This window comes from Hemitrygon akajei, unplaced genomic scaffold, assembly GCF_048418815.1.
Source record: "Hemitrygon akajei unplaced genomic scaffold, sHemAka1.3 Scf000085, whole genome shotgun sequence".
NCBI classification, from domain to species: Eukaryota; Metazoa; Chordata; class Chondrichthyes; order Myliobatiformes; family Dasyatidae; genus Hemitrygon; species Hemitrygon akajei.
Genome location: NW_027331971.1, coordinates 3,011,255 through 3,075,006, shown reverse-complemented (window position 1 = coordinate 3,075,006; position 63,752 = coordinate 3,011,255). Strand labels below are relative to the sequence as shown.

At 44.7% G+C, this 63,752-nt stretch overlaps 1 protein-coding gene across 1 annotated transcript; it reads left to right on the top strand.

Moving 5' to 3' along the window:
• The first annotated feature begins 4,547 nt into the window (after positions 1-4,547).
• Positions 4,548-30,838, top strand: LOC140722699 (uncharacterized). Its single transcript, XM_073037396.1, has 9 exons — positions 4,548-4,606; positions 7,216-7,304; positions 11,662-11,817; positions 12,768-13,127; positions 13,678-13,844; positions 24,302-24,473; positions 24,572-24,637; positions 28,360-28,429; positions 30,707-30,838. The coding sequence occupies exons 3-9, from the start codon at positions 11,742-11,744 to the stop codon at positions 30,732-30,734; spliced, it is 939 nt and encodes a 312-aa protein (XP_072893497.1). The 5' UTR covers positions 4,548-4,606; positions 7,216-7,304; positions 11,662-11,741; the 3' UTR covers positions 30,735-30,838.
• Positions 30,839-63,752: the final 32,914 nt, after the last annotated feature.

The window sequence follows — 63,752 nt, the reverse complement described above, 5'->3', positions numbered from 1 at the left end:
TATCCCAGACCAGAAATACTCGCTCAGCACCTCATAAATCTGGGCAGCTTGATCCCCGGGTTCATTTTACTTGGATCTAAACAGGGGTTCAGTGCTGCCGGAGCTCACCGGAGCGCCACTCCAGCACCTCTGTCAAAAAAAAGTCAAAATTAACAAGGGAGGGATTTTACAGCGGCCACATATTAAATATAGGGAATTTTACAGAATTGGGGGTTAGGGAGAGAGGTTGGTGGCTGGTGGGGAAAATACCACTAATGACATTAGGATAGGATATTCGATTGTTTTTGGTGAAATCCTGAAGCTGTGACTGTGGTGGTCCATGGATTATTCACTAATACAAAAGTAAATTTTTCTCACTAACAACCCTATGGCTTCTAAGCAAACAACATTACTTCACTTGCTTGATAATTATATTTTATGATAATTAGTGAATGCATCCGTGCAATACTTTGTCATATTATTAAATTAAGTATTATATGTTTTATTGTACCAGATACATACTCAAATGCAGTGATTGGCTATAATCTTGTTAAAGTCTTAACTATCACTGTATTTCTGTGGAGCTGTGGAATTCATATATTTCTTTCATCTTGGTTTAGTGCTTGACATTATAAAACGCCCTATTCATATATATTTACACTCAATTTGTGTACCTGCTCATCACATGAACGGGGCAAGGAAGTTGCCCAGTACTTGAAAGGAGCAGGTACACAAATTGGGTGCGACATACGAGGGCTGATTGATAAGTTCGTGGCCTATGGTGGAAGGAGTCGATTTTTAAAAAACCTGGCAATTTTCAATTATCTGAAACAGAAATACCGCAAAAGTTATTAATTTCAAACTTTCTGCATAATCACTCAAAGAGTTGAACTGGGCGTACATGTACCGAGAGCTGTATAACTTTAGGCCTTCTAACTTGGGCCAAGAACTTATCAATCATCCCTCGTACAGCTCCGGCAGCTAAAAGATTGGCATTGCACCCCTGGAGCAGCCGTCCGACAGAGCTCTGGCCCGGCCCTTTCCCAATCCAACCGGCCCAGAGTTACACAAACCCGTTGAGAGAAACCGTCACTCACCCCCGCTGGTGACGGGGGAAACGCCAACAGCTGCAGTCGGCACGGCGCATGCGTTTAACAGGAAGGTCTCCGCAGCACCACCGGTTACCGGAGGTCTGCACATTATCGCCAGTGGCCGGATCTCCATACAGCGACACCAACGGCCGGAGGTCGGCACATGGCCAACAGTGGCCGGAGGTCCATACAGCGCCCCCAGTGATCGGAGGCGGGAGGGACAACGGAGAGGCAAATCACAAACGAGACAAAGTCTGCAGATGCAGGAAATCCAGAGCAACACAAACAAAATGCTGGCGGAACTCAGCAGACCCGGCAGCATCTATCGAAAAGAGTCGACAGTCGACGTTTCCAGTTGAACCCTCCTTCAGGACTGAGATAGAATGCGGGAAATATCTGAATACGTTCGGCGCGGGCGAGGAAATGGCTGACTGGAAGGTGATAGGTAAAGCCAGGTAGGTGGAAAGCTCAAGAGCAGAAGAAAATAGAATCTAATAGGAGAAGAGAGTGGAGAATAGGAGCAATGGACCCAGAGAGACGTGATAAGCACGTGAGAGGACGAGTAAAGTCAGAGAGGAAGACAGGGAGTGGGAGGGAGGGAGATTTGTTCACCGGGAGGAGAAATCGATATTCATGCCATCAGGTTGAGGGGGTGGGGGTACTCATACGGAATATAAGGTGCTGAACCTGTATCCTGAGGGTGGCCTCACCTTGGCAGAAGAGTAGGCGATGGGTTGACACGTCGGAACGGGAATGGGAATGAAAATGTTTGGACACCGTGAAGTCCCGCTGGAAACGGATAGTTCAAAGGTCAGTTTATTATCAAAGCAGGTATCCATACACAACTCTTTCCTTTTTTTTTCTTCTCCAGACAGCCATAAAACAAAGAAAGAGCATGAAAGTCGTTCAGAGAGAAAAATCAAACTCCCACCCCACCCCACGCATCAAAAAGAACGGCACCCGATCATCAAACCCCAAAACCCACCCCTCCCGCACAAAAGGGAACAATAACATCGATCCGCCCCCCAAAAAACAACCCTACCCCGCACAACTGCGGAGGAGCCGGTGTCACCAGTGTAGAGGCGGCCGCATCGGGAGCAGCGGACACAAGAGGCGACCCCGGAAGATTCACAGGTGAAGTGTCACCTCACCTGGAAGGATGTTTGGACAACGGAGAGAGTTCGGCCGTCCGGCCCTTTCACTGTGACACCCCGAACTCCACATCAAATCCGTCCAAAAGAGTCTGGGCGAACTTTAATGACCAATAAATATAATTCCTCTCAGCGATCAGCTGTCTGAATGAATGACTGACTTTAAAGAGGAAGGGGTGTCTATGGTCCACATTGTCAGGGTGTTGAGTTTACCAGGAGACAAAGACTACAGGGACGAGAGATTTTCTGTTGACTAATACACTGTGTGTGGACCCCACTGGCAATTCTGATGGTGTGACCCGAATCGAAACAAACACCACGCTGCCCACTCCACCAACAACACGGCACAGCCGGACACATAACAGGGACTTTACATCTCACAACACTGGATTCAGTGATGAAACCCGTGATTAATGTTGTTGTCCCACTGAAATCATCAGAAACGTCCATTCAGGTGTTTTAATTACAAGCGCTCCCCCACAGGTGACGTCACACAGGGGCACCCACGCGCCTTACGTCACACATGGGCTCCCCACACCAGGACCTGCCCTCGCATGCGCGGTGTCTTACGTCATCCACGCGCTGGAGAGCTCGAGCTTTATCGGTTTAACGGCTGAACAACCAATCACGTGACCACCCCTCCCCCACCGCTGAAAACCAAAACTGCAGGGGCTGCGCTACTCCCATTAGTGCGAAGCGATGTCAATCACTGGTTACACCCAATAGCGGAAGCGGACCAGCTGAGAGGGCGTTACCCCGCTGAAACCGTTTCCCGCTCAAGTGTCGATTTCCCGTCAGAGTGAAACAAATCCCAAAGTAAATGTCCGCTTTTTGATTTATTTCTATTTCCCTCCGAGGGAAGTTGAGGCATTTGTGCAGCGTCTCCTGCGGCCGGAGTCTGATGTATCGCTGAGAGGTAGGAGGAGACCGCTCGGCCCATCGTTTTGATGCCGTTTCCCCGTGGTGAGGGAGGGAGAGGGGGATTTTATTGAAAGGATGAAGATGGTGGGAGACGGGTCGGACAGGATGTTTGTCCCGGTGGGGACAGGAGGGGCTCATCTGTGGAAATGTCTGAGCCCACGGTGGTGGCGAGCAGAGGGATTCACCACATTGGGGGGCAAACACCGGCAGACTGTTGCCCTGCAAGCGAGGCCAATGGTCCGGCAAAGTGACAATTATTTGGGATTTGTTGAGACTGTCCCTGGAATATGGTGTAAAATCCCGCTCCCCAAACTAACACGGGTTATACAGACCAAAGAACAAACTGCCGGAGGAACTCAGTGGGTCAGGCAGCATCTGTGGAGGGAAATGGACCGTCAACATTTCGGGCCGAGACCCTCCCTCTGGACTGAGAGTGGACGGGAAATAGTCAGAGAAAAGAGGTGAGGGGTGGGGATGGGGCAAGAGCTGGGGAGTGAGAGGTGGGTCCAGGTGAGGGGGGAGATACTGACAGGGGTGGGAGGTGAGTGGTTGGGGCAACACGGGGCTGCAGAAGATGGAAATTAATTCCATAGAGGATTAACAAAGAGGTTAGAGAGTATTTGTTATAGAGAGTGCAATGAAGATTCACCAGACTGATCCCTGGAGTGGTGGGTCATCAGATGGAGAAAGATCAAATGTGATAACCCTTTCATATAGAGAATCGAGGTCTGAGAGGTGAACACATTGAAATGCACAACATCATTAGCAGTTGAACCAGGGATCCCAGTCTTTGAAAAAGGGGATGGACTGTCCGGGACTGAGCTGAGGGGAAATGTCTCCATTCAGATGGTGGGGAATGTCTGTAAATCCCCACCACAGAGAGCGGTGAAGACTCGGTGATCGTCCTCACATAAAACAGAGACCGGTAGATGTGTGGAGACCGAAGGGATCGAGGAAATGAGGATCGGGCAGAAACATGTGGCTGAGATGGGAGAGCAGCCGCCATCTTGTTGATGGTTAGAGGGGCTGAATGGCCTCCTCCTGCTGTTTCATGCTTGATGTCTCAGTGTTCCTGTCCAGTGAGGCTGGAGGAATGTGAATAGAAACTACTGTTTATAAACATACAAGTGATGTCAATGAAACCTGCACATTTCCCGTTTGAGTGTGAATTGTATGTTAACCTAGGAGGGTGGAGGGAAATATTGAAAAAGTAGCTGTTGTAAATCCGAAATAATAATTGGGTCGGGCCTCGCCTGAGGGTCTTGGGGCAGAAACACCGGTTCGGGTGGGCGACACACCGACGGTCACGTGATCCGGTCTGCGGCACCGCGGATCTGTTTCAATCGCTTGGCGCATGCTCAGTCTGGTCCGTGTAGACATGAGCCGGGAGAGGGCCCGCGTCCCACCGGGGCGGGGAGTCGGGGGAGGTGCAGGAGAGAGATCGCTGACATCGGGTTCCCATCGGTGAGTACTGACGCCGTAGGTCTGAGGTTGGCCAGTGATCCCGTTAACTTCCCCGAACTGTCGTATTTCCATGTATACGGGCTCCGCATGAATGTACACCGCACTCTCCCTGCAGATCCCAGGAAGCAGCGACCCAGGCCGTCTGTTTCCGCGCAATAAAATGGAAACAAAATAAAATTGACCTCCGTACAAAACAGGTCACGTGAGGCTGCTTACCCCGGCCCCGCTCCCGCACGGTGACGCAACCATTCACTACGCATGCGCATTGCCCCGACCGGCGCTCGGTTTCTTTCCGTTCTTTGTCGAAGCGGGTCGGGATCGGGAGTCGCCCCGTTAGAAAGTTGGGAAATAGTTGGAGTGAGAGGGAATGTGTCCGGAACTACCTGTTATGCCTCTGTCAGACCGAGTTGCAATCAGTCAAGGCCTGGTAATGTGTTTCCAGCAGCCCAGCTCTTCTGAAGTAGTTTTAGGTCAGTTCTGATGTCTCCTTGCTTGGCTGTGTCACGTCATAATCATCGCAAAATGGGTTGATAATTTCCTCCCTTTAGAAGATGTCTAAGTGTTTCGTGCTCCAGTGATTGCAGAAATGTGGAGTTACCATGAACTACAGCAGCATGTCATTGATGCCTCTGGCTATGCAAGCTGCAGTGATATACTTACCCTCGAGTTTACCGTCCTGCAGGCCTCTGCTGCGAACAAACTCTTTTGCAGCAAAATGTCCCAACACCGCATTTCTTTCAGCCGTAACTAGCAATTGCCAACCAATAATTTACATTTTCATATGCCAGACATCATGAAGTACATTTCTATGAATTAAATTGTCAGAGCTCATGGATATGTGATGAAGCAGAAGTTGGAATTGGCAGGAAGTTATGTTCCATTTTGATCCTGTACCAAAAGGATGAGTTACACCTGAACTTGAGATGAGCAAATCTCTTTTCAGGCAGGTCTGCTAGAGCTGCCTGGGTCGGTTTAAACTCTGTTGGTAGTGGGATGGGAATCAGTGTTAAGTCAGGTGATGGAGCAGTCGATGTAAAGGTTGATTCAATGTTCAGAGAGACTGTGGAAGGATCGGTTGTAGACAGGGCATCATGTAGTCAGTTGGATGGGTTGAAATGTGTTCACTTTAATACAATAAGTATTCCGAATAAGGGGAATTTAGAACCTGGTTCAGTACATGGATGATACATGTTATCACCATTACACAAACTTGACTGTTATACAGACAGGATTGTCTGTTTGATGTTCCAGGGTTTAGATGTTTCAAAATGCATATGGAGGGAGGCAAAAGGGTGACGTGTCATTGCTAATCAGAGATGGTATCACAGCTGTATCATGCAGGGACCATCTACAAATTCGATGTGGGAGAAAGAAAGTCAGGAACGGAAGGGAGCAACCATTCTGGGAGTGTACTGCAGACACTCCCCCACCCCCCCACCCCCCAAATGTCTATCAGGACAATGAGGAGCAGAAATGTTCGCAGCTTTTGGAACGGTGCAAATATCACAGGTTGTTATAATTGGTGACTTCAACCTGTATCACTTTCCAACTCCATATTGCAGAATGTTTAATTGGGGCAGAATGTGTTATGTGTGTTCAGAAAGGATTCCTGATCAAGTATGTGGGTGCCCTACTGGAGGCCATTACTGTATCAAGAACTCGGCAGTGAAGCTGGTCAGATGACAGCTGTCTTGGTGGGTAACCTTTTTGGAGATATGCCTTTTATCATGGTCATGGACAAGGACGGGCAGATGATATGGGAGAGTATTTAATTAGTGGATGGATAATTATGATGCTATCGGTCAGGAACTTGGGAGTGTAAATTGGGAAAATAATTTCTCAAGGAAATGAAAATTAGAAATGTGGAGGTTGCTTCAGGATCAATTGCAGGGGGTTCTGGATAGTCCCTCAAGACACGGAAAGAATATTGTGATAAGTAAACTGTAGTTCACAAGAGATGGGAATGTGTCATCGAGGAGATAAAACATTCTTTAGGTTTAGAAAGCAACATTCAGGCAAGTTGCCTTGAGAATTATTAAGTAGCTAGGACTAAGGTTAAGAATGTAAGAATGGACTTAGAGGTAGAACAGAGCTTGAAGCCCAAGGCATGTATGATCAAGGAAAGCACCAAGGCTTTGGACAGGATGCAGGGAAGAATTCCAAGGGTGCTGCCTGGATTAGAGATCTCATCTTATTAGGTAAGTTTCAGTGGCTGAGGATGAGGTGAATTGACAGAGGTGCATAGATAGAGTTGACAGACAACACCTTTTTCTCAGAGCACCAGTGGCTAATACCAGAAGATATCTATATAAGGAGTCGGACTCTATATGACGCAACAGAATAGTACTGTGCTGTAGTGTTCTCTGTTCTCTAGTTAAAACTTCTCTGTATATTAAAGCTACCATATATACTTCAAATATTAACTATTGCTGATATCATTGATGCACCAGGTATCACTGGACAGGCATACAGACAGGGTGTAGAAGTTGATGTTAATGGGGAATGCTTGGTCCCTAAGCCAACTGCTGCTCAGATAGAGGGGATGGAGATACTGTCATATTAGCAAAGTATTCATCCTCTCTCTGACTCACTGCTTGTGTGTAATTTAGAGCATCACCAGTAGGGGGAGCTAACCTTCACCGGGACCATAGTGTAAACAAGAGAATGACAATCGTCAATCAGAACAGAATGGACTCAGGTATGTTCACTGGGATCTTTATAAATAAACTTCTGTCCTATTGGTTCACATGTAGCCAAAATATCAGAGGAAGAAACATACACAGGCACGAAGGGGGCACTGTAAAGTTTCATCAAACAGGGTTATTGATCTCACTGGGAAGTGGCTTTGAGTAATGGATCAATCAAACAGTTAAAGTGCAGGGACCTGACACTGGTAGTGGTCGAAGCACAACAGTCACCATGCAAAGTTTCAGCTGAGTGAAAGAAGCAGGAGATCCTGAGTCAGTGAAGCACAGAGAGGTAAATGACAGTGGTTCTTGTGAGTGCTGTAACAGTCCAGGGAAGTCTCAGGGTCTGTTTCACCTCTGGACAGGCCCGAATGTAGAAGACATCTCCATCTTTCGTTTATAAAAGTCAGTGCCAGTTGATTGGAGCACTTCTGTGATTTCAGAGTTTGTGTGAGAGCAAAGCATTCCAGGTTTTTGAAGAGCAACTTTAAGTTTCCTGGTTTTTTTTTTGTCTGCTGCACAGTGTGCATGAGGGAAGTTTCTGAAATCTGTTTACTGTCATTGAGGTGAGAACATTGCCAGCAGTGGGAACGGCCTCAAAGCAGAGACAGCTCGTTGCAGATAAACTTGTGGTCTGTTTAGATGTTTTAATGCCCCAGTGAGTGTCTGGGCTGAGGACCACTGGTGAGCGTGGGCTTTTCAGAAAATCCTTAAGCTCCTTTGATGCTGACTGAAATGGCCCAGGGTGTTTGAGAAATATAAACCAGCAGAAGACAAACATGGAAACTATCGGGACAATGTAATGTCATTGATGTGTAGGATTCAATTGAATCCCATGGCATTTCAACAGGGTAACTAGAGTAGGTAACACACAAAATCCTGGAGAAACTCAGCAGGTCAGGCAGCATCTATGGAAGGAAATGAGTAATCAATGTCTGGGCTGAGACTCTGAAACAAAAGATGTGCTCATTCAATCCAATCTCCTGTAATGGAAATATTCAATCCCAAGCAATATCCTACTAAATCTTTCCTGCACCTGCTCCAGTACAAATACATCCTTCCTGAGGTATTGTTACCAGAACTGCGCATGCTATTCCAACTGGCCCAACCAACAGTTTATAAAGTTGCCAGAAGTGCTCCTGCATGAGTTCTCTGCCGCAGCTGTTGACATCAGACATGTTAGCAATAGCTTCCTCACATTGTCTACCTGTGCTGCTGCATTCAGTGATCTTTGTTTCATTAGAAGTTCAAAGTTCACTGTAAATGTGTTATCAAGATACACCTATGTCACCATGTACAATGGGTATTACACTGCCAACGAGGCACAGCGGACAGTATCCTGACTGGTTGCCGCACTGTCTGATTTGACAGCAGCAGTGCCCATGAATGGGAAAGCCTGCAAGAAGTTTTGGACACAGCTCAGTCCTTCCCCATCATTGTGCTATTGCAGAAAAACAGCATCTATCAACAAATCAAGTCAAGTCACTTTTATTGTCATTTCGACTGTAACTGCTGTACATAGTAAGAATGAGACTTTTTTTCAGGACCATGGTATTACATGACACAGTACAAAAACTAGACTGAACTATGTAAAAAAAAAACAACACAGAAATAAACTAAACGAGACTACAGAGCTACCCAGGATACCAAATATGCCCATCATCCAGACCATGCACTCTCCTCACTGTTGCCATACAGGACCCTTTGGTCTCACACTGGCAGGATCAGGAACAGCTTATCTATCAGGCTCCTGAAATAACGTTGTTCACGATAGCACCAAACTGATCACTGAACACAACCTACGAAGGACCCAATGACTCTTGTTCTCACATCCTTTATTTATTTATCTGACTATTTATTTATTAGTTTGCTGTATTTGTAAAGTTTGTTGTTTGCAAATTGCAACACACACAAAATGTTGGTGGAACACAGCAGGCCAGGCAGCATCTATAGGGAGAAATGCTGTCAACATTTCGGGCCGAGACGCTTCATCAGGACTCTTTGCAAATTAGTTGCTTGTCAATCTTTGTATGTAATCTATCATTGATTTTATTTGTCCTATTCTTTGTTTTACTGTGAATATGCAGACAGTACATTGTCCATACATTGAAAATAAATTTACTTTGACCTTTGACGATTGCAATGGGGAAAAAAAATCACAGGTTACTGGCCTCACTGATAATGCATGGTGGCCTTTTAGGAAGAGAAACAGTGAGAGGCCATCTCTGTATATTTTACAAATCCAGATTATGCAGCAGAGTGAATGAAGGCACCACAAGATGTAAAGATCTGTATGATTTATAGTTATTTGATTAGATGTGGGTGTCTCTGTGAGGAGTATGAAGTAGATTTCTGAGGGTAATTTGGCATCATTCAGGCCACTGCAGGAACCAGCTTTTCCCCAAGATTTCCCTGTTGAGTGGATCTGCAACCTGACTTTAAATTCCCAGGAGTTCTAATGGGAACCCGGCATAATCAGTGACCAACTGTCTCTGTCTCTTGTCAGCATTGTGATTGTGTTCCAGGTGGAGTAAGATAGATTACAGCATGAATATGGCCCAACTTATTCATGCCAATGTAAATGACTTTCTGAACTTGTCCCTTTGTTCCTGCAGTTTTCCCCAAATGTTCCTCCTGCACTGAACTGCTTCTATCCAGTTTCCAGCCAAAATATTCTCAAGTTAATAAATAAATATTTGTGTTTACAGCCTCATACCCATCATCCTCCACGTGACAATTTGCCCTTTTTAAATGTCTGCACTCATGTTTTACTCTCCTCTACCCTGGGAAGGTCACCCAATGCGGATATGACCCAAGTGTGTAGTGAGAGTCACTGAAATGGGTCGATATTTCACAGACTTTAATGCCAACACTGTCAAAGGGAAAATAAAACAAACTTTAGGCCAAACAGGGCTGTTAGCTGAAACTCTCAAGTGGTGAACAATGCCTACACTGTGGCTGAAAAGAACAACTAAAAATAAACCGAATATTGCTAGCTTTAGAGTCAGTTGACCCAAAGGTCCAGTTTCTCAGGCAAAGCAGAATGTAAGCAGGCAGCAAAGCCTCGCTGTGTTCAAGTCTCAAGAAATAATACAACAATGAATGGAGTTAAATACTATCACAATGAAATAATAATTAGCTGACAGTGCATGTTCACGAGCGCAATTGCTGTATCTGCTGCGGTGCTGAATCCATGGATGTGACAGGGCCCCCTCTCCAGGCACAGCCCCTGAAGCACCACAGACTTGTGTCCGATGGAAGTCCCGGATGAGGATCTTGTCCAAGATGTCCTTCAGTGATGCTAGTAGATAAATACCATGGTGTGCATTACCAATATTGGAGCCAAGGACTTCCGTGCAGAGACAGAAACAAGAACTTATACACAGGTCGCTCGACCAAGTCACACCGTGAGACGAATCACTCAAAATGAGGACCCTCCAATTGGAGCTAATCAGTCACCTGCTTCAACAATAAAGCTAACAGAATCTCTGAGCCTATCAAAGTAAACTTAAACAGAAAACACCAGGAGACCGTGTTACAAAGAGCAAGTCGCTTGACAAAAACACAAGGAACTCCAAAACCATTAATAACAGTTATTAAGCAACAATTAACCAATTCAGGTGGTCTAAAAACCTGAGAGCCCAATGCTCTGATGCCCTGCACAGGCCTGAAGTCACTACAGAACCCCCCCCCCCCTCAACCCTGGAAGACCTGAAAACCTGAGATCTGGGGAAGACTTGAGAGACCTAAGGAACTTCAGAGGGAGGCTTAGGGAACTCAGGAAGCAGGGAGACTTGGGATCCAGAGAGACTAAGAGACCTGGGAACCCCAACATACTGAGTCCGAGGAATCTTCAGAGATCTAGGAACCCCAGCAGACTGAGATCAAGAAACCGAGGAGGAGGCTTGGGATTCCTCAAGATGGGGAGGACATTGAAAAACCCGAAACACATTGAATAAGCCTTGGAAATGATCGGAAAAAGAAAACCTTCAGGAGCATAAAGAAAAGATCTTGGGAAACCTTGAAAGCATGTAATTTGAAACAAAGAAGGAACCTTTCCAAATCTTGCAGTATTTTGTCTTTCACATTTTTTTTCCAGAGGCAATTAAGATATGCTCTCAATTTGACAGAGCTAGCTAAGCTAGCTGGTTCTCTGTAGATGAAAGTTCATTTCTCCCAGTCTGTACCATGACTTTCATCAAAAGTTTGAAAATATTCTTAATAGGGTTACTTTACTTGTGCATTTGGACACTCAAGCCAGGGATCAGCTTTTGGAGCAGGGTTCTCCCAGAACTTAGACTATAGATTTGAATGATGATTTGTTCAATCGATTGATAAGCTTGCTTGAAGCGCTCATTTGTTATGCAGATCTGAGTCACAGGACCACAAAGCTGGGAACCTGGGTACCTGTGACTTGAAAAGCTTGGAATGGATCCCGAAGGAACTCAATGCAGACTAGAGTATCTCGGAACGTAGACTTGGGACTCTGGGATTGTCGAGTCACAACATGCACTCGGAATAAAGGTACCCCTCTCCTCAAGCCACTAATGCCAAAATGCCACTGTTCAAACTTTGCTGGGTCCATTACAGAATCCGAATCAGAATCATGGTATTACTTGGCAAGATGTTTCTGTCTCCAATGTGACAGAAGGGAGAGTTTATACATAGGAATTCCAATGGAACATTGTTGCCTCGACAAATTACTCTGACCAATGAATCTCATGGCCAAGGTCAGCTGCTCTCTCTCTGCTGGGACCATCTTTGTGTGGTCGAGACCACACTGTCCCGGCCGATCCATCATCTCCTTTATAACCCAGTACCTCTACCTGTAACAGACTTGTCATTCTCCTCTACACTCTTTCCTAGAACTGTACACAAAACTCTCTCAGTGAGGCTTTGCCATGACCTGTATAGTAATGATGTTGATCATCATTCAGGGGATGGGATAGGTCCCAGGGGACCAAACAGCATGGGTCTCAAGGTAATAGGACTCATGAGGTCTTCAGTCTGTTAGCCAGCGGACCAGACAGTGTGTGACACTACAGATGCAGAGAATGTGATCTGGTGGTTCGGACAGGCTGTAATCCGGTAGCTAATCTGTGTGTGACCCAGGAGAACTGGACAGTGTGTTGCCCGGGGTGCTTTTTATTTGTGGAAGATGATCCCAGTGATATTTCCTGGTATCACCTGGTGTTGTGCCACTAATATCCCCTAGTCATCAGTGTGTTCACCTACTGAGAATCCGGTGATTAGTACTGCTGACTATCCTGTTCTCTTTCTGGGAGTGGATGTGTCTAGTCACCGGCTTATCCGGATGGTCACTGGCTGGAAGTGTGGTTCACACTCACAGCACAGTCCCACTGCAGATCTGGTCAGCCAGAGTCTCGGCTCCACTGCAGACACCAATTGTGAATCCTTATTCTTCTCAGCATTAATTCACTCCAGTATAACCTGCAGATCTCCATTTATTTCAGGTGGGAAATTAAATCGGGTACAGCGAGTACTGAAGAGATTTTTGCTGGGTAGCTCTTCGAGGGAAGATGATCGGGAAATGGGCAGTAAGTTACCAAAGCAGCGTCGGAATGAGAGCAATGTCCCAATGGAAAGCGGTCCAGCCGCGGAAGAGGTGGAGCAAAGCCAGCCCAGAGATAGTGATGTCAGAGACACTGATCAGGACCCTGGGACCAGCACAAGTGAGGCGACTGTCTGTCAGCCCAGAGACAGTGGCGTCAGAGACACCGATCAGGACCCTGGAACCGGCACAAGTGAGGCGACTGCCTGTCAGCTCGGACGCTCATTAAACACAGAATTGTCAAGTCCCAAACAAGGAGCAGGTGAGTGAAATATGAGGGTAATGGGTTCACAGAATGAGGTGGGGAGGAGGGAACATGTGTGGCCTTGTTGGAAGGTCAGACAGAGAGGAGAGAACCTCCTCTCCCACCCATTACTCCCCAACAGGAAATGTACTTCCTGCTCTGAAGATTTCCAGGACGTGTATTGGAGGAATTACAGCTGCCCAGATGGAGAGAGTATTTCCAGGATGTGAATGAAGGGAATGTAGCCGTCGGATGGAGGGGTATCTCTGGGAAGCGAGTATCAGTGGCAGACCCAGAACTACATTGCCCATCCAACATTGAACTGGGTGCATGGATGGGGTGGGGGGAATGGTTTTTGGTGAAGTGGTCCTTCTGCTAAAGTAATGGCCAAAGCATTGTGGAGTTGGTTTTATGTCCCGTGCTGGAGACTGGGACAAAATCTGTGTTTGTGGCTGAATACAGCTGAACACTGAGATTGGAGAGGTGATGAGCTCGCTGAGTGTTGTGAGGGCAGTGGAGATGAGGGATATTTGAGATGGTGGTGACTTTCTCCTTTTTATATTCGCAGACTCAGCGTCTACGATTTCTGATCTCCTGGCACAGTGGGATGATTATCGATTGTACCAACTGACAAAGTTCTACAGGGACAGACTGAAACAAGCGATTGAAGAAAGGGTTGAAAGACTTGGTTGGATGTTGACAAAGGTGGGACATTTCAGTAGAGAAGAAAATGAGGTGAGTGTATTTAGTGTACTGTCACAGAACTGCTGGTATACGAGGGGATAAATTAAAATTAATCTCTTACACGTTCTAGCAGATCTACATGGCAATGGAGATTTTGATCTCTGACTTGTCTTCAGCAGGTCCGGCCTCCGCTGTAAAAGCTGTTGAGATGGGGACACCTATAAACTGTAGATTCACAACTGGTGTGGGAGCAGTGGCTGCATATCTGCTCTGTTGAATAGGCATTCAGTCTAATATTTACTTCACACCTGGTGAGGGCCATTGTTCAAATTCAGTTGTGGTGTTTAATCCAGGATGAATATTAAAACAATGAGATAAAGGAGCAGAATTTACCCATAAGGTCCATTGAGTCTGCACCAGCATTTCAACATGCATGATCCATTTCCAAGTCAGCTCTAATCTCCTGCCTCTCCCCGTATCCATTCGTGCCTTGACTAATCAAGAATATTTCACCCTCTGCCTTAAATATACCCGATCACTTGGCCTCCACACCACCTGGTTCACCAACCTAAAGAAATTCCTCCTCATTTTGTGTGTAAATGGATGTACTTCTGTCCCGAGGCTGTGTTCACTGACCTTAGACATCCCATCATACGAAACATCCTCTCCACATCCACCTTATCTAGGCATTTCAACATTTAGAACATAGAACAATAGAGCACAGTACAGGCCCTTCAGCCCACAATGTTGTGCCGACCCTTAAACCTTGCCTCCCATATAACCCTCTACCTTGAATTCCCCCATATACCTGTCTAGTAGTCTCTTAAACTTCACTAGTCTATCTGCCTCCACCACTGACTCAGGCAGTGCATTGCATGCACCAACCACTCTCTGAGTAAAAAAACTTCCTTTAATATCCCCCTTGAACTTTCCTCCCCTTACCTTAAAGCCATGTCCTCTTATATTGAGCTGTGGTGCCCTGGGGTAGAGGCGCTGGCTGTCCACTCTATCTATTCCTCTTAATATCTTGTATACCTCTATCATGTCTCCTCTCATCCTCCTTCTCTCCAGAGAGTAAAGCCCTAACTCCCTTAATCTCTGATTATAATCCATGCTCTCTAACCTAGGCAGCATCCTGGTAAATCTCCTCTGTACCCTTTCCAATGCTTCCACATCCTTCCTATAGTGAGGCGTCCAGAACTGGACACATTACTCCAAGTGTGGCCTAACCAGAGTTTTATAGAGCTGCATCATTACCCCTCGACTCTTAAACTATATCCCCCAACTTATGAAGGCTAACAATACATAAGCTTTCTTAACTACCCCATCTACCTGGGAGGCAACTTTCAGGGATCTGTTGACAGGTACCCCAAGATCCCTCTGCTCCTCAACACTCCCAAGTATACTGCCATTTTCTTTCTACTCTGCCTTGGAGTTTGTCCTTCCAAAGTGTACCACCTCACACTTATCCGGGTTGAACTCCATCTGCCACTTCTCAGCCCAATTCTGCATCCTATCAATGTCTCTCTGCAATCTTTGACAATCCTTAACACTATCTACAACACCACCAACCTTTGTGTTGTCTGCAAACTTGCCAACCCACCCTTCTACCCCCACATCCAGGTCATTAATAAAAATCACCAAAAGTAGAGGTCCCAGAACAGATCCTTGTGGGACACCACTAGTCAAAACCCTCCAATCTGAATGTACTTCCTCCATACGACCCTCTGCTTTCTATAGGCAAGCCAATTCTGAATCCACCTGGACAAACTTCCCTAGATCCCATGCCTTCTGACTTTTGGAATAAGCCTGCCATGTGTTACCTTGTCAAATGCTTTACTAAAATCCATGTAGATCACATCCTCTGCACTACCCTCATCTATATGCCTGGTCACCTCCTCAAAGAACTCTATTAGGCTTGTTAGACATGAGCTGCCCTTCACAAAGCCATGCTGAGAGTCCCTGATCAGACCATGATTCTCTAAATGCCGATAGATTCTATCTCTAAGAATCTTTTCCAACAGCTTTCCCACCACAGGCGTAAGGCTCACTGGTCTATAATTACCCGGACTATCCCTACTGCCCTTTTTGAACAAGGGTACAACATTCGCCTTCCTCCAATCCTCTGGCACCATTCCCGTGGACAACGAGGACATAAAGATCCTAGCCAGAGGCTCAGAAGTCTCCTCCCTTGCCTCGCTGTACAGCCTGGGGAATATTCTGTCAGGCCCCGGGGACTTATCTGTCCTAATGTATTTTAACAAATCCAACACCTCTTCTCCCTTAATATCAACATGCTCCAGAAAATCAACCTCATTCATATTTGTTCTCACCGTCATCGTTCCCTCTCTTTGATGAATACCAAAGAGAAGTATTCATTGAGGACCTCGCTCACTACCACAGCCTCCAGGCACATCTTCCCACCTTTATCTCTAATTGGTCTTATCTTCACTCCTGTCAACCTTTTGTTCTTCACATAATTGAAGAATGCCTTGGGGTTTTCCTGTACCCTACTAGCCAAGGCCTTCTCATGCCCCCTTCTTGATCTCCTCAATCCCTTCTTAAGCTTTTTTCTTGCTACCCTATATTCCTCAATAGACTCAGCTGATCCTTGCTTCCTAAACCTCGTGTATGCTGCCTTCTTCCACCTGACTAGATTTTCCACTTCACTTGTCACCCATGGTTCCTTCACCCAACCATTCTTTAGCTGTAATAGTATCTGACCAGTAATGTCATCCCTCTTTCCCTTTTTCCCTCATATCTATCCCATTTAAAGCACTGAAATCCAGGAATATTGAGAATCCCTTCCTGCCCTGGTGCCAGCCAAGTCTCTGTAATGGCCACTACATCATAATTCCATGTATGTATCCAAGCTCTCAGTTCATCACTTTTGTTCCTGATGCTTCTTGCATTGAAGTACATGCACTTTAGCCCTTCTACCTTACTACCTTTACACCCCGTATTCTGTTTCTCTTTCCTCAAAGCCTCCTTATATGGTAGATCTGACTTTACTCCATGCACTATACTTGCAGCTCTCGCATGACCTTTGCCCTCCTCCAACATTCTGGTACTCTGGTTCCCCTCCCCCAAAATCTAGTTTAAACCCCCCCCCCCCCCCCCAGAGCAGCAGCATTAGCAAACCTTTCCGCAGGGATGTTAGTCCCCTCCAGTTCAGATGCAATCTGTCCTGTCGGAACAGGTCCCACCTTCCCTGGAACAAGGCCCAATTATCCAGAAGCATGAAGCACTCCCTCCTGCAGCAACTCCTTAGCCGCATATTTAGCTGCATTATCTTCCCATTTCTAGCCTCACTAGCATGTGGCATTGGTAGCAGTCCTGAGGTCCTGTCCAACTTTGCACCTTACTCCCTAAACCATATATGTCAAACTTAAGGCCCGCGGTGGAATTATCTTTGGCCCGCAAGATAATATCTAATTACTATTAAAGCTGGCCCCAGTAATCAAAGCGCCTATGGCGTATGATATGGCTAATGCTGAGTTTATTCAGGTACCAGGTTCTCAGCGTTTTTAGTGTTTATTCGGCAGTCTTATTCGGCAGTCTTCTTCATAGGAAACGGAATTTGTAAAGTGAAACACTTTGTAGTTATAGCAGAGTCTGAGACACATGAGAGCAGGCTGAAAAAATGTAGGCAATGAAAGCTGCGTTCGCACGCTTCCGACTGATCCGGCCCGCATGAAGCTGCATTTTGTGCAATCCAGCCCGTGACCTAAAATGAGTTTGACACCCCTGCCCTAAACTCTCTTTGCAAAACCTCCTTCTTCTTCCTTTCCATGACATTGGTCCGTACATGGTCCACAACATCTGGATGCTCACGCTCCCTCTTGAGAATACTGACTCGATCTGAGATATTGCGGACCCTGGCACCAGGGAGGCAACAGACCATCTGGGATTCTCGATCTCTTCCACAGAACCTCTTCTGTTCCCCGAACTATTGAATCCCCTATCACTACTGCTTTCCTATTTTCCCTCCTTCCCTTCTGAGCTGATTCTCCAGTCTCGAGGCCAGAGATGCAACCACTGCAACTTGTCCCTGGTAGGTCATCCCCACCAACCATATCCAAAACGGTATACTTATTATTGGGAACGGCCACAGGGGTGCTCTGCTCATTCTGTCTATTCACCTTCCCTCTCCTGACAGTCACCCAGCTACCTGTCCCCTGACTCTTAGGAGTGATTATCTCCCTGTAACTCCTGTTTATTTCTGCCTCTGCTTCACAAATGATCCGAAGTTCATCCAGCTCCAGCTCCAGCTCCAGTTCCCTAACCTGTTTTTATCAGGAGCTGCAGCTGGGTTCACCATTTACAGGTGTAGTCATCAGGGACAATTGTGCTCGCACTGACTTCCCACATACTGCAAACAGAGTAACCGAGTGCCCTAACTGTGGCCTCCCTTACCTACTCCTAAGCTAACTAGATTACCCGGCCTTACTTCACTGGGAGCAAGCTCGTCCTCAGTCTCTGCTCGTCTAAGCCTCTCAAGCCAAAGCCTTCCTACTCTGTCTCCCACTACTCCATCGCCTGTTCCGTTAACCTCGCTTTTTAAACTCTCCCGGTGCCTCACGGGCCGCAGTTGTGCCCTGTTCAAACTGCTGAAGAAATGACTGCCCCTTCTCAATCTGCTCGCTTTTTAAACTCTCCCGCTGATCTCAGAGGCCGACCTTCAACCGCTTGCGCAGTTGTGCCCTTTCAAACTGCCGAAGAAATGAAAAAAAAGATAGGTTTCAATGAGGTCACCACTCATTCTTCAGAATTCCTGTGAATACAGACCAGAGCCATCAGACGCTCTTCGTATGACAAGCCTTTCAATACCAGAATCATCTTCATGAACTTCTTTTGAACCCTCTCCAATGTCAGCACATCCTTTCTTAGAAGAGGGGTCTCAGCAGACCTTTATAAAGTCTCAATGTTTTATCTTCGATTTTATATTCTAGTCTTCTCACAATGAATGCTGACATTGCATTTGCCTTCCTCACCAATGATTCAACCTGCAAATTAACCTTTAGGGAATCCTGCACAAGGACTCCCAAGACCATTTGCACCACAGATTTTTGAGTTTTCTCTCCATTTATAAAAATGGTCGACACTTTAATTTTTAGTAACGTGCGTGACCACACACTTCCTACACTGTATTCCATTTGCCACTTTGGCCAATCTCCTAGTCTGTCCAATTCCTTCTGTAGGCTCTCTACTTCTTCAAAACTACCTGCCTGTCCACCTACCTTTGTGTCGTCCACAAACATCACTACAAAGCCATAAAATCCATCATCTAAAGCATTGACATATAAAGTAAATTGATGTGGTCCGAACCCAGATCCCTGTGTAATACCAGTAGTTATTGGCAGATAAGCAGAAAAAGCTCCCATTCTTCCCACTCATAACCTACTGCCAAAATAGCCAAAGCAAGATTGCATCTGTCCTGTAATACCATGGGCTCTGAACTTGTTAAGCAGCCTCATGTTTGCCACTTTGGTAAAGACATTCTGAAATTGCAAGTACGTAACAACCACTGAATCTGCTCTGTCTCTCCTGCTTGTTAATTCTTCAAAAAATTGCAATCGGTTTGTCAGACAATTTTTTTCTCTTTAGGAGCATGGTTCTACAGCCTATTTTGTAATGAGCATCCAGGTACCCTGAAACCACATACTTAACAATCAAATCCAGAATCCTCCCAGCTAACTAAGATATATTTTTCTTTTTTCTTGAACAGTAGAGTGATATTTTCAATTTTACAGCGCTCCAGAACCATGAAAGAATCGATTGATTTTTGAAAGATCATTACTAATACCTCCACAATTTCTTCAGCCTCATCTTTCAGAACTCTGGGGTGTAGACCACCTTCCTGGTGACTTATCTACCTTCAGTTTCCCAAGAATGTTCCCCTTAGTGATGGCAACATCACACACTGCTAGTCTCTTCCACATTGAACACTGATGCAAAATTCCTGCTCAGTGTGTCTGCTATATCCTGTCCCCATTCCAACCTCGACATCATCCTTTCCAGCATTCTGATATCAGTTCTCACCTCACCTTTATGTGAGAAGAAACTATTGCTATTCTCTTTAATACAACTGGCTAGCTTGCCTCTGTATTCCATCTATTCCTTCTTTATGATTTTTTAGTTGTCTTCTGTTCATTTTTAAAAGCTTCCCATTCCTCTATATTCCCACTATTTTTTGCTATATTATATGCCATCTTTAGCTTTTACGCTGGCTTTGATTTCCTCTGTCAGCTACGGTTGCGTCATCGTGCTTTTGATATACTTCTTCCTCAGTTAGATATAAATATACTGAGCAATTCTGAATTGCAGCTCCTCCGTCATCCAATCAATTTTGGCCAGCTCCTATCTTACGCCTTTGTAATTCTGGGAGCACGGAGCGCAGAAACAAATATCACTGTGATACCTTAAGCTCTCTAATCAATTCCGGTTCATCGAGCAACAACCCTGATCCCCTAATGTTGCTCTATCTCATAGCTGCTCTGGATGCAAATTATGTGTCCCAATCTACCTACATATTGAAATCCCCCTTGCTTATCATAACATTGCCTTGTTGACATGCATTTTCTATCTCCCATTGTAATTTATCGACTACATGCATACTACCGTTTGATGGTCTGTATGAACTCCCATTAGGATCTTTTTACTCTTGCAGTTCCTTATCTCTACCCACAACGATTCAATACCTTCCAGTCCTATATTAACACTTTCTAATGATTTGTTTTCATGTTTTACCAACCGAGCCACGCTGATCCTCTACTTACCTTTCCATACAATGTTAAGCTCCTGCTATAATCTTCTTTCAGCCATGATTCAGTGATGCCCACAACATCATACAAATTCATCCACCTTATTCCTTATAGTATTCCTTATATTCACCCTTTTTGATTTTGTCCACCTTTTATGTTGCAATTCAAGCGGTTGATTTCAGTTTTGCTCTGTCATCAGCCTCTCCTTATTTATCAGCTACATTAGATTAACTTAGATTAGATTAGATTCAACTTTATTGTCATTTTGCCAAGTACAGATATAAAGCCAATAAAATGCAGTTAGCACCTAACCAGAAATGCAAAAAATAGTGTTATTTACAAAATAACTGTAAATAAAAACTAAGTGCTAAGCACACCAATATAAAGTACTGAGACAGTACAATATGGGTGCAATACTGCTTAGCACTGTGATGTGAGGATCAGCAGGGTCACAGCCTCAGGGACAAAGCTCTTCCTGAGCCTGTTGGTGCGGGAGCGGAGGCTCCTGAAGGGCCTACTGGATGGGAGGAGAGCAAAAAGTCCATGGTTAGGGTGAGATGCATCCTTGATAATGCTTTTCGCCCTGCCCAGGCAGCGTTCATGGTAAATGTTCTCAATGGTGGGCAATTGGGTGCCGATAATCCACTGGGCGCTACACATTGCCTCTGTAAACCAACTACCTCATCCTCAGCACTATCACTCCGGTTCCCACCACCCTGCCAAATTATTTTAAACCCCCCCTGAATAGCTCCAACTATCCTGCTTGCAAGGATATTCCATGTCCTCTCGTTTGCTTTTGTGCTGGCTTTGGCATCCTCTTCAGCTGTGATTGCGTTTAGAATACTTCTTCATCTTTTGGATGTGTGCATCATAGCTTCCGAATCACTCCCTGAAACTCCAGCCTTTCTGATCTGCTGTCATCCCTGTGAGTGTTCTCTTCCTATCAATCTTGGGCCAGCTCCTCTCTCATAATTCCCTTTATTCCACTGTAGTACTGTTCCATCTAAATTTATCTGTTAGGGTGAATTCTATCGTATGATTACTGACTCTTCAGGGTTCCATTACCTTGAGCTCCCTAATCAATTCTATTTCAATATCCACACCCATTCCATAACTTCCTTTCCCCTGGTGGTTTCAACCACAAGCTGCTCTAAAAAGCAATCTCGTCAGCATTCTATAAATATCCTGTCATGGTCTTCAGCACCGACCTGATTTTTCAAAGCTACGTGCATATGGAAATTCCTCTGACTATATTTTTAAAAATTTATTTTGACATTGTCCTTTTTACATGCCTTTTCTGTCTCCTGCTGTAATTCGTAGCCAACATCCTGGCTACTGTTCAGTGGCCTGTATATAAATCCCATCAGGGTCATTTTAATCTTGCAGTTCTTTTTTAACTCTACCCATAAGATTCCACATTGCCTGACCCGATGTTAGCTGTTTCTAAAGATTTTTGGCAACAGAGCCTGCACAGGCCCTGAGCTGACCTATGCTATGTATCTTGGATGTAAGCACCCAGCTATGATCTGCTTTCAGCCACGATTCATTGATGTCCGCATCATACCTAACAATCTCTATATACACACACACACACACACACACACTCCCCCCCCCCCCTTTACATTAAACCTTTCTTCACTTTCAAGGCGTCTGTGAGAGGTGTGATGGTACGGTCTGTATTTGCTTCAGCAATGCCTGAAGCTCAGTATCATACAGTGTCACGTACCCCGTGACTGGATTACTGAACCAGCAGAAATGGAGCGATACGTTGGAGTCCGGTGGTACTGTAACTAAAAGTGTTTATTAGTAACTAAGTAATACAATATCAAAAATGCAAATATACATATATAACAGGTTAGCAATGACATATACAGAAGTGTGGAAATAGGAATCAGAACCAAGCTCTGTTGAAGTCTAGGGGTAAATGAATATTCTTAAGATAATGCAGAGTTCAGTTCAGTTTGGGTTGAGGTAGTTGCTGTTGTGACGTTGGAGAGAGAGAGAGCGAACGAGAAATGAGCGGAATCAGCAGCAAACCTTCCGTTGTCTTCTTGTTCCTTTGTACTGTTGTGGTCATCGATTATGACCCTTCTGTTCCCGGCCAGACCGTTCTTCAGTGCTGGACTTGTCACCCAGCCGAGGACAGACACACACACAAGCCCCCACTGGCCTGCCTTCACACACTGTGAGCTTTGGACCGATTCCCCCGAATCGATCCTCCAAGCCCCCACCTTCCTGTGGGTGCACAACACTCGTTCAGTGTCCAGTGGCGTGTCTGCCTGTGTCTCAGCAGACTCGTCTTTTATCTCCCCAGCCGGGGTTCCAGCCATCCATCAGCTGATCATGTCCATCAAACTGGGCCACTCCCTCCTGTCTCAGCAGGCACCTGGCATCACTCTGCTGTGTCAGCAAGGATTCACACAAGCAGGCAAAGTCCTTGGGAGTAAAGTCAACAATCAACGAAGAAGCCATAATTTTAAATCCTTGTGTCTCTCTCATTATCAGCATGTGCAGCATGGCGCCTCTCCCCCTCGTTATCTCTCCCTCTCGTTAGCAGCATAGTTCTCGGTGGGGGGGGGGAACTCTGGACCCCATCTCCCCATGGTTTTCTCATCACACATAACATGCAGCATGAGGTGGTGTTGGATGGCTGCAAATTATTCAATGTTATGAATCGATCAAACATCGTTTGCTGCATCATACACTCTGCAGTGTATACCATCTGTAGCAGGCACTGAAATTCAGTAACAGTGACAGCAACCTGCAAATCCATCCACCAAGAACAATGCAGGGGGCAAGTTGGTCACCACCATCTGGTGCATTCACTTCAAATCTCAGCCCATCCTGACTTTGGGAGATCTCACCATTCCTTCCATAGCACTGGGACTTAAACCTGGAGTTTAAACCACTCACACCTGTATATTTTATCTTGGACATTATAAATCGCTGTCGTCGACTGAAGGGACAAATAGGGATGGACAGACAACAGTGGGCTTGTCTTGGTAGTTATTAACCTATACATTTTCAGATATATTTCCCACCGATCTACGTCCCAGGCCACATGGAATGCCTGTTGCTCTGAGTGTTTCCTGTTCTGATTACTGACACACTACAGCTTTGGAGAATTCAGTTGTCTTCCTATATCTGTGAGATTCGATCCACAATCCATTTTCGTTCTCTCTCACTCTCCCTCCCTTACGTTCTCATTATCACATGTCAGTTTACTCTGCTCTGTTCCCACATCTTCTGCCGTTGCAGACTCCATCGGGAGTGTCCCCGGAACATTTTTTGCTGGATGAAAAAATAACATTCACAGAAGTCCTACCTGCACTAGCCCGCTGAGCTCATTGCTGGAAACGTGGTGTGGGGTTTTATATCTGCAGTAGTTGTGCTGAAAGAAAATATCTATCATGTCAAATATATTTCCATTATTACAGTATTATTGCTTTATACAGGTGTGTTGTGTCACTAATCTGATGTACCGTTGCACACTGCCAGATCAAGAAATTTAATCACATTGCATCTACTGCGGAGTGTCAGTAAAACCCGAATCTTACACTGTATTGATTTACAATTTCCCTCAATTATTGTTTCTCTGTTAATGACAGGACCCCGAGATTGACTGAGAGAATGAGCTGGCAGCCCAGTGACTGCAACTGTCCAGAATCTACCTGGACAATTTTCCTCCACATTCTCCATGTCTTTCTGTCTGCTACACAATAAATTCATTGTTTCCTTCTATAGAAAGTCACTGAGCTGACAGAGAAGGGAAACCGGACAGAGAGTTCCAGACTCTTCCTCAGTTTGGTGATGGGCAAAGGCTCCCGGTCCCGGAGGGTGATGTGGGAATCCTTTGTGACATGGAGGACTGAGTTACTGAAGTTGGACAGAATACTGAAGGAAATACAGGAGCTCGGTATGTTAAAAACACACACTGAACACAAAGTCACATTGAAATAAACAGTTTAAATCACATTAGCTCTGTTTTCATGAAAGCCTTTTTGATTTAAATAGGTCCTGATCCACAGGAGTACATGAGCATCACCCAAGGGTTATCTGAGTTACCCCCTCAACTGAAAGGTGAGTGATAAAATGGACAGTTCAAACCACATTTGCAATGTTAGACTGTGGCCTGGCAGAAACTGGAAATCAGAATTCACCATAACTCATTTGCAGATCTCTGGACTGAAGTTACAATTCAGAGAATCTCTCTTTGCTGCCTGAACATGCTGCAGTGTATTTTCTACCAATCCAACTGTTGGTTCTACTGAAGCCTTCTCTCCTTGTCCTAACGCACTGGGAAACCCACACACCCCACACAGACCCCTGATGCGCTGATCACTCAGTTCAAGTGTCTTCAGCCCTTTCAGCTTCTGCAGTACCTTACCCTACGTCGTGGTAACTACACTCACTTCTGCCCCTGGCACTCTGGACATTCTGGTGTATTACAGGTAAGACCATAAGACTGAATTAGTCCATCTGGCCCACTGAGTCTGCTCCACCATTCAGTCATGGCTGATCTTTTTTTTTCTCCTCCTCAACCCCAATTTCCGGCCTTCTCCCCGTAACCTTGGATGCCATGTTCAATCAAGAACCTATCAATCACTGCCTTAAATACACGCAACAATCTTCCCTCCACAGCTGCATGTGGCAACAAACTCCACAAATTCACCACACTTTGGCTAAAGCAATTTCTCTGCATCTCTGTTTTGAAAGGGTACCCCTCTATTCTGTGGTTGTGCCCTCTTGTCCTAAACTCTCCCACTATGGGAAACATCCTTTGAACATCTCACCGGTGTAGGCCATTCAACATTCGAAAGGTTTCATTGTGATCCCCCCTCACCCTTCTGAATTCCAGCAAGTACAGACCCAGAGCCATCAAATGCTCCCCGTATGATAACCCTTTCATTCCTGGAATCATCCCTGTGAACCTCCTCTGGACCCTCTCCAAAGCCAGCATATCTTTTATAAAATGAATGGCCTAAAACTGTTCACAATGCTCAAGGTGAGGCCTCACCAGTGCCTTATAAAGCCTCAGCATTTCATCCTTGCTCTTGTATTCTAGACCCCTTGAAATGAATACTAATATGGCATTTTGCCTTCCTCACCACTGACCGACAAGTTTTCCACTTTCTTGCCCATTCTCCTAATCTGTCTAGGTCCTCTGCAGCCTCCCTGTTTCCTCAAAATGACCTGCCCCTCCACCGATCTCCTTATGATCTGCAAACGGCAACAAGGCCATGAATTCCATCATCTAAATCATTTATATAAAAAAAAGTAGTTCCAACACTGACCCCTTTGCAAAACCACTAGTTACTGGCAGCCAACCTGAAAAGGATCTTTTATTCCTACTGTCTACCTCCTACCAATCTGCCAGTGCTCTAACCATGTTGGTAATTTCCCTGTAATACCATGGGCTCTTAACTTGGTAAGCAGCCTCATGTGTGGCACCTTGTCAAGGGCCTTCTGTAAGTCCAAATATACATCCACTGCCTCCCTTTTATCTATCCTACTTGTAATCTGCTGAAAGAATTCCAACGAGTTTGTCAGGCAGGGTTTTCCCTGAAGGAAACCATGCTGATTTTGTACTATCTAGTCCTCTGTCACCAAGTGCTCCATCACCTCATCACCTCATCCTTAACAATTTACTCCAACATTTTTCCAACCACCGAGTTCAGGCTCACTGGTCTATGATTTCCTTTCTGCTGCCTTCTTCCTTTCTTAAAGAGTGGAGTGACATTTGCAATTTTCCAGTCCTCTGGCACCATGCCAGAGTCCAATGAATTTTGAAAGATCATTTCTAATGCCACCACAATCTCAAACACTTCCTGTTTCATGTATGGTCAAATACAATGGCAGAATATGGCATTAATGGTAAGACTCTTGACATTGTGGATCAGAGGGATCTTGGGGTCCAAGTCCATAGGACGTTCAAAGCAGCTGCGCAGGTTGACTCTGTGGTTAAGAAGGCATACGGTGTATTGGCTTTCATCAATCGTGGGATTGAGTTCAAGAGCGATTGTAATGTTACAGCTATATAGAACCCTGGTCAGATCCCACTTGGAGTACAGGTATCCCCCGCTTTACGAATGTTTGCTTTTACAAAAGACCTACATTAGTAGGTCTGATGATGAAGGGTTTCGGCCCGAAACGTCTTCACTACCTCCTCCCATAGATGCTGTCTGGCCTGCTGAGTTCTGCCAGCATTTTGTGTTTTTATTTATTTCCAGCATCTGCAAATCCATTCGTGTTACCTACGTTAGTAACCTGTTTTCACATTACAAAGAGTATTTTCGCTTCTCCAAAAAATTAATGGTTCTTCACTTTACGCCATTTCGGCTTAAGAAAGGTTTAATGAAGATTTACAAGGATGTTGACAATGTTGGAGAGCAACATAGTCTCCTTGGAGTGACAGAAGATGAGAGGTGACCTGATAGAAGTGTATAGGATGATGAGAGGCATTGACTGTGTGGATAGTCTGAGGCTTTTTCCCAGGGCTGAAATGGTTGCCACAAGAGGACACAGGTTTAAAGTGCTGGTGAGCAGGTATAAGAGGAGATGTCAGGGGTAAGTTTTTTATGCAGAGAGTGGTTGGTGAGTGCATGGAATGGGCTGCCAGTGACGGTGGTGGAGGTGGATACGATAGGGTCGTTTAAGAAACTTTTGGACATGGACATGGAGCTTAGAAAAAAAAATAGGGCTATGAGTCACCCTAGGTTAGTGGTCACCAACCATTTCAAGCCTGAGATCCCCTACCTCGGCCTTAGCAAAAGGCAAGAAGGACCCCAGATCGATTAGTTACACGCATGTGTGCCGGGGCAGAAAAGACCGGAAGTAAAACCCCACAAACCGGAAGCAGAAATCATTTATAAACACCAGGAGTACCTACCCTTTTTTTGCACCGTGGACAGGTTTATTATTGACAATATTCTTGCGGACTGGCCGCCAGGGGTGGGGGGGGGGGGCGGTACGGGGAAGTGTTAAACACGACCGGACTACACCGATACTCAAAGCAGGTTCCTTATGTCCAGTCTATTCTGCAATTTAGTTTTCGTGGCTCTGGGCACTTAGCTTCTGTCCTGCGCTGCTCACATTTTTTCCGCTGAAAAATCTCAACGAGTTTGTCTCTAAGTGCGGGGTGCTTGGACTCAAGGTGCTGAAGCAGTTTTGAGGGCTTCATTGCCTCATTTGACAGCCTCCCGCCTGCCTGCCGCCAGCTGCCTTGGCCAGGTGTGGCTGTTCCCATACCGGGGCCAGGGTGGTTGCAGTCCGGAGCAACCGACCAACCGAGGAGTGCGACAGGACATGCGCCCGCCACCCCCCCCCCCCCAGTAGGATCTATCAGCCAACAAAAGTTTGTTTCAGTAGATCAGTAGATCGAAGCAAGGTAGCTGCTCTGCTATTTATGAAACCCTGAGCCCAAATTAGGTCATCTGCAAATATTTTACACCGGGTTCCCCATGAACATTCAGTGTGCTGGTACTGGACTGGTACCAACAGCACTTTTCACCAGCCGCACAAGGCCAACCAATGGTCCCTGACGTGAGGGTGACACTGCGTTTAGGCGACTGGTGGCCTCCCATGGGTTCAAGTTCAACAGTGGGCATGACAGGGGATGAGGAAAGGTGCAGCTGACTCATATTGTTTCCTCGTGGCCCGGTGGTTGGGGACCACTGAATTACACTGTGTAGTGTGGGGGGAGCTACACGCATGCGCACTGGGCAGAAAGAATGGAACTAAAACCCTGCAACCCGGAAACATCTCTCAACAGTATTTGTGTATATATTTTTCTTTTTTTTTAGGGATCTGCTGGGAAATTCTCAAAGATCGACAAGTCGATTGCGATCGACGGGTGGACAACCACTACCCTAGGTAATTTCTAATGTAAGGACATATTCAGGTTTGAGGTCTGCAGGGCCTGTATTGTGCTGAAGATTTTCTATGTTACTATCAAACTGTTAGGGATGCAGAATCAGAAAAGATAGCAAATATGGTTCTCAAGGTATTGTATCTAAATGCTTGTAGTATAAAAAAAAGTAAGGTGGATGATCTTGTAGCAACCCTACAAATTGCCAGGCATGATGTTGTGACCATCACTGAATCGTAGCTGCTTGTAGTTGGGAGCTGAATGTCCAAGGTTACTCGTTATATCGGATGGGTTATGAAGGTAGACAGAGGCAGTGGTGTGGCTCTACTGGTAAAGAATGTCATCTAATCAGTAGAAAGATGTGACATAGGATTGGAAGATGTTGAATCCTTGTAGGTTGGGTTCAGAAACTGGAAGGGTAAAAGGATGTTGATGGCAGTTACATACAGGTCTCCCAACAGCGGCTGGGAGGTGGACGACAGATTACAACAGGAAATAGAAATGCATGTCTAAATGGCAATGTCATGGTAGTTAGGGGAGATTTTAACATGCAAATCGATTGGGAAAATCAGGTTGGTAATGCTTCTGAAGAGAGTGAATTTGTTGAATGCTTAAGAGATGGCTTTTTAGAGCAGTTTGTCGTTGAGCCTGCCAAGGAATCAGCTATACTAGATTGGGTGTTATGTAATGAAGCGGAGGCGATTAGGAAGCTTAAGGTAAAAGAACCCTTTGGAACCAGTGATCACAATATGATTGTGTTCAACTTGAAAGTTGATAGGGAGAAAGTAAAGTCTGGTGTAGCAGTATTTCAGTGGGGTAAGGGGAATTACAGTGGTATGAGAGAGGAGTTGGCAAAAGTAATTTGATAGGAACTGCTGGTATTGATGTCAGCAGAGCAGCAATGGCAGGCGTTTCTGGGAAAAATGAGGAAGGTGCAGGACATTACTACTACTACTACTACATCGACCCAGGCCTAGGCGGCCGGATTTGGGCATGATGACGGACTCTCCACTTCTCCTTCTCCCTCATCAGTGTGTTCAGTTCACCTACATTAGCTGCGCCACTGCCTTCAACAAGCGTGTTGACCATAGTCTTGGGAGGGCACCAAGGGTTCATCCTCCCATGCTTGGGCTCCCATATGATGACTAGGCTAAATGCACCTCAGATGGTAAAATAGTACAACGATGGATGACAAGGGAAGCAAAAGATGCAGAGAAATTACTTCAGTCAGAGGGTGATAAATCTGTGGAATTTATTGCCATGAGCTGCAGTGGAGTCTAAGTCATTGGGTGTATTTAAGACAGAGATAGATAGGTTTTTGATTAGCCAGGCCATCAAAGGGTTTGGAGTGAAAGCAGGGGAGCATGGATGACTATAAGTATGGGTTAAGCCATGATTGAATGGCAGAGCAGACTCGATGGGTCGAATGGCCTACTTCTGCTCCTATATCTTTTCATATCCTCACAAACAAGAGAAAATCTGCAGACACTGAAAATCAAAGTGATACACTCAGAATGCTGGAGGAACTGAGCAGGCTAGGCAGCATCTATGGAAAATAGTACAGTTTATATTTCAGGCTGAGACCTTCTTCAGGACCGTTCTTGTATCCAGTACTCTGGAAATAAATGGTAAAATTGAATCTGCCTTCCTTACCACCAGCTCAAACTGCAAGTCAACCTTTAGGAAATCCTGCATGAGGTCATTTTGAACTTCTGATTTCTGAATTTTGTCCCCGTTTGGAAAATAGTCTATGCCTTTATTTCTTTCACTAAAATGCAGGATCATACACTTTCCTACGCTGTATTCCATCTGACAGTTCTTTTCCCAATCTCCAAATATCTCCAAGCACTACATAGACTCCTCTGCAAACCCGGCTACAAAGCCATCAATTGGGAGGGTCGTGTTCAATGTCCATTTAGGAATCAGATGACAGGGGAAGAAGTTTGTCTTCAGACTTCTGAACCTCTTTCCTGAATGTGACAATGGGAAGAGAGCATGTCCTGATGTCCTGGGTGATATTTGTCTGTGATAATGGACGTCACTTTTCTGAGCCATTGCTCCTTGAAGATATCTTGGATACTTGGAGACTAGTACCTTAGATGGAGCGGAGTAATTTTTCAACTTTCTGGAGCTTCTTTTGACCCTGTGCAGCACCCCGAAACCAGACAGTGATATGGCCTGTCAAAATGTTCTGCGGAGTGCATCTGTAGAAATTTTTGTGTGTTTTAGCTGACAAACCAAATCTCCTAATGAAATACTGGAAATCTCTGCTTTCTTTATAGCTGCATCAATGTATTGGGACCAGGTTAGTTCTTCAGCGATCTTGACACCCAGAAACTCTCTCCACTTTGGATCCTTCTATGAAGATTGGTTCATGTTCCTTCATCTTACCCTTCCTGAAGTTCAAAATCAGCTCTGAGTGCAACGTTGTTGCTGTGAAAGCTCTCAGCTAACTGGCATATCTCACTCCTGTATGCTCTCTTGACTCCATCTGAGATTCTGCCAAAATGGTTGTAACATCAGCAAACGTTATGGCATTTCAGCCACACCTAGCCCAACAGATATGGGTATTGTCAAGTCAAGTCACTTTTTATTGTCATTTCAACCATAACTGCTGGTACAGTACATAGTAAAAATGAGACAACTTTTTTCAGGACCATGGTGCTACGTGAAACAGTACAAAAACTACACTGAACTACATAAAAACAACACAGAAAAAAAAACTACTCTAGAACACAGACCTAATCAGGACTGCATAAAGTGCACAAAACAGTGCAGGCATTACAATATATAATAAACAAGACAATAGGCACAGTAAGGGCAGTAAGTTGGTGTCAGTCCAGGCTCTGGGTATTGAGGAGTCTGATGGCTTGGGGGAAGAAACTGTTACATAGTCTGGTCGTGAGAGACCGAATGCTTTGGTGCCTTTTCCCAGATGGCAGGAGGGAGAAGAGTTTATATGAGGGGTGTGTGGGGTTCTTCATAATGCTGTTTGAGAGTAGAGCAGTGAGTTAAGCACTCATTCCTGAGGTATGTAGTGTTGATCACAGGTTTACGAGTTTGTGTTGAGAAAAGATAAAAATAACTAATTTCTGAAGAACTTTTCTTACAGACTGTGTGGTTCAAACTGTATTACAGTGGAATAAAGTGTAAACCAGAAAATAAAAGACAAAATGATGTTTGTTTTAATGAAGGTCCAATAAAAAAGTTTAGTGCTGTAGCGGTGTGCTACACACAGCGCTGGAATAACGACACGCAGACGGTGAGTTGCAGTTGCGTAAAAGATTTATTCAAACTTCGTGGCCTCGCTTTTAAGCCTTCCCGTTCCCGCCCTCCCCAGGTGGGAATGCTATAGAGGGTGCATATTCAGTCCCTTCCCCTTTTTGGGGCCAGCCTCACTTTCCAGCACCACTTTGTGAGCCGGTTCGAGTGTGCTGGAAACTGGGTCACCACATAACCCCTCTCCCCCCCCACAGAACCAGTGATGCACCCCCCAATGCCCACGGTCTGAGTTGGCCTCTGTTTGGGAGGTCTGCCTCTGCACCCAACTTTTCATGCGTCTCAGTTAAAGCCAGTATCCGTCAGCCCCTTGTGTCCCCTAGCTGAGACTCCCCCACCTGCTCGTATCATCGACAACCATCCGGCATACACCGTCTGACGACTACTAGTTGTGCGCCGCCGGGGCAGGGAACTCCAATACCTGGTGGACTGAGAAGGGTACGGTACAGAAGAGTATTTCTGGGTCCCCCGCTCCTTCATCCTAGACTATTCTTTCAATCAGGACTTTCATCTGGACCATCCAGCCAGGCCTGGAGGATCTCAATTGCGGGGGGGGAGGGGTGGGTGGTACTGTCATGGTCCCTTCCGGCACCTGGGTATGTTCCTCAGGAATTGGACCTTAATCACCTCGTTTAGTTCCGAAACAATCCCAGGTTCAACTACGAACACCTGCTTTCCATCAGCAAATGTCAACTCGGAGCTGCCCGTATTTTGGTCGACTCGTGTACGAGTAACCTTGTTCCATGGTTCTTAGGACTATCAGTTCTAAGTCTAGCATTGTTCCTGAATTCTCTACTAAAACCAAGACTCCGGCTAAAGACTCCCTTGGCACCAATTCCGCGCTCGCTGCAACGGTAACGCCTCCCGACATGGCCTCTGCGCCCGTGTTCAGCACTTGGGTTCGTTCCAGCGCCATGTCCTTGCAACAGATCTTTTTTTTTCATTGCCGTCTGCACAATTTCCAACAAAACCTTTTCTAGCATTATTTGCAAACGAATTATGCCTTGCATGAAAATCATTCATATAAAGTTCAAACACCAAATGTTCCAAAACTGACCCATGTGAAACATCACTACATTTAAGGCTAAATAACTTCGTCACTGAAAGCGCATACAGTGCCCGTGGCACTTCAACCTGCAATTTATCAATCCATCTATTCACTTCCTCTTTCAGGTAATTTACAAATTATCAGAAATAACACTGTGACAGAACAGATCTGTTGGAAACACTGCATCATCAGCAAGTTCCTTACTCTGCTTTCTGGAGGAAATGATTAGGTCAAACACCTCACGCAATTCCTGTTACACATCACCCACCGCTCGGCCCTCATGAAATTGTTTTGTCGCCTCCTCAGAAATTCAATTCATTTAAGTGTGTACCCACGAGCTGCCCCTTCTGGAAGCTTATACTTAGATGAAATTTCAGATATTACCCGTTCAGGATGAACTTGAGTGAAGTTCCGGGACCAACCAGTGAAGAGCGGGACCATGACTGAAGATCTTGGAGAATGATTCCTCAAATAACCTTCATATCGAGCAGGCCGTTCTCTATATAAATCGTACTTATTGTGTCATTTTTCTAACTACCCTCCAACTCACGTGATTTCAGAATTACCAGTGCCATTGGTCTATTAATTATCTTGTTTCTGTTGTAACACACAGAATGCTGTAGGAACTCAACAGACTTTCCGCGCCATTGCATTCTTTTCCTAGATGCTGCCTGGCCTGCTGAGCTCCTCCAGCATTTTGTATGAGTTGCTCGGATTTATAGCGACTGCAGATTTTCTCTTGTTTGTGATCATGTTTACCTTTCTGTTTTTTTTTTTCTGTTATTTATTCAAGAGTTCTTTGCAACAGGATCGGAAGAGTGTTAGCACCACCAAATATCACATTGATAGTGATGAGGATAAGATCATATTAGATCCCATTTCCCTTCATTGTGTCTTTTGTTGTTAGGCTCAAAACATCAATATCTGCCTGTCCATCTGGCTGTCTGTCTGTCTGTTTCTCTCTGACTCTCGTTCTCTCCCTCCCCCTCTCTCCCCCTCACTCTAGCTCCTTCACTCGCTTCCCCCCTCGCGTTGTCCCTTGCGATCTCTCTCTCTTGCTTTCGTTCTCACTCACCTCGCGATCTCATTCCTTCTCTCTCCTCTCATTCTCTCGTTATCAGTCTTCAACTCTCTCGATTTCCGATCCCTGTGCGCTCTCTCTCTCTCTCTCTCTCTCTCTCTCTCTCTCTCTCTCTCTCTCTCTCTCTCTCCATCCCTCCATCCCTCCATCCCTCCCCGCTCGTACTGCCTCTGACCCTCGCTTTCTCTCTCTCCCGCGCTCCCTTAGGACGTCTCTCTGGCGCTTTTTGTCGAGTGAAGCCTCTCTCGCGATGGCTGTCCTTCTCTCTCTTTATCTCCTTCTCTTTAAAGAAAGGCAGTGGTACTTTGTTGTCATCTATAAAACAGTTTATGTTCTGAATTATATTGATGGCTGATATTTCAAGTTGACATAGAGCACAGAAGAGGAGAAGAAGTGTCTGCAGGAAGGAACCGCCTGTGCGGGAGCAGGAGCGCTCGTTACAGACGGAAATAAACTCCAGATCAGGGAGCTTCAATAGAACCGTCAATCAGCGGTAACAGGTTCGCTTCAAACTTCAATTTAATCGGATGGGAAGGTTGGGGGCGAGTGGGAAGGGGATTAATCTGGGACGCTGGGGCCAGTGATACCGTCGGTATCGGCTGTCAACAGTCGTTGCAAACTCTAAGCAACACACACAAAATGCTGGGGAAATGCACCAGACAAAGCAGCAGCTGTCGAAAAGAGAAGACAGTCGACGTTTCGGGTCGAGACACTTCATCAGGGCTCTGACTGTGTGTGTTGCTTTGTATTTCGAGCATCTGCGCATTTTTTCGTGCTTGTTTGGTGACTATGTTCATCTCATTTATCCACACGTGGGGATTAGGGTGCAGAGTAGGGAACATGAAAGCAGCTGAAACGTCATAATGTACACGATTTCTTTCTAACGTTTAATTAATTTCAAAATCCGACTTATTGGGTATTTAACAGCATTCTTCAGTTCCCCTCGGAATTTGCTCTGGGTCAGGGCGTAAATACACGTGTTGGTGCAGGAACTGAGAACCTGCAGCATTCCCGCTGTCTTTTCTGTGATGTAACGGGGATCCGTGACAGAATAAACAAAGCTCGTTGAAATGTGTTTATAGATATAAAATACCATCTGCGTTACCCACAACAAAATGAAACAACCGGTTATGCTGAAGAGCAAGATGATGGACTTGCGTCGGTTCTCCATCTCCCTGTCCTTGTCATTCTCTCCACTCTTTCTTCCCCGGAGCCCCCTGCGAGCTTGACTGACCGCTAGAATCCGCATGATAGTCAGAATATTGAACAGCAAAATCAGAAAGAATGGGACACAAGGGGTTAATATACGGTGAAATATCGCAAATACCGCCCATGACGGAGAGTTTTGGAAGCTCGAAGTAAAAACACAATACCAGGGAACACCATCAATCATTACCAAATACTCGTGTATAAAGCCCCAGGGGACACACTCCAAACAGGCCAGCACACTCACTGTCCCGATGACCACAGCCGCTGTTCCCTCGGTGCAATATTTTGTTTTCAGCTTCTCACAGCAAATAGCCACAAATCGATCGACGGTGAAAGCGACAGTCAGCCAGACAGAGGTCGCAGTGCACGCAAAAGCCAACCACTCACGAAGTCTGCAGACAGGAGTGATGAACAGGAATGATCGGTTAAGATAAATCCCAGATGTCTTCGTCAGCAGTGGATCGGAGATAACGACCAGGAGATCGGCCGCCGCCATTCCCACCATGTAGCGAGTGACACATTTGGAGAGACCGCACTTTCCCCGGAGCAGGATCACAATCGCCACCAAGTTCGCTGGAAGAGAGACAGGGAACAGCATGTAGGGAATATACTGAACAAAGAGCAATGCAGCAGTGTGAGCGGATCCTTTCATGTTTTCACTTTACTGTTGCCTTTACCGGTGGGAGGGTGGAGAGAAGTTCCCGAGCTGACGGTGACAGAGAAATGAATAAATCCGGACACTAATGGCGGGATTTATCCATTAGACAATCAGCAACTTCCATGACCCTCTTGTCGACGACAGGAGTGCCGAAGGAAGAAACAGAGACAGAAAATGCTGGAAACACTCCTCTAGGCAAAAAGGAAAATGTGGAAAATCAGTTGCGATTCTTCCCTCACAACTGTTCTCAGTGAGGCCACTGACACGAGTGTTAACTAGCTTCTCTTTCCACGCAAGCTGCTTCGGGCATTCGTGCTTCGAGAATTCCTCGTGTGTGTTTCCAGTTTCCCCGCTTGCATCTTCAGTGACTTCATAACAGAGCATTGACAGACCATCAGACACAGCGCAGTCAGACACAACCTCACAGACAGACATCACACCTCCCACAGAATCCATCACAGGGAAGCCGGGGAGAGGAACTCTACGTCCAGCCTGAGCTCGGTGTCGTAGTCCCATGTTTGTAGCAGTGTCAGATGTAGACAAAAAGGAAGACATCTCACAGTACTGATAGCTGCGAAACAACACGTGATGGCGGTGATTGCTCAGCAACGACTTCATTGTGTTTCCATCAAATGTTTCACATTCAGTCATATAGTACACATTTATTAAAGATCCGCGATGTTCATGATACAACATGCAACTGCGCACAGTTGCTAAAGTGTTACTACCAGTCGATGGTTTAGTTGTTACACCTAACTCAGACAACCGCTCCCATACAAACGTAGAGAATCAGTTGGTATAATGAAGGCGGAACAATATTTCCGAATGCCGGTAACCTGCTGCAAGACCTGATCATCACACCATTCAACACAGGCAGCTGGGAGATCACTGCCTGACCCGTTGCGTTCCACAGGTGTTGGGGGAATCGCGACATTTTGGCAGCGGTCGTCAGATCCAGATCCCACAATCCACAACCCTTGTATTTGCATTCAATTCCTGAATATTGGAATATTAGGACAGGACATGTGACAGTTGAAACCAGCGACAGAAATAATCACAATATTGGAATTATGCCTCATTTCCCAGCAACGACAGCTGACACTGCGGCTTACCGGGAATTCCAAAGGCTGAAATAAAAGGATAGTAGACGTCCTCTATCCGCCAGATGACTGGATACTCCATTTCAGTGAGAATGTGTGAGCGCTGTTGCTCCTGACTCTACAGCTCTGGCAGACACACTGAGCTGATCCTTTCCAAACGGCGCGGATTTATACAGAGGATCGGTCTCCAGAGATACGATTATGCCCCTGACTAGCTTTCTTCATTACAGTCACTTGAACGAACACTTGAATTCTGCACCATTGACTCTGATGGGAATATTGGGCTCATTGAAGATAAGCGCATCAAAATTCGCGGGCGTTACCTGGGGCATTTTCCACTCATGCGGTGGAGCTCTAAAGCCAAAGGCTGAGTGTTGTCACCGAGCAGCCACGTTCACAGAGTTCACGCTTTTGATGTTTGATATTCATCTGTAAGGTGTTCACCAATACTGTGCGATCCCTAACGTCTTTCTTTGCGATTTCCCAGTTTAAACCCTCCTTCAGTACTTCACATCCCTTCTGGACACACACATTGTCCAACACACATACACGTGAGCGAAGACAGGCACACACACACACACACACACACACACACACACACACACACACACACACACACACACACACACACACACACACACACACACACACACACACACACACACACACACACACGAGATACGAACAAAGATAAAATAGACAGAACAAGGTCGGCACAGTAACGGTCAGATGACCAGGTTGCTCATGTACAAACATGATAAAATCTGCAGATGCTGGAACCGAGGACAACACAAACACACAGAATGCTGCATAAACTCTACTGAGTTCCTCTCGCAGCTTTGATGTTGCTGATGTAACAGACTCTCATGAGCATCTCAAATCTGCCAGAGGCCAAACGAACATTGAAAATAATTCTTTCAACTTGCTGAGAAATGGCAGTCCGGTTATATAACAAAAATGGTACTCTACATTGGGAGGTGAACAGATTCACGGACAAAGACAGCGTCAAACAGATTGACTCTGGCACTGTCTACACCGACCACCTCACAGAGCCGTCTGACCCTTACCTGCCCCTCACAAGCCCAGTTTCCTTCTCCTACTCACCTCCGGCTTTCCTCCTGTCGAGACACAAGGCACAGAACAGCCATCCCTCTCTCACTGGCAAGGTGTGTTAGAGCAGAGAAGTGCTGATAGCTCATGGTTTGCACATTCACGGAGAGAAGTGATATTCAGTTCCATCCTGAGTACAAACATGACATACACGTATCCAATACAGCTGTTACACTCAAACAGAGGTGATCAATATACGTTGTATACCATACCAGTGTCCTACACAGACACAGACTCCATTTACTCATACGAGGTTTTGGGAGGACAGTAACAAGAGCGTTCGCATTGTCAGTGTGGTGCAGGAAAGGACAATCCCAATGGAAAATTGGGAAACGATGAATCTGCTGTGGGTGGAATTTTAAAAAGATACTGACAAGCACATGGTGTTCTGGATAATGAGTTTGTGCGGACTGGCAATCAGAAGCAGGTTAGAAGCAGAAATGGTGATTAAATGGGGCACCATCAATTTGGGAATCTGTGACCAGAACAGAAACTGGTGGATTGGGTCTAAGACGCCAACTATTCGCTCTCGATATGATAATTTGGATGTGGGACCAAGTGTACTATATTTGTGTCTGCTGCAGTTACGGAGCTTGGTGGCAGAATCAGTATTGAGATAGAGAGATGGTTTGCGGATGCAGACAGAAGTGATTCCATCCACTCCGAGAGGGACAAAGTAGAAAAGATATATACATATACATCTACTTCTGGAAAGAGATAACGGTTCAGAGGAACCTGGGGTGCTTGGAAACAAATCATTAAGAGTTAGCATTCAGGTACAGTGAATAATTAGGGAAAGAAGCCGTCTTTTATCCAATGATGCCGGAGAATTGGAGAAGAGTAAAACGATGGATTTGCGACGGCACGCAATCTCCCGGTCCCTGTTAATCTCTCTACTCGTTTGTCCCCGGAGCCCCCTGCAATCTCGACTGGCCGCTAGAATCCACCTGACAGTCTGAACATTGAACAGCAAAATCAGAAAGAATGGGACAAAAGGGGTTAAACTGAGATAAAGCAGTGTAAATGCCAACCATGAGGGAGAGTTTCTGTAGCTCGCTGTAGCAACCCAATACCCGGGAACACCGTCAATTATTTCTATGTGCTCGTATATAAAGCCCTAGGGGACCATCTCCAAACAAGCCAGCAACCTCGCTGTCCCTCCAACCACAACCGCCTTTCTCTCGGTGCAATATTTTGTTTTCAGCTTCTCATAGCAAATAGCTAGAAATCGATCGACGGTGAAAGTGACCGTCAGACAGACCGAGGTCGCAGTTCTCTCAAAACTTAACCATAAGCTGATTCTACACACAGCAGTGATACGCAGGCATAATCTGGGAAAGAAAATGCCAGCAGTCCACTTCAGCTGCGGATTCGAGATAACGACCAGGAGATCGGCCGCTGCCATTCCCAGCAGGTCGCGAGTGACACATTTAGAGAGACTGCATTTGCCCCGGGACAGGAGCAGAATCGCCACCAAGTTCGTTGGAAGAGAGACAGGGAACAGCAAGTTTAGAAAATACTGAGCAGGAACCAATGCAGCGATTGGAGTGGATCGTATAATATTTCCACTTCATTGTTGCATTTATTGGTGAGTGGATCGAGACAGAATGCACAGCGGGCGGAGACACTAAGTTTATCAGTAAAATAAAATCACTACAATCTGTTTACAGATTTCTTACTGATGACGGAAATGTGAAGTGGCAGGGAAAGCTAAAACTAGGAAACTACCTCCTCAGAGTCAACACTAAATGAACATTTTATGTCAGCACATTCCGCATCTCGTGTGTATGAAGTCAATAAATTCGACGCTGATGGCGAGATTTTTCTATTAGACAATCCTCAGTTTGCTTGATGCTCCCTGTCAGCGACAGAACAGCCGAAGGAAGGAATAAAAATCAGGAAATTCTGGGAACACTCATTCAGTCAAAACAGAATATGTGGAAAAACAATTAAAGAGTCTTTTCTCAGAATTGTTCTCAGACAGAACTCTGGCACGAGTGTTAACTGGTTTCTCTTTCCATACGAGCTGTCTGTGGTGTAGTGCCTCTAGAACTTCCCGTGTGTGTTTCCTCTTTGCCACCTCACACCGAACATCGACTGATTCGAACAGAGACAGCGCATTCGGACCCAGCCGCACAGACGGACATGACTCATCCGACAGAATCCATCACCAGAGGAATTCTCCGTCCAGCAGTGAGCTCGGTGCCGCAGTCCCGTGTATGTAACAGTGTCAGATGTAGACATAATAGAATACAGTTCACTGTATTCATAACCACGAAGCGACAAACATAGAAACATAGAAACATAGAAAACCTACAGAACAATACAGACACTTCGACCTTAAAACGGTGCCGAACATGTCCTTAACTTCGACATTACCTCGGTTTACCCATAGCCCTATATTTTTGTAAGATCCATGGACTTATCCAGCAGTCTCTTAGAAGAGCCTATCGTTTCCGCCTCCACCACTTCCGCTGGCCGCCCATTCCACGCACCACCGTTTTCTGCGTTAATAAAAACACAATTTACCACTGACTTTTCATCTGTACCTCCTTCCAAGTACCTTCAAACTATGCCCTCTCTTTCCAACCATTCAGCCCTGGGCAAAACCCTCTGACTATCCACACGATCAATGCCTGTAATCACCTTAAACACCTCTATCAAGCCACCTCTCATCCTTCGTCTCTCCAAGGAGAAAAGACCGAGTTTACTGAAACTTTTCTCATAACACATGCTCCCCAATCCAGGCACCAGACTTGTAAATCTCCTCTGCACACTTGCTATTGTTTCCACATCCTTCCTGTAGAGAGGCGACCAGAACTGAGCACAGTACTCCGGGTGGGGTCTGACCAGGGTCCTATATAGCTGCAACATTAAACTGCGCTCTTTATCTCATTCCCACGATTGATGGACCAATACACTGTTTACCTTCTCAACCGCAGAGTCAACCTGCGCAGCAACTCTGAGTGTCCTTTGGACTCGGACCCCAAGATTCCTCTGATCCTAAACACTGCCAAAAGTCTTACAATTAATGCTGTATTCTGCCCCCATATTTGACCTACCAAAATGAACTAACTTAACTTATCTGGTTTGAACTGCAATTGCTCCTTCTCAGGCCAGTTTTGCATTTTATCAATGTTCTGCTGTAACCTCTGACAGCCCTCCACACTATCCACAACACCTCCAAACTTGGGTCATCTGCATATTTACCAACCCATCCTCCATTTCCTCATTCAGGCCCTTTATACAAATCACAAAGAGTAGGGATCCCAGAACAGAACCCTCAGGCACACCACTGGTCACCTACCGCCATGCAGAATATGATCCGATTATAATCACTCGGTATCTTCTGTGGACAAGCCAGTTCTGGATCCGCAAAGCAATGTTCCCTTGGATCAAATGCCTCCTTACATTCTCAATAAAACATGCGTCGGGTACCTCATCAACAAAGACTTCATTGCGTTGTACAGCAACTGCTTCACATTCACTCACAGCACACACGTTCATTAAAATTCCACAAGTTTCGTGATACAACATCGATCTCCCCACAGTTGCCAAAATGTTACTACCAGTCGATGGTTTGATTATTACAACTAACAGAGATAACAGCTCACATGCAAGTGCAGACAAACAATTGGTACAAAGGTTGAACAAGTTAGGTATTTTTTCTTTGGAGCCTAGTAAGTTGAGGGGGGACTTGATAGAGGTATTTAAAATTATGAAGGGGACAGATAGAGTTGACGGGGATAGGCCTTTTCCATTGAGGGTAGGGGAGTTTCAAACAAGAGAACATGAGGAGAGTTAAGGGGCAAAAATTTAGGGGTAACACGAGGAGGAACGTCTTTACTCAGAGAGTGGTAGCTGTGTGGAACGAAATTCCAGTAGAACATGTAGAGGCAGGTTCGATTTTGTCATTAAAAAAATAGATATGAATATGTACAGGAAAGGAATGGAAGGTTATGGGCTGAGTGCAGGTAGGTGGGACTAGGTGAGAGTAAGCATTCGGCACGGACTACAAGGGGCGAGATGGCCTGTTTCCGTGCTGTAATTATTATATTGTTATATTTGCCAAACCAGTGCAGCTGCGAAAAGACCAACAGCACTGCGATCCGGACCACACGTTATTAAACATAAATGGCAGGAGGATGCTGCCTCGTCCGCTGAATACCAGAGATATTGGCGGAATCGCTAAATTCCTGCAGCAGTTTGATTTTATATCCGGATACCGGAATCCACAGTCCCTGTGTTTCCATTGCATTGTGTAAATGCGGGATACCTAGGACTCGACATCTGACAGTGGAAACTAGCGACAGAAACAATCTCAACATTGCAATTAAACTTCAATTCCCACCAACGGCCGCTGACACTGTGTCTTACCGGCAATTCCAAAGGCTGAAATCAAAGGGTAGTACACTTCTCTTATCCGCCAGATGACTGGATACACCATTTCAGTGAGAGGCTGTGACACCTGTTGCTCCTGGATTCACAGATCCGGCAGACACTCTGAGCTGATGCTTACACAGCGCCCAAATTTACACAGAGGATCAGTCTCCAGAGACACGTTTGTACCCTTGACTAGCGTTCCTGTTTTCAGTCACATGAACAAGCACTTAATTCAGTCCGATTGAATTAAATACTGACCAGATGTAAGCACTGTCCGATTAAAGACAAATACATTAAATTATTGGGCACACCTCAGCAGTGACTCAGCAGGTGTAAATATTGCAGGAACTCCAATGCATGCTGAGCTTCGTCAAGGAGCCGACACATTTACAGATTCACGTTCTTTGTTGATTATTCATCTGTAACCGGAGTTCACAGACACCGACAGACCCTTAGCTTCTGTCCCTACGGTTTCCATTTTGTACTGTCCTTCAATTCCCGTCAGGCAGTCTCTCTCTCTCTCTCTCTCTCTCTCTCTCTCTCTCTCTCTCTCTCTCTCCTCTCTCTCTCTCTCTCTCTCTCTCTCTCTCTCTCTCTCTCTCTCTCTCTCACACACACACACACACACGAACGCGCACCAATAAATACATAAATAAACAGACAAACAAACAAACGATAAATAAATAAATGGGTAGATGGATGAATGATTGAATAAATAAATAAATAGAAGGTAAATAGATAGATAGATAGATAGATAGATAGATAGATAGATAGATAGATAGATAGATAGATAGATAGATAGATAGATAGATAGATAGATAGATAAATAGATAAATAAATAAATAAATAAATAAATGGATCAGTAAAGAAGATTGAGAGCTGTCAGAATCCTCCTCCGACGACCCGAGTTTCTGACAGAACCCGTCTCCCTATGACCGGCACCTGACCGCCCAGCTCTATCCAGAATGTACTTTGGAATTCTCAAGTAAAGCCAAGATCCAAAATATCCCTGGTTGCTCCGGAACTTATCCGTCACAAACCACACAGTATTGTAGCAGTCCCTTCAATTTCGTGACTTAAACAATCTATGGATTGTGTAAACTGTTTCGCTGTCTAAATTCCTAGGTGGGGTGTATAGCATGCGATTTCGGGTCAAATTATATCCATCAATTTGGATACAAGAACGGTGGGATGAAACCTCATAGAACAGGGAAGTTGTAATCCTTATGCTAACGGGCTAATTCTCCTAATGAATTTCATGTATTGTTAAAACGAGTTGATAGATTACGTGATTCTAGTTTGAGTGGAACATAATTATTTCAAAGCCAGATCCGCTGACCAGAGCTGGGAGGTGAATTGAGCACCTCGGTCCGAAACAATACCAGCGGGGAACCGTGATTACGGAAACCGTGGAGCAGGAGATGCACTGTGGTTTGTCCGGCTGACGGTAGATTGTTTAGAGCAATGAATCAGCAAGCCTTGGGAAACCTACGGACCACAACTGAAATATTGGAAAGGAAAGTGACTGGTAATGAAATCGTCAGAAAGCTTAGACCAGGGGCATGAAGGACACGATAAAGGAATGTGTACTGTTCGGCACAACTTTCCTGCAGACGGCATTGTGTCGACGTTGACTAGATGAGCAAACGCCAGGGTCACCAAGGCGATAAGAGTGATGATCATCTATATCCAGAATGAGAGCAATGGTGAGCAAGTAAAAGGTCAGACGTTGGGGGGGGGGGGGGGGGGGTTGGGGTGGTGAGTATCCCTGCCCATCAGGGAATTTACCATGTGAACTGTACACAAAGATGTCAGCCGTCCCATATCCCGTTCGTGGACAATTATAGGATTCATCTGGAAAACTTGGTTTCCATCTCTGAGTTGCCTGTAAAGTCTCCTGGTGAACATATCTCTATTCCGGTTTCGGGCAGTGTTCTTCAATTCACAAACACTTATACTTTGTAAAACATGCCGTGACGTTCTCGTCACCGTCAACCCTCCTCCCGCATTTATCAGGCACAGAAGGCAAAAGATTTGGAAAGGCTATCAAAGAGGAAGAAATATAAATACCTTTGGACAACAGAAAATGAGATAAAACATCGGAGCTGTTACAGTGTTTCAATCCAAAAGGCCGATCATTTCGTTCCCCTACAGATCATGCTCGATCTGAGTCCTCTGAGAGGTTGTGTGCAGCCGTGCAAACCGTTAACAGACATAGGTCCTCAGGAAATACAAGGAAGTTATCGCACTGTAACTTCCGTGGATTCTTGAGAAGCGGAGTTCGCCCTTAGTGCAGCGACAGGCCAGGATAGGTTATACAAACCAACAAGACGCATTTTTAGTGGAGGGAAATCAGACGACAGGCTGGGGAACTGCTGAGGACGTGGAAATGCGTGGAGACAGTGGGAGGTGGTGAAAGAAATATGGTGTTCATTGGAAGGTGGAAGATTTAGGCTGTCATGCATAACCTGCGGGGAAGCGGGCAACCAGATGAGTTTGTTGGAGAGGTGTAGGGACTTTGGGAAATTAGGGTATGAGTAGGGTCTGAGGGCACGTGTAGAGATGTGTTGGAGTTGTGGCCCGCTGTGGAGGTATGGTTTCAATGGAACTGTTGCGAGTGTGCTGTGCTGGAGGCAGCTGTTGCAGAGGTCGTTTCAGAAGGGAACCGGTTGTCGAGGGTTAGGGTTAGTGAGAAATATTTGCCTGTGAGACAGCGGGAGAGTTTAAAATGCGAGCAGATTAACGGAACGGGCAACGGTATATTGGGAGACAGAGTAGGAAGGCTTTGGCTAGAGAGACTTCACCGAGCAGAGGTTGAGGACGAGCTTGCTCCCAGTGAGGTAAGGCCGGATAATCTCCTTTAATTAAACTAATTAACAAAAGTAGGTAATGAAGTCAGCAGTTAGGGCAGTCGGGTGCTCTGTTTGCAGTATCCGGGAAGTCAGGGCGAGCACAACTGTCCTTGATGGCTACCCCTGTAAAAGATGAATCCAGCTGCAGCTCCTGCAAACCGAGTTAGGGAACTGGATCTGGAGCTGGATGAACTTCGGATCATTCGTGACGCAGAGGCAGAAATAGACCGGAGTTTCAGGGAGACAGTCACGCCTAAAAGTCGTGAGGCAAGTAGCTGGGTGATTGTCAGGAGAGGTAAGGGGATTAGCCAAGAAGGGCAGAACACCTCTGTGGCCGTTTCCAACAATAATAAGTATACCGTTTTGGATACTGTTGTTGGGAACGACGTACCAGGGACAACTTGCAGTGGTCGCGTCTCTGGCACCGAGATTGGACTCTCAGCTCAGAAGGGAAGGAGGGAAAAGAGGAGAGCAGTACTAAAAGGGGATTTGATAGTTAGCGGAACAGATAAGAGGTTCTGTGGGAGAGATCGAGAATCCCGGATGATTTGTGCCTCCCTGGTGCCAGGGTCCGTGATATCTCGGATCAAGTTCTCCGTATTCTCAAGAGGGAGGGTGAGCAGCCAGATGTCACCATGTAGGGACCGATGAAGTGGATAGGAAGAAGGAGGAGGTCCTGCAAATAGAGTTTAGGGAGTTAGGTGCAAAGTTGAAGGACAGGACCTCCAGGGTTGCAATCTCAGGATTGCTAGCCGTGCCACGTGCTAGTGAGGTTAGAAATAGGAAGATAATGCAGCTAAATACGTGACAAAGGAGCTGATGAGGGAGGGAGAGCTTCATGTTTGTGGACAATTGAGCAATGTTCCAGGGAATGTTGGAACTGTTCCGACGGGACGGGTTGCACCGGAAATGGACGGGGACTAAAATACTTGACCTTGCGGAAAAGTTTGCTGGTGCTGCAGCGGGAGGGGGTGGGGAGTGTCGTTAAACTAGATTTGCAGTGGTTGGGAACCAGAGTGTTAGAGCAAATAGTGAGGTGGAAGAGGGTTTGAGGGTCACGTGAGAACTGCAAGTATAGTGCATGTAAAGGAAGATCTAACAGATAAAGAGGATTTGAGGAATGAGAAGCAGAATAAAGGATGTAAAGGTGGTAAGGTAGAAGGGCTAAAGTGAGTGTGCTTCAATGCAGGAAGCATCAGGAACAAAGGTGATGAACTGAGAGCTTGGATACATACATAGAATTGTGATGCCATTACAGAGACTTGGCTGGCACCAGGGAAGGAATGGATTCTCATATTACTGGATTTCAGTGTTTTAAAAGGGATGGGGGGGAAAGGGGAGGAGGGGTGGCATTACTGGTCAGGGATTCTATTACAGCAACAGAAATGGCGTGTAATGTGGCAGGATCCTCTTTTGAGTCAGTATGGGTGGAAGTCAGGAACAGGAAGGGAGCAGTTACTCTATTGGGAGTATTCTATAGGAGCCCTGGTAGCAGCAGAGATACCGAGGAGCAGATTGGGAGGCAGATTATGGAAAGGTGCAAAAATAACACGGTTGTTCATTTTCAATCTTTATTTATTGACTTAAAAATATGAGTAGATACAAATCTGAGGAGAAGTTATATCTAATTACATAATACAACAAACGGATAACTAAAGAAAATTATATACAGTGTCAAAATCTGTATAATATACTATTAGACTAGTATATATAAACAGAGAACCACAACCCTCTTGACTGGACATAAAAAAAAGACAGGAAATTTTCTATTTATAAGAAGAAGAAGAAGAAGAAGAAGAAGAAGAAGAAGAAGAAGAAGAAGAAGAAGAAGAAGAAGAAGAAGAAGAAGAAGAAGAAGACGAAGAAAAATTTTAAAAACCTAAAACAAAAAGAAAAAAGACAGTCCATTTGAGAATAAAATTACAAAGAAAAAAACCTAAAGAAAACATCCCTCTGGTCAAATTTGAAACTTCTCGGAGGGAGAAACGAAAAGAAAAGAAAAAAATCCCCAAAAAAATAAAATAAATGAAAAAAACTTAGATCATATGAAAAATATAATAATAATAATAATAATAATAATAATAAGAAGAAGAAGAAGAAGAAGAAGAAGAAGAAGAAGAAGAAGAAGAAGAAGAAGAAGAAGAAGAAGAAGAAGAAGAAGGAAGAAGGCGGCGTACATGAGGTTTACGAAGCTAGGATCAGATGGGGCTATTGAGGAATTATTGGGTAGCAAGAAAGGAGCTTAAGAAAGGGGGATGAGAAGGCCTTGGCGAGTAGAGTAAAGGAAAACCCCAAGGCATTCTTCAATTGTGTGAAGAGCAAAAGGATGACAGTAGTGAAGGTAGGACCGATTACAGATAAAGGTGAGCAGATGTGCTTGGAGGCATTGGAAGTGAGCGAGATCACTTATCTTCGGTATTCGCCAATGAGAGGGAACTTGATGGTGAGGTCAATGAGTGAGGTTGAAGTTCTGGAGCATGTTAATATTAAGAGGGAGGAGGTGTTGGAGATGTTAAAATACATTAGACAGGCAGACATACTTTATTGATCAAGAGGGAAATTGGGTTTCGTTACAGCTGCACTGACAAAGAATAGTGAAGAAATATAGTAATATAACAACATAAATAATTAAATAATAATATTCATCATGCCAAATGGAAATAAGTCCAGGAGCAGCCTATTGGCTCAGGGTGTCTGACACTCCGAGGGAGGAGTTGTAAAGTTTAATGGCCACAGGCAAGAATGACTTCCTATGATGCTCAGTGTTATATCTCGGTGGAATGAGTCTCTGGCTGAATGTACTCCTGTGCCTAACCAGTACACTATGGAGTAAATTGGAGTCATTGTCCAAGATGGCATGCAACTTGGACAGCATCCTCTTTTCAGACACCACCGTCAGAGAGTCCAGTTCCACCCCCACAACATCACTGGCCTCACGAATAAGTTTGTTGATTCTGTTGGTGTCTGTTACCCTCAGCCTGCTGCCGCAGCACACAACAGAAAACATGATCCCACTGGCCACCACAGACTCGTAGAACATCCTCAGCATCGTCCGGCAGATGTTAAAGGACCTCAGTCTCCACAGGAAATAGAGCCGGCGCTGACCCTTCTTGTAGATAGCCTCAGTGTTCTTTGCCCAGTACAGTTTATTGTCCATTCGTATCCCCAGGAATTTGTAATCCTCCACCATGTCCACACTGACATCTTGGATGGAAACAGGGGTCACCGATGCCTCAGCCTTCCTCAGGTCCACCACCAGCTCCTTAGTCTTTTTCACATTAAGCTGCAGATGATTCTGCTCACACCATGTGACAAAGTTTCACACCGTAGCCCTGTACTAAGTCTCATCTCCCTTGCTGATGCATCCAACTATGGCAGGGTCATCAGAAAACTTCTGAAGATGACTTCTGTATTGTAGTTGAAGTCCGAGGTGTAGATGGTGAAGGGAAAGGGAGACCGGACAATCCCCTGTGGAACCCCAGCGCTGCTGACCACTCTGTCTGACACACAGTGTTGCAAGCACACGTACTGTGGTCTGCCAGTGAGGTAATCAATAATCCATGACACCAGGGAAGCATCCACCTGCATCACTGTCAACTTCTCACTTAGCAGAGCAGGGCGGGTGTTGTTGAACGCCCTGGAGAAGTCAACAAACATGACCCTCACAGTGCTCGCCGGCTTGTCCAGGTGGACGTAGACACGGTTCAGCAGGTAGACGATGGCATCCTCAACTCCAGGTCCGGGCTGATAGGAGAACTGGAGGGGATCTAAGTGTGGCCTAACCATAGGCTGGGGCTGCTCTAGAACAAGTCTGTCCAGGGTCTTGATGTGGGAGATCAATGCCACCTGTCCGTAGTCATTGGAGCCACTAGGGTCTTTGGTACAGGAACGAGGCAGGACGTCTTCCACAGCATAGGTACCCTATGGAGACTCAGGTCCAGGTTGAAGACATGATGAAGTACTCCACATAGCTGGGGGGGGAATGGCTTTGAGCACACTGGGGCTGACACCATCCGGGCCTGCAGCCTTGCTTGGGTGGAGACGTTTCTGCTGTCTTCTGACCTGTTCAGCTGTGAAGCCCACCGTGATGTTTTCAGGTGTGGGAGGGGTGTAGTCACGAGAGCAGGGTGGGGGGCGGTGAGGAGGGGTAGGAGGGGAGAGTGGAGTATGTGGATAAGTTCCTGGGGCCAGACGTAATATATCCCACGTTGCTTCACGAGGGTAGGGAAGAGATTGCTGAGCCTCTGGTTAAAATCTTCATGCCCTCGTTGTCCACGGGAATGGTACCGGAGGACTGGAGGGAGGCGAATGTAGACCCCTTGTTCAAAAAAGATAGTACGGATAGTCCGGGTGATTATAGATCAGTGAGCTTTACATATGTGGTGGGAAGTTTTTTGCAAAGGATTCTTAGAGATAGTATCTATGGGCATTTGGAGAATCATGGTCTAATCGGGGACAGTCAGCATGGCTTTGTGAAGGGCAGATAGTCTCGAACAAGCCTGATAGTGTTCCTTGAGGAGGTTACCAGCCATATAGATGAGGGTAGTGCAGTGGATGTGATCTAAATGGATTTTATTAAGGAATTATACAAGGTTCCACACGGTAGGCTTATTCAGAATTTCAGAAAGCATGGCATCCAGGGAAGTTTCGACAAGTGGATTCAAAAATGACTTGCCTGCAGAAAGCTGAGGGTCGTGGTGAAGGGACGAAATTCGGATTGGATTGTGACGAGTTGTGTCCTACAAGTACCAGTTCTGGGACCTCTATTTTCGTGATTTTTATTAACCGGCCTCTATGTGGGGGTAGAAGGGTGTGATGACAAATTTGCAGGTACCACAAAGGTTAGTGGTGCTGTGGATAGTGTGGAGGATTGTCCAAGTTTGCAGAGAAACATTGATAGGATGCAGAAGTGGGCACAGAAGTGGCAGAATGAGTTCAACCTCGAAAAATGTGAGGTGGTACACTTTGGAAGGAGAAACTCGAAGACAGAATGCAAGTAAATGGCAGGATACTTGGGAGTGTGGAGGATCAGAGGCATCTGGGGGTACGTGTCCACAGATCCTTGAAAGTTGCCTCAGAGGTAGATAGGGTAGTTAAGAAAGCTTATGGAGTGTTAGCTTTCATAAATCGAGGGATTGATATTAAGAGTCGCGAGGTAATGATGCAGCACTATAAAACTCTGGTTAGCCCAGACTTGGAGTACTGTGTCCAGTTCTGATCGCCTCACTCTAGGAACGGTGTGGAAGCATTGGAAAGGCTATAGAGGAGATTTACCAAGGTGCTGCCTGGTTTAGAGAGTAGGCATTATCATCAGAGATTAAGGGAGCTAGGGCTTTACTCTTTGGAGAGAAGGAGGATGAGAGGAGACATGATAGAGGTATACAAGATATTAAGAGGAATAGACAGAATGAACAGCCAGCGCCTCTTCCCCAGGGAAGCACTGTTCAATACAAGAGGAAATGGCTTTAAGGTAAGGGGTGGGAAGTTCAAGGGGGATATTAGAGGAAGGCATTTTACTCAGAGAGTGGTTGTTGCGTGGAATGCACTGCCTGAGTCAGTGGTGGAGGCAGATACAGTAGATAGATAGATAGATAGATAGATAGATAGATAGATAGATAGATAGATAGATAGATAGATAGATAGATAGATAGATAGATAGATAGATAGATAGATAGATACTTTATTCATCCCCATGGGGAAATTCAACATTTTTTCCAATGTCCCATACACTTCTTGTAGCAAAACTAATTTTATACAATACTTAACTCAGTAAAAATATGATATGCATCTAAATCACTCTCTCAAAAAGCATTAATAATAGCCTTTAAAAAGTTCTTAAGTAGTTTACTTAAATACATTAAATACAATCAACCCCGGCACTTTAACATATCTTACTCCTGGCGGTTGAATTGTAAAGCCTAATGGCATTGTGGAGTATTGACCTCTTCAGGGGAGTATTGACCTCTTCATCCTGTCTGAGGAGCATTGCATCGATAGCAACCTGTCGCTGAAACTGCTTCTCTGTCTCTGGATGGTGCTACGTAGAGGATGTTCAGGGTTTCCCATAATTGACCGTAGCCTACTCAGCGCCCTTCGCTCAGCTACCGATGTTATACTCTCCAGTACTTTGCCCACGACAGAGCCCGCCTTCCTTACCAGCTTATTAAGACGTGAGGCGTTCCTCTTCTTAATGCTGCCTCCCCAACACGCCACCACAAAGAAGAGGGCGCTCTCCGCAACTGACCTATAGAACATCTTCAGCATCTCACTGCAGACATTGAATGACGCCAACCTTCTAAGGAAGTACAGTCGACTCTGTGCCTTCCTGCACAAGGCATCTGCGTTGGCAGTCCAGTCTAGCTTCTCGTCTAACTGTACTCCCAGATACTTGTAGGTCTTAACCTGCTCCACACATTCTCCATTAATGATCACTCGTTCCATATGAGGCCTAGATCTCCTAAAGTCCACCACCATCTCCTTGGTCTTGGTGATATTGAGACGCAGGTAGTTTGAGTTGCACCATATCACAAAGTCCTGTATCAGTTTCCTATACTCCTCCTCCTGTCTATTCCTGACACACCCCACTATGGCCGTGTCATCAGCGAACTTCTGCACATGGCAGGACTCCGAGTTATATTGGAAGTCTGATGTGTACAATAGTGAAATTTAGGAGACTGCTGGACAGGTATATGGAGGAATTTAAAGTGGGAGATATATGGTAGGCAGGGTTTAAGGGTCGGCACAACATTGTGTTTGAAAGGGCCTGTAGTGTGTTATACTATTCTATATATCTAAAGCTGTTTGATTGGTAGAGGGGCTGATGGAATATCGATCACTGGAGCGGCCGATGAGTGATTGCGGAATCAAAGGTCAATGGGGCGACGTAGCTGTTGAAACGATGAGATCAGCGGGAACATCTGATGGAAAGACAGAGGTTCAAAATGAATGCTCAGTGAGGTGGTGCGTGACAATGGGGCTTGCGTAAAACGCGTGTTGGTGTCCATGATTTAAATGGCAAGGACCTGTAGTGATCGAATGGACTGAAGTAAGTTTTGTCGTGGAGGGAGGAGATCTTGCAGAGACGTGTGGTCAGTGGGAGCAGGTGGATAATGGGTGTGTTCAGTGAGAAAACGTGAACATGGAGCTAGTCACTGGTGGTCTTTGTAGAATGTTGCGCATCAAGGTGTTGCGGGATTGGAAGAAGCTTGAGGAGGAGTTGTGGTGTCTATATTGTGGTGTCGACTGATGCCGTGGTCCATGTGCCTAGTTGAGATGTGCGTGGTCAGTGCAAGAGGCGTGTTTTATCAATGGGAGTCATTATATAAAACCAGTATCGAATTTCAAAAGTCATACTTCCAGGTATTCTCTCAACCGTCTGCATCACCTGGTTGAGCAACTCCAAATTTACTGAGCTTTTTATTAATGTTAAGGAAAGCAAAATTCTGTTGCTATTAATCTCTGAAAAAGTCCACTGTAAATGTTCCACCAGTCCAGGAAAACAAGGAAACTTATCAGGATTCTGTTTTGTTTATGTGCAGCAGCTGTTTCTATTATCACCTGATATTGAATCCGTAAGACACTCAATTATCTAACATAATCCTAAATACCTTTTCAACACCAGAACCTTCACTCTTGCTTATTCATCGGCTGCTTCATTAGAGGATTCTAACCCGTTTTTTTGGAAGCGATATCACTTTAATAAATGCAAATTGTAGTAGTGACGACCAATGGGACCCGTTCGGCATTTTGTTTCTCTGTTTGACAATGGGAAAGTGTGTATGGAACCGCAGGAAATAGTGGAGGTACCTAATGAATACTTTGCTTCAGTTATCACTACGGAAAACGATCCTGGCGATGTTGAGGAACGTGTCTCATCCAATTAAGATGATGGATCTGCTAGGAGGTTCTAGAGAAAGCTAAGAAGCGGGGTGTAGTTTATGCGGGACACTAAGCTTGGTCCTGATGAAGGGTCTTGGCCCGAAACGTTGGCTACTCTTTTCTCACGGATGCTGCCTGACCTGCTGAGTTCTTCCAGCGTCGTGTACGTATTCTTTGATCCACAGCATCAGCAGCTGTATTTGAAGGATTTAGCCTTGCAAACTGAACATGTGCTAGTCCTGCCCTTACACCTCCTCAGGCCTCAAACAGCCCCAAAGCGACACCTCACCTGTATTGTTGTTGGGGTCATATACTCTGTCTGGTGCTCCCGGTGTTGTCTCCTGTATATCAGTTAGACCCGACGTATATTCGGAGACCCTTTCACCGAGTATCTACGCTCCGTCCAACAGACGAAGCTGGCTCTCCCAGTGGCCACCCATTTTAATCTCACTTCCCATTCCCATTCCGACATGTCAATGCATAGACTCCTTTTATTGTCGGGATGGAGCCTCACTCCGTTTGGAGTAACAACGCCTTATATTCCATCTGCGTAGCCTCAAACTGATGGCACGAACATCGAATTCTCGAAATTCTGTTAATGGTCACCCGGCTCTTGCTCTCACCAGTCACCATCCCATCGTCCCTCTCTCAACTTATCTAAGAGTCTGCCGGCCGCCTCTCTCTGGTGCTCGCACCCTCCTCTCCCTTCTTTCATGGCTTTATGTTCTTTCCTGTCGGACACTCATTTCTCCAGTCCTATATCTCTTTCACCACTCAACTTCCAAATCTTCAATTCATCTCTCCCACTTACTGTTTCTCCTTGTGACGCCAGTATTCCCCCCCCCCCCCAACTAGGGTCTCGTTTCTACATTCTCCGATGACCGCCGTTCTGTAGTGTGAACAATGAGACCGCCTCCCAGCTGAGAAGAGCTTAGATATGTTGTTAGTTAATTAGTTGAATAATTGACTTGAGCGGATATTTCGCTGCTCTGATGAACTGCTCTCTGAACCTGGACTGAGTTACCCCATAAATAAACGTGTTTGTGCAGCAACTTAATATCATCAGCATGTATCCCGATTGATAAAATATGTATTCTGAATCGTTGTAATTACTGTGATCTAATCTGGTAATGGAGTAATAAAAAAACTCGGCAACGTTCACTGACCACAGGATGATGAAGCTTCCGGAGATGGTGAGAAGCAAGATCACAGACCTCCTCCTGCTCTCCATCTCCGGGTCACTACGGTTCTCCCCCTTGGTCTGACCTTTCAGTCCCTTACGGACGCGACTAGTTACTAAAATATATCTGACTGTCAGAACGTTGAACAGCAGTATTAAAACGAACGGGAGTAATGGCGTTAGAAATGTAGAAAACCAGTCATATCCCACCCACCCGCGGTCGGTATAGTAGCCCGTCTTTATAATACAATCCCAAGGTATATTGTCGATTACTTTCGCAGGCTCATTTCTGAAGAAAAGGGGCACATTTTTAAAACAGAGGAGAAGGCCGGTTGTTGTCAGAACCACAGCTGCAGTTTTGCCAGTGCAATATTTTGCTTTCTGCTTCTGGCAACAGATGGCAACAAACCGATCAAAGGTGAATGTAACAGTGAACCAGACAGAACACTCCATTGCTGCCTCTCCCAGGGCACTGATCACACTACACACCGGGGTGATGTCCAGGAAAGTCCCAGGGAAGTAATAATAACTGCTCCGCCATAATAGGACCTCAAAGATGATGGTCAGTAGATCCGCCGTTGCCATGGCCACCAGGTAGCGAGTGGTGCAGGTGGAGACGCCACACTTTCCCCGGGACAGGATCACAATCGCCACTAAATTCACTGGGGGAACAGCAAAATAATGATTTGTTTACTGTCGTACCAGCTCTGTGGGTCTTTACGCAGAGAAAAGCAGGAAATTGAGAACAATCAAACTGTATTGACAACATAATTCTGGAGGATTAAAAGGTGCAAAGGGGGAGTTGCAGATCTCTGAAACGCGTTCATGCTAGGTGAAAGGGTACGGTACTCGGTTCGTGAAGTTGGAATTGTTACTGATCATCGATAGCAATTTGGAGAAATCAACATAAATCTTCAACCATCAGGATGTTGAATAACGTGGCAAGTCTAGTAGGTCAGCACCGCTCTCAGCGATCATCATTGCCGCGTTCCTATCACCTAAGATCTGGAATTTCCCCATACAGTGAAACGCCGCTTCTACCGCTTGACTCTATTTACAAATTTTGGAGAAAACTTATTTCACCCGTTCTTATGTCTTCGTCGCCTCCTCAATTCCCGTTCGCCTTTTGCGTCCAGGAGCTTCGCTTGGCTCCCTTATTTTAAATTCTGGAACTGCGCTTCCCTCACACTATGCTCAGGTATCCTATCGGAAGTTTGAAATTTTTGCTTTTTAAGATTTTGCCTGACCCACCGAATGTTCCGGGTATTTTCCACTTTAGAATTTAAGCCATCCGTTTTTCAAAGAGAAAACAATATAGGTCCTTCAGTTATAGCTTCTGGGATTGCTCCAAGCCACTGCAGCATTATTTAGTTATTGCTCCAAAGCAGAGCACCGCATGAAACCTATCGGTCTGATCCCTATCGTGCACCTCTGGGTTTGTTCTTAACCCCCTCTTCAATTGGTGCAAGGAAGCACATCCTGGTGCACGAATCTACACACAGTCCCTTACTTCAATTTTCAAAGCTCCCGACGGTTCAGGCCCTAACTCACAAGTTATACCTGCCGCTCTCCTCTGAAACTCATCGGCGAATCACTTCCAGCGTCGCCATTAAACCTGCGGCAATTTCTTCAAATTAAAATATGTTACCCTGTTAATATAGATATGATATGATAACACCAAGTAGCTCGAAAAGGTTCCGAGAGCGCTGCAATATCGGAGTTTGCATTGAAAAGTCAAAACTGCCTGCTATGATTCCACAAAATGAATCTATCTCCCCGAACTTCTGCCCACATCTGTTTCAATTGCGAGTTTAGTTTCAGCCGAGGCAACTGATTAAACTGCAAGGGAGCTTCTGACCGAGCACAGAGTTTTGTCATAATGTCTGCATCGCACTCACTGATACACCGGCATCACAATGCTGTCGGTAACTGAACAAGACCAAAGACCGCGCACACAGAACTGCAAATGTTACTTCACCTGTGTCCTTACCGGGAATACCTGTAACGGCAATGATCATGTAATATATCTTTCTCACACTGTAAAATGCTGCAATCATGATGTGTGCGATTCAACCTGTCTTCCTGCCGCTCGCGATCTTGCTGAAGAAACTCTGAACTGATGAATCTCCACGGTCATTCATTTATACTTTCTCCAGCACACTGAATATTCAATACTACTCAAGGGTGACGTGCCTCTCAACAGCTGGGGTAAAAATAAAGATGATGTCATTCAAGTAAAATCCCAGTTGTGATCAGCTATGGATAGGTTGACACGAAATTACAAAATCTCAAAGGTGAAAAAATGACGATTCGAGAAGTCAGTGAATGCTGTTGTGAAACTCTCAGGCTGCCCTCTCGGTTTCATGATTGTTATTGTTTATCCGGTCCATTTCTGAGCTCCATGGACTTTTTGATCATAGACCATTTATTGGACAACTCTGTGTCACGCTGGGAACTGTCTCTGTTATAGATCTTGCAAAACAAATATTTTAAAAAAGAATAAGATGTTGGTAAGTTTCTGCAATATAGTGAAGAGTCTACAGTGCTCAGACTTAGGAAGATACTCAACGGATTGAAATCATCAATTAAGTTAAATGCAACCTATGCAAAATGCTGGAAGGTCTCAGCAGGTCAGCATCTGGAAATGAATAAATAGTCAATATTTCTGGCCGCGTCTCCGTTTTAAAAGAATTGAGAGTTCTTCCACCACCTGAGCTCCACCACCTGAGAACAGCATTTCCCAGTGGCTAACTTCTTCAATTCATTTGCTTGTTCCCGGTCCGACACGTCGGTTCATGACCGCTTTATCTGCAGTGGAAGCTCTCTGGCTGGACGAATAACGATAGGACCACAAGCCGTAGGAGCAGAATAAGACCATTCGGCCCATCATGCCTGCTGTGCCACACAATTATGGCTGGTTCTTTTTACCAGTCCTCGACCCCATTCCCCGGTCATTTTCCCCTTAACCTTTGCTGCTGGTTTCAATCAGGAAACTTTCAATCTCTGTCTAAAATATATCCAACAACGTGGCTTCCATACCTGCTGTGGTAATAAGTTCCACAGGCTCACCACCCTCTTGCTAAAATAAAAATTATCCGCATTTCTGTTATAAATGGACTCCCCCTATCCTGAGACTGTACCCACTTGTCCTAGACCCCACTGCTAATGACATATTTGACAAACTGAACTGCATTTGCACTGTATATTGTATTTTGTTTTTTGTTTTCCCCTGATGTTCTACCTTGATACAGTTGTGCATTAAACTGTCTGAACTGAATGGCACGTAAGACAAACCATTTACTGTGTCTAGATAGACTTTGTGGCAGCTAGTGATTCGCCCGTCAGTTCTGTGGAGAAATTGATCAGTTTGTCAGACGGCCATTGAAGGGCGGGCGGGGGTTAATATTGAGGTTGCGGTGAGTATCTTCCATGGATGAGTAGTGCTGGAATATTCACAAATAATGATGGAGTTTCGAGGGGCTGATGTACAGAAAATCAGGGAAATGGAAGCTCAAACATCAATGGAGGTAGTCAGGCAGATTGATAATGCGGTGTTCAATACATTCCGAATACCTGCCTTCCGTGACGGGAGGATTGATGATGCAATAATATATAACATATAACGCGCGCGCATGCGGTGAAATCCAATGAATCTCACGATTTTTATTGTTGAACTTCAATTATCATTGCACATTAAACAGCAAATACAAGCAAAACCTTTCCTTAAAGGCAGGCCCTGTTTCACAAAAACCAAACGCAATACACAAGGGCCTAACGCACAGACACGCCGATTCAATTTCAACCGGAAAAGATTCTCTGAGATTCGTTTTCTTGCGGACATACTCAAATAAATCTAATACTCATCAGTGAATTAATAATACCGCGCATCAACAAGAAACCAGGCAGACACAACCACAATTGGCGATGTTGGTAATACTACTACTACTAGTACTACTACTACTACTACTAATAACAATAACAACAACAACAACAGCAATAATAATAATAATAATAATAATAATAATATCAACAACAACACAAAAACAACCACGATACATTATCACCATTGAAGAAAAAAATAACCAACCGAAGAGCATTGCCTTCCATGGGAAACACACCCACCATCTGAGCAGGTAACGAAAACCTGGCTCAGATTTTTAGATGTCTTGCCAGAAACAGAGGAGTTCCTTGAGGCAATACAAGACCAGAATGTTAACACAGAAATGCAGAATAAAATGATAAATCTCGAAACTGCCAAGGAAAATCTGAAACAATTCAACACATTGCAGGATCCTGAAGCAGCTTTACTCAATCAGATTATTATTCACGTACAATCAAGTGGTGATCATCATACACCAGAATCTTGAGTTAAAATACAAACACAGAAATAAAATCACACCAAATTGTAAATAACAGCCTGATTCAGTTTTAGAGGCAACTTACCACATAATTGATAATAACTGATCGGTCATAATAATTCAGCATAAACAAGCAAGAACACCTTATGTAACAGATACAGGCATTCAAAACACACTTAACTTACAAAAATCAAGAATGGAAAAACAACAGAAATATGCTGTATTAAAAGAAGAAATTGAAAGTCTTGGGAACATGAACAGGGTGTACGTTGTCCCGATAGTATCATCTCCAACTGCTATCATCCCAAAGGCACTATAACATAGCATTAAACAATGATATCTATGTAAATCTTCCGAATGGCACAATACGAAACATCACCAAACACGACGAAAATTCCCAGCAATTGACAAATGAGCGTGTTTGGTTATGCCCGCACCTCAGTTTTTACCATCTTGAGCTGAGAAAAAATAAATAATATTAAAAACAATAATAAATGCGAATAGAGCCACCAACGTATATAACCAGAATATACTCACAGAAGAGAAAAAAAAATCATGCTGTAAACGGATGAAAGTAGGTAAACAACATAGATTCTGAAATTGTAAATCCCTCGGCACAAAGCAATAGGACTTCTTGTTGTTATATTAAACAATAGCGTCCCAGTCATAGTAAATATAATTTTATTATATATATATATACGTATGTATATATGAGAGATTCTCTCAGCCACAGCGGTTTAGCCAATCTTTAGGGCCACTCTCCAATTTACTGAAACGTACGATAAAAGTGTATCATGTCAAAAACAATCAAATTAATTATCTCGTGGCACAACTCCTACACATTGACGATTTGAAATTACCCGCACTTTTATCAGTAAAGCTAAAGCCATTATCTGAAACAGAAGAACAATGTTCACAAGATTTAAATATTTTAGACCAGGTAAGTGCAGAATACTAACCATAAGGAAAGGTGCAATAGAGTGAGTAGAATATTAAACAGAGAAGCCTCAGTGAAAGATGATGCAACAGAACCGATGAATGGATCTGAAACATGTAAGTATCTGGTATATCAACAAGGAAAGAAAATAGATCATGGTGTGATCAGTCGAAACATTATGACAAAGTGCTGTTCAAGGCCTAACAATATCTGTCAAATAGATCTCAATAGTACGAATACAACATAGGAAATAAGCACTTTTGCTAAGCAAATGTTAATGGGAAATATCTTAGCTAATGATAAATGTGTGTGCGTGACTCTCCCCAACATTGGGTTTTGCCAACTTGATTTGAGAAGAAAGAAGATAATAATACATATTAACGTATTCATTTTTCATAATGGATTGGGCGGAAACTGATGTGGAAAATTTAGAAAACAAAATAACGAAATAAATGACAAATTATAAAGAAAAGGCTTCTGTACGCTGGAACGCACTTAGATTAATACAGCCCTGGACAGGAGGAGGAAGAGCAGACATATATAAAAATGCACACAAATCAGATAAAACTCCTAATAATAAATACATTTAACAACGAAAAGAAGTTTCAGCACTTTATACGAACAAATGCAATTCCGATAGAAAGTACAGGACACTAAACTTGCAAGAAAGCACAACCCAGAAAAAGAATGTAGAAATGATCACTGCAGAAGGAGAAGTTAACCAATGGAAGAGCATAATCCTCCATGGAAGAGTTCGCGATCTCAGCAGACCAGGTTTCGAGAAGGAAGCGTCGAGCGCCTGTCTCAGATTTGGAAAATTCTTTAGAGAAACGGAAGGGTTCCTTGTGGCATTACAGATCCAGGTGATTAATATTACAAAATCAAAACTACAGCATGAAAACACCAGACTGAAAGCGGTTAATATAGAAAATGCCAACGGAAACCAGAAACAATCCAACACATTGCAGGATCTTGTAGCAGTTTAACACAATCTGATTGCTTACACAGTCGCTATTAAATGGCAAATATCATTCACAGAATCTTTCTTTAATACCCAAAATCATAAAAGAAATTACACCTTACTATAAGCACGCTTTAGAGTCAGAGTCCCACAAATTCTATTACGATCTACGCGTTATTACTGATGGGAAAATCCACATAACAGATCCAATATAATTATACCAGATAAACAGGCAGGATTAGTTTTGCTACCACATTTCTCTCAGCCAGTTTTCCACAGTTTACCAAGCAAAAATCGGCATGTGGACGTATCCAAGAAATCTGAAAATGGAGCAGGTTGTGGCAAGTGACAACCTTTTGTTGATTCATGCTGTCTGTTTGGGTTTGAAACAAAGTTTGGAATGGTGTTCATTGCTGTGTCCTAATGGGTTGGACCGAAAACTGATGTTTGCCTGAAGTGTTGGATCATTGGTTTTGTTGAAAAGGGAGAGAATTGAATTACTTCCACTGTTGAAAAGCTGAATTGAAATTATTATTGTTTTGTCTGGTTTGCACACTTGGAGGTTAAAATTATTTCAGCTGGATACAGTGAACCGGAAGTTACAAGCAGGAAAAAAAATTAAAGAAATATGCGATGTTGAAGAATAGCTCCCTGGGAGATCAAAATATTTACAAAACCCAAGAACAATTAGTGATTACACACAATGGTGGTGAGTCACAGGATGACGTACACTCAGAGGACAGCGTCTCTAACGTACGTACAGCACGTTCTGCGGCCACTAGCCAAACGTTCCGTGTGACCGGCACCACATCGGTTTGCATTAGAATGCAGACTAATTTGGTTGAGTTATTCGCAAGACAACAAATACTGAAATAGAAACACCACTTCGAAGAGCTGGCAGAACAACTTCGGAGAAACCAGTGACGCTCAAGGAAGCTCAAGGGGTCGATCAAAGTTTTCCCTCACAGTCTATACCAAGGAGGTACTCTGAATCTATGTCATATTCAGTAGTAGAAAGTGCTTCTGAGGACATTAATTTTACAGTATGATGACACTCTTGTTTCAGATGATAAAGGCATAACTGCCGTGCTGGAGGCCACAAGGAAGCGAAAGGAAATAACACGCAAGGTGGTACAACAGAAACGCATTTCACTCCCCTATGAGAATTTACAAGAATAACACTGAAAGTAAGACCAATACGAAGGTCACGGTTTCTGTTTTCCTGAACAATGCATTGGAAGTGACCATGCAGAGCTAGTCAACAATTGCCAGCGGACCAGCCCGGATCAAGGATGTCAACAGACCCAAGTCTTACTCCAGCTCCAGCAGCATTTTTGGTGATAATCGCAAGATTGCTGTGGCCTACGTGTAACATTCACTTAATTGGTGACATTATCAAACTAGAAGATGCAAAGGTACTTTATGACTACAGTATTTGCCTTAGACCTCGTTGAATAGCGATGGATGTCATGCATGAATTGGGCATTCCTGCTAATTGAAGGAATGTCGGAAATAAATTGCACGATGAACATAGAAAAAATCGATATTGACGGTCTGTAAACCTTACACTAACGTTGTTGACTATTGAAAGCCAAGTAAGGATGGCTATGTACTCGCGAGTTTGGGACGAAATACATTGATACATTGCTAACAGTAAGTAAGGGTGTGAACAAAGCAGGATCACAAACTTGTTCTCGATCAAAAGGAAGCGGCTTTGCCACTATTATGGCTAATTTGGAAAGTGAACACGAAATTGAGCCTGGAACTATTAAAAAGGGTGCAGATACAGAATAAGCGATCAGTGAAGCCAGCACAGCAGCGGGTATCGCCCTGGTATCTAATGATCTCATTGGGGTGGTGACATTGATTTCTATAATTCCGCTCAAGTGACGTGTAAGAAGAGAAAACAAATGACAAAGTTTTCTGGCACTTTCCTGGATCAAGAAAATGCGGCAGTGTTTAGTGTACACTGTACATCACTGTACAACACTGTACAGTGAGCCTCATGAACAAGCTCAATCTGCGAAGGAAAACGATTCTCTTATGCACAACGGGTCAAGAGTAGCTGTTTCGTTTCAGCATTTGAAGTGACTGGCTACAAAGGGACCATTCCTCATCGGAAACTTTTTCAGGAATGGTCCAGAAAAAAATATGTTTGTTTGCCAGAAATTGAGCTGTTGATAGTAGTGAGTGTGCCGAAGTTATTAGAGTCGTTGCTAGTGATTCTCTCTGTTAATGGTAGAACCTATGCAATCTGACCAACGGTGGGTTGCATTGTCAATGGACCATTGAAATGAGAACGTTGTAGTGGAAGAGACTGCAGCCGCCCGGATCTCACAGTTAATGGGATTTCAATTTGCGCTTACACGAACTTCGGCAGCAGGAAATTCAAGACAGACTTTGCTGAATGCTGTCAAGAGGGACATATTGGTTTGGTAGGAGAAGATCACACTCCAGTATGGGCAGACTACCAAAAGAGGACATTTGTTGAATATTTGAAATTTCATGACTCCAGCGTCCTGCTAACATGTAATTGTAATTTGTGCATTATAATGATAAGAGAGCTGGAATATTAGAGCCATGTATTTGTTCTCTATCTGCTTTCAATAAGTGTTGCGCGCTTATTATGGTAACTAGTCAAATAAGTGGTCGTGTGGTAAAAGTGAAGGGAATAAGTTACGTATTCTTCCTGTGTTAGCAGTTTGCAGCGAGACAGGCGTAGGTCGTTTTTTTATTGACACACGATACCGCTGAGATAACGCCTTTAATTAGTTTGTTTGATAATTATTAATAAAGCATCGAATTAATGTTTCCGACTTTTGCGAGAATCTTTGGAGCTGTAGGTGCGTCAAAAGTCCATATGGTCAGAGGCAAGCGGGAACTGTTTCTTTTTATTTTTGATTACTTTTGCCGCTACCTCCTCAATGAAGAGGGAAAGATCATTCACATAATCTTACTTTAAAATACTAATCATAGATAAAGCCAACATTTAGTATGAATACAATTCTGATCCCGTTTCAGGTCAAAGTCTTTCAAATTGTATTGCTATTGTTTCAATCTTATAGGTAGAACAATTTAGAGTAATCGCCCGCATATAATACTATGGGTTAAACACCCAAGGATTATATAGAACCATACCAAACACACTGAAGCAACATAGCATACAGACATCAAGAAGTGAAAAGCTGCAGAAATATGCTGATTGAAAGACTATGCTGTAAGCATTGATCCGAAAATAATGTCTACAACTGATATCATCCCAAAACCACGACACAATAGCATTAAACAATTAGG

What these genes read in the sequence shown, in the direction of transcription:
- LOC140722699 (XM_073037396.1), top strand. Translation starts at nt 11,742, where the DNA reads ATGCAGACTAGAGTATCTCGGAACGTAGACTTGGGACTCTGGGATTGT. An exon ending in AACATGCACTCGGAATAAAG is followed by an intron (nt 11,818 to 12,767) that starts GTACCCCTCTCC and finishes CATTTATTTCAG; the next exon opens with GTGGGAAATTAAATCGGGTA. An exon ending in GTGGACAACCACTACCCTAG is followed by an intron (nt 28,430 to 30,706) that starts GTAATTTCTAAT and finishes CTTTCTTTATAG; the next exon opens with CTGCATCAATGTATTGGGAC.